The 70,655-nt window shown below is 45.4% G+C and overlaps 3 protein-coding genes across 22 annotated transcripts; all 3 read right to left on the minus strand.

Annotated features, from left to right (window-relative positions):
• Window positions 1–8,705: 8,705 nt before the first annotated feature.
• HMGN2 (high mobility group nucleosomal binding domain 2) lies at window positions 8,706–13,722 on the minus strand. Of its 2 annotated transcripts, XM_003364432.4 has the most exons (6): window positions 12,435–13,722; window positions 11,396–11,440; window positions 11,155–11,184; window positions 10,748–10,798; window positions 10,060–10,155; window positions 8,706–9,566 (listed from the first exon to the last, which is right to left on the minus strand). In XM_003364432.4, exons 1-6 carry the CDS (start codon window positions 12,447–12,449, stop codon window positions 9,531–9,533), a joined length of 273 nt encoding a protein of 90 aa, XP_003364480.1. In that variant the 5' UTR covers window positions 12,450–13,722; the 3' UTR covers window positions 8,706–9,530. The 2 variants fall into 2 exon arrangements, with proteins under 2 accessions (XP_003364480.1, XP_070106838.1); XM_070250737.1 differs by lacking the exon at window positions 11,396–11,440 and having other exon boundaries at window positions 12,435–12,647.
• On the minus strand, window positions 13,717–44,116 carry DHDDS (dehydrodolichyl diphosphate synthase subunit). Of its 19 annotated transcripts, none has more exons than XR_011432385.1 (10): window positions 43,877–44,110; window positions 43,279–43,397; window positions 41,463–41,579; window positions 38,621–38,763; window positions 35,390–35,506; window positions 34,395–34,496; window positions 25,882–25,996; window positions 23,751–23,858; window positions 21,393–21,516; window positions 13,717–16,108 (listed from the first exon to the last, which is right to left on the minus strand). XR_011432385.1 is itself a non-coding variant. In XM_023635409.2 (10 exons), the coding sequence occupies exons 2-10, from the start codon at window positions 43,339–43,341 to the stop codon at window positions 15,872–15,874; spliced, it is 1,050 nt and encodes a 349-aa protein (XP_023491177.1). In that variant the 5' UTR covers window positions 43,342–43,397; window positions 43,877–44,110; the 3' UTR covers window positions 13,717–15,871. The 19 variants fall into 19 exon arrangements, 14 of the variants coding, with proteins under 14 accessions (XP_023491177.1, XP_023491175.1, XP_023491176.1 ...); XR_011432386.1 differs by having other exon boundaries at window positions 13,717–16,111; XR_011432383.1 differs by having other exon boundaries at window positions 13,717–16,111; window positions 21,393–23,068.
• A 1,677-nt stretch (window positions 44,117–45,793) lies between these two features.
• On the minus strand, window positions 45,794–61,550 carry LIN28A (lin-28 homolog A). The gene is made up of 4 exons (XM_001504089.5): window positions 60,863–61,550; window positions 60,212–60,396; window positions 49,476–49,660; window positions 45,794–48,683 (listed from the first exon to the last, which is right to left on the minus strand). The coding sequence occupies exons 1-4, from the start codon at window positions 60,891–60,893 to the stop codon at window positions 48,467–48,469; spliced, it is 618 nt and encodes a 205-aa protein (XP_001504139.1). The 5' UTR covers window positions 60,894–61,550; the 3' UTR covers window positions 45,794–48,466.
• Window positions 61,551–70,655: the final 9,105 nt, after the last annotated feature.

Raw genomic sequence — 70,655 nt, forward strand, 5'->3', positions numbered from 1 at the left:
GTGAGCACTCAGTAGGGATGCAGTTGTTGGTAGTTCCTGTCTGCATCACAAGAGCAGCAGGTGACCCTTGGGGTTCATTCTTGTTTTAAAAGTGATTATGTTTCACGTGTCTGACCCAGACTTCTTAGAGGGCAATTTAAGGCCAGTCCCTCCTGTTGAGTTCTACCCGTGGCCCTGAAGAATGACACAGCTTTTGAATAACTGAGAGAAACATTCTCTACCCCCTGCACTTTTGCAGGAAAATGAAGGGGATATTTCTGCTGTGGTCAGTCAATAATGCTCCAACCTTCCAGTCCAGAGCAGAGGCCAGGCTCTGAGAGTTTCACATTTTCAAGCCCAACTCATTCAGTCACATAGGAAATGCTATCTGAGCCATGATTCTATCTGAGCAGAACAGTCAAGGTTCATGGGGTGGCTCTGGAGCCAGATGGTGTGGGTTGGACTCCTGGCTATGCCACTATAGCATGTGTAACCTGGAAAGGCCTCAACTTCTCCAAGACCCAGTGTCTTCATCTGTAAAATGGAGAAATTAATTCCCACTTCTCAAGTTAGCAGCATAAAACAAAACAATCTATTGAATCAGGACTGTTTTCAGCTGCCAGTAACAGATTACCTGACAAAAACAATAAAGGCATTTCATTCTCGCAGAAACATCTGGAGTTTGGTAACTGTAAAATTGGCTTGGCAGCTCAGTGCTATCTCAGGCTCTTTCTTTCTGCTCTGCCATCCTGTGTTTTGGCAACATTTGGCCTTATGGTCACAATGTGGTTGCTGCAGCTCCAGCTTCACATCCTCATACAACACTACTCAAGCAGGAAGTAAAGGGGGAAACAGCAACAAGTCTTCTCTAGAAACTCTTTTTCCCTCAAGAAAATCATTCTCAACCTTTAGCGGGCAGAAGAATCACCTGAACAGCTCTTAAAACCACACAGTCCTGGGCCCCTTCTCAAGAGTCTGACTCTGGGTTTGGGGCAGGACTCAAGAGGTGCATTGCTAACAAGTTCAAAGGTATGCTGAGGCACTGGCCCCAAAAAGAATTAATGGTGGCCTGGATTGAGGTTGTGTCTTACCTTGGTGTTAACTTTAGTCCTTGAGGAGGCTGAGGAGAGGATTAAGGTGCTCACACTTTACTTGGGAAATGCAAGCCTAGGGTGATGAGGGCAAGGAAAGACACAAAGCAATGAGATGTGATGCATTATGTACTGGCTACCACTTCCCAACGGGCTGCAGAGACACAGTAGGTCACTCAGCAGGTGTATTTACTTGGCACAAAAAGGAGGAACCTCAGAGAGGAAGGAGGCAGTTATCAGCCCAGTTCCCTGCCCTTCCACCTCCTGTTTCCTGTTTTTCAACATTTACCTCTAATAATGTGGGAGCTAATGTCTCCACAGTTCTGGACTGAATCAACCATCTACTAGGCTGCCAGGAAGCCTGAGCTCCTGCCGTAGGAGTGGGTTTCATCCAGCTCTGCAAGTGGAGGGATGATGTGCAGGTGGGGTTCCCCTGAGAGGGCTGAAGAGGCAGTTGAGGACCCACAGGGAACTTACAGGGTTTGTGTCCACGCAGGTGTATACTGCAGACGGTGGAAGTGAGTGGGTCCACAACAGATTTTAAAACTTGGGCCAACAGGATTTACTGATGAACTGATTATGGACCATGAGGGAGAGGGAGAAATGAACGTTTTGGTGGATGATGGTACCATTTATTTAAATGGGGACAGCTTCTGGGGAAATTACTTTATTACAAAAATGAATAAATTTCTTGCCCATGTTAGATTGGTGAAGTCTATTAAGTGGTCTAAGATGGAGCTGAGGGGAGAGGCTCCGTCTGGAGATAAAAATTTGAGTCACTGTCATAAAGATGATATTTCAAGTCACAATACCAGCTGTGGACACCTAAGAAAAGAGGTTGAGACAAAAAGGAAGATGAAGCAGAGATTTTGACTCTGGCATGATGTAACAGGTGGTGGGAGCAAAAGTCTCCTTATTGGAGTGGGTGGAGGAGAGAATGGGGGTAGAGAAAGTGGTGATGGAGAACACATCTTCAAGGAGTTTTGCTGTAAAGCGGAGCAGAAAAGTGGGGTGGTGGCTCAAGACGGCCAAGGGCAGATGCTTTTAAGGCATAGTGTGTGTGCAGGCAAGAATGATCCAGCAGAGAAGAAATGGCTAAGACGAGAGAAAGGGGACACCTGCACAGGTTTAGTCTTAGAGAAGCTGAGAGGGGTAGATCTGGATCACAAGTTGAAGGTTTGGACTTAGAGAAGAGAGGGGCTCCCCCAAAATAGTACAGGGGGACTGTGGGGCATGTGCACACAACACTGCATATAAGTAGTAGAGGAGGTGATGGGAAGATGAGGTACCTCCTTTCTGACTGCATCTTCCATGACTATGAAGTTTGAGGGGAATTCATCAAAGAGGGTGCTGGAGACGGGAGATGAGGTGAAGGTGTGAAATACGTTATCCAAGAGAGGAAAGGTGAATATTTGAGGGAAATTCAACAGGAGAGTTTGGCAGTGTTGAGGGCCCATTTGAAATGTGGTCATAACTAAAAAGTGAGTCAGGTCAGCATGCCAGTGGGTGCAGGTGCCAGCTAACTGCCCAGTGAGTGTGATGGAAAGAGGAAAGGGAGCTGAGTGTGGTTTTAGTGCTGGACAATGGAATCTAGGCTGAGATGGAAGGGAAGTGAAGAGAGGAGGTGACTGGTGGGGAAAGGTGAAAAAGAGGTAGGGTCAATGAACTGGAAGTCTCAGGGAAGTTGGAGGAGATAAGATTATATAAAGGCATTAATACAAAGTTAACCATTAAATGAAAACACACACCTTTCTAAATACCAAAAACAAACAGCTAAAAAAAACTAAAAGAGAAAAAATATACACTATATAAGACTATATAAAAAGACTTGGGATACATGTAAATATAACATGAAACAATATGATGGAATTGAGACCAAACATTTATCATTTTATGCTGTTGTAAAAGGACTGAGGAATCTCTAGAACATATCTCCAGAATTATTACATCAATAAGCAAGGTGGAGAAATTATGTTTTTTATTTTTGCTGAGGAACATTCGTTCTGAGCTAACACCTGTGCCAATATTCCCCTAGTTTTTAGTATGTGGGCCGCCAGCACAGCATGGCTGCTAATGAGCAGTGTACGTCCACATCTAAGAACTGAACCTGGGCCACCAAAGCAGACTGCGGTGAACTTAACCACTAGGCCATTGGGGCTGGCCCTATAGGATGCTATCTTTATATAAGAAAGGGGGAGAAAGATTAAATCAAATAAAAAGGGTCACTAAATAGGAAGGGTGGGAGTAAGGCAGAGGACATAGGAATAGAAACAAGACTTCTTTGAATATATCTTGTTTTGTAGATTAGACTTAGAACTATATAAATATTTTACATAATTAAAATTAAACTAAAAGAAATTCTTAAAAATGGGAAAATACATAACCCAGGTTAATGTAAATGTGTATCCAGTTAGTAGGAAGCTACACAGAGAGAAATTAGACTATGTAAGTTTAAAACACAGTAAGTTGACTGTATATGCCCTGTAGGAAATACACCAACAACAAAAAGAACTGCAAACACAACCGTAAACGCCTTTGTTCTTCTGATACTGTTGTGTAATACAATAAAACAATTGAGTAATTGTGATATTCTAATTTTATAATTCAGGGTACAAATGAGCACTGGGATTCTCAGTGTTGAGAAAAATATACAGACGTAGTTAAGAAAAATCTCTGAAGTCTTGAATTCGAATGGAAAGTATCAATGTATTTTACCTTAAAAAAGATGTTTTATCTTAAAAACAAAACATGTCCTAGCTCTGTGCACCAAAAAGGCCTATAATAATGACAATGCAGTAGCAGCGGGCATTCTAGAGCCCAGATTTTGGCTCTGCAATGCCATTCACCACTAGAAAGAACCAGGATTTCTGTTTTTTCCCCCTAGAAATAGCCAACTCCAGGTTTGGAGCAGGAAACATACAAGCTAAATGTGGTAAATTCTATCATACTAGATAGCAAGGTTACCAAATATTACCACCAAAAGGGTCATATCAAAAGGACTCAGGAGCCAACAAGAGGCCCCCAACTGGGCAAAAATAAGGACAACTTGAGCATTAAGTTTAATAACTGCAATGAACTGAAAACTATAATGTTTAATTCAGTGATCATGACACTAAAAACACTAAAAACAACTCAGTGGTCACTTGTGGAGGATGCTAGTAAAACCAACTCACTAATTTGAAAACTGGCAAGAGATTCGTGCAATTATCCTCTTTTTCTGTATAAACTATAACTCTGGGTAACTAAATAGGAGATGACTGAAAGTATCTCTCTATCGTGGTATTTCAGGTATTATATGAAGAAGGAATGGCAGAACTAGAATATCACCATTTTGCAACCCTTGATGAATTAATGGATCTAGGCATTGAATTTCAGTGACTGCAACATATAAACACAGACAACCAGACAGGATGTCTCCCCTGAGGAAAGCATACAACACTATCTATGAGGTTTTCTTGCCACTCGATGTGAATCCAGTCATACCTCTAGATCTATTCCTAATTAACAGTAAATACAAAGGATAGAGAAACCTGTTAAATAACACCATAGAGATAATAGCAAAATCCAGACTGGGAAACAGTGAGGAGCCTATAGGCTCAAAGACATCCCAGGAAATATGCCAACCAACTGCAATACGTAGGTAGACCTGTCTGGATTCTCATTCAAACAAATAAATTACCTAAAAATAACACATGCAACTTAAAGTACTTCATAACATTAAGGAATTAATGTTAATTTTTTGGTACAATGGTATTGTGATGGTTCTAAAATAAGTCCACACCTTTAAAAATATATATTGAAATATTTATAGATGAATGCTATGGTGTCAGGCTATGGTAAGGGGGAGAAGTAGACAGTGGTATAAATGAAACAAGATTGGCCACAAGTTGCTAATTGCTGAGGCTATGTGACAGGGTTCGTTATATTCTTCTACTTTTGCACATATTTGAAATTTTCTGTATTTAAAATTGCTTGAGGGATGGAACGGGTGGTGGTCTTTTATCAGATCTAGGAAAAGCAGGAGAGGTGGGTTTGTGAACAAGATGAGTCCCATTTTGGTCATGTTGACTTTTGGTGCTTGTGTTACATCTGGGTCAATTGTACAGAAGGTGGAAATAGTGAACTCGAGAGATGTGGATGAGAGATGAAAATGAGAGTCACTGGATGTCCAGGGACGAACTGTAGAGAAAGGGGTTTGAGGAGTGGTCATAGAGCAAAGAACCAGACAAACATCTTAGAAACTGGAAGGCCCACAAAGAGGTCTAGAACAGTTTTTAGGAGGAAGGAATGCTTGGCCTCCTACCTCACACCATATACAAAAATTAACTCAAAATTAGGTTCAAAGACCTAAATTTAAGAGCTAAAATTATTTAAAACTCTTAGAAGACATAGGTGTAAATCTTCATGACCTTGGACTAGGCAATGGATTTAGATATGACACTAAAGCACAAGCTAGCTAAAATGAAAGAAATTGGACTTCATCAAAATTAAAAACTGGTCAAGACACTCAGGTATGTGAAGAAAACTCAAATGGGAAAAAATACTTGCAAATCACGTATCTGATGAGGATCTGGTATCCAAAATATATAAAGAACTCCACCTCAAAAATAGAGATAAATAACCCAGTTAAAAAATGAACAAAGGATTTGAATAGACATTTTTCAAAAAAAACACAAAAAACCACAAATGGCCAATAAGCATATGAAAAGATGCTCAACATCCTAGTCATTAGGGAAATGCAAATCAATACAATGAAATATCACTTCATACCCACTAGGATGCTTCTAATTAAAAAAAGAAAAAAGGGAATATGTGTGTTGACGAGGATATGGAAAAATGTGGAACCCTCAGACATTGCTGGTGGTAATGCGAAACGGTGTAGCCACTGTGGAAAAACGATCTGGCAGTTCCTCAAAGTTTAACATAGACATACCATATGACCAGCAATTCCATTATATGCCCAAAAGAAATGAAAACGTACATCCATATAAAAACTTGTATACAATACTCATAGTAATAGCCAAACAGTGGAAACAACCAAAATGTCCATCAACTGACGAAGGAATAAAATGTGATATATCCATACAATGAATATTTGCCAATAAAAGGAATGAAGTACATGCTACAACATGGATGAACCTTGACAACATAATGCTAAGTGCAAGAAACCAGACACAAGACTACACATTATGACTCCATTTAGATGGAATGTCCAGAACAGGCCAACCTATAGAGACAGAAAGTAGATTAGTTGTTGCCTAGGGCTGGAGGAAGGAGGAATAGGGAGCGACCGCTAAGTATTTTTGGAGTGATAAAAATATTCTGGAATTAGTGGTAATTGTTGCACAACCTTGCGAATATACTAAAAACCACTGAACTGTATACTTTCAAATGGTGAATTTTATCTCAATTTAAAAAATGGTGGGGGGCTTGTGCTCAGTGGTGTCAAATGCTACAATAAAGCCAGGTGAGGCGAGGCCTGGAGAAACCACAGGATGAGCGTAGCATTAAGGTTGTCAACTCACTAAGTCCTTTCCCTCTTCCATCATCTATCCCTCCCCTACTTAATTCCAATAATTCTGGCTGAATCCTAAACAGACCCAGTGGCTCCATCCCTCTTGCCATGATTGGTTTAGGAGTGGGCAGGTGATCCAGTTCTGCCCAAAGTAACTCAGGCTGCTGAGGTGCTTCTGGGAACTAATTATTCTTAAGGAGAAAAAAATGACGAAATAGGTCTTCTGCCTCTGGACATGGGTGTCTCAAGCTGAGGGAGGCCTGCAGCAGCTGACGTGGAAGTGAGGCAGCTGGATAACACAGAGGGCGGCAGAGCAAAGTTGGAAAGCACTACCTGGGTCCTCAGAATCACCAGACCTCAGGATTTCTCTTAGGGAGATAAACTCTCCTGCCGTTCAAGCCATTTGATTTTTTTTTTTTACTTAGAGCCCAAAGCATCCTAATGTGGGTCACTGGTTAACTCTTCCTGAGATTGGTTAGCAGAATGAGCTTGGAGACAGGGCCAAGGGGAAGGGAACCCACTTTTCTATTATCTTACTGTGTTTAGGTTAGGGCTGACACTGGGCATGCTATAACGGCTGTCTCAAATGTCCTTATCGTGTTTTGACGTCTGGTTTCTTGGTTTTTAAGCCCAGGCACTTTCATGGTCCACAACCAGTCAAATCAGTAAACATTTTCCAGGAAGAAAAAAAAAGTTCAAGTTCACCTTACTCATCCTAATTTCCAGGTAACAGGAAGAGTTACTACTGAGTTCAACCTCAGCCAGTCACTTCATATCCAAGTCTGTTTCCTAACTATAAAACGGGAGTAACACCTACAAGGGATTGACCCAAAGATTAAGCACCAGCACGTGGCCAAGCTCCTAGCAGTCTTGTGGCTCGACACATTTTACTGAATGTGAACTCAGACAAATACCGATAAAGCAACCCCAACTGTGGCTTTCTCAAATTATGCAACTTCTCCACAAATACCAAGCTGCCGTACCCCTAGCCCTCAGGGCTGTAATGGTTTCCACTGCTGGAAGATGACACCTGAGTAAAAATTAAAACTCTACAACCTAGAACTATTTCAGCAATTATGACAGCAAATGGCTGGAAACTACCTAGGTAGACAATTTTTACCTTATCCAAAAGGTGCCCTCAAATAGGAGTCCAAGTCAGAAGGTATTTCTGATGAGGAGTTTGAATCCTGACTTTCGAGTCACTGGATGTACACATAACTGTGCTTTAGATGTACACATAACCCTGAACAAGTTTCTTCATCTGAGCCCATTTCCTCAGCCAGAAAACAGGTGTTAACACTTGGATTACACAATTGTACCCAAACTGAAGACCAAAGATAATACACAAAAATATCTATCAAGGAAGAGCTTAACTGATATGATAGCTCCACCATTTGGACTAAGGGGATAAACAAACCAATGAAAGGTATCTTTTTTGTAGTCTCCAATTTACTTTATTCCCCTCAAACAAAGGTGACCTGCAAAAGCAAATTCAAATTGTGAGCATCAATTTATTACAAGTTCTATTTCCTAACATAACTTTTGCTATTTCACCAGGGTCTCCAAACTAAAGCAACCAGACGAGTCCCCATTAACGGCTTTGTTTTTGGACCCAGAGCAGTTCACCAGCAAGAACAAGAATTTAATCAATTCACAGATGTGCAGGTCTGCTTAAGAGCAGAGTGCCATCTGTCTAATAGATCTTATCGCCGGCTGTTATAGACAGAAGCACTTTCTCCTGACACAAGACTACTACTGTTGGATCTATTAATACGCCAATTTTAGAGGTTTTACATATGAATGAAGTAAAGAGGCTCTTTTTGCTGTCAGCTACCAGGCCAAAATCTCAGATCTACCAAAAATCTGCATTTAAATGTATACTTCAGGTAATGCTACATAACAAGCACAGAAACTACGTCTCTGCTCCCAGCCTCTCACCACTGCTCTACTTACTCCTGGGATCTTGCCTAACTCCACCTAGCACTGTGTTCTACAGACTGACTGTAAACCAAAGATTGACTGTACATGGAACTTCTACAGCTCACACCAGAATGCATCCTGTCCCAAGAGACTTGGAGAAACTAGGCTCCCCAACTCCTGGGAAAAGATTAGAGGCAGCATTCCAAGCCAAACTGTATCCAGCTTTATTAAAGATACTTTTCATAAACAATCATGGTATTTCAGGCAGGACATGGGCAGACAATCGGTAACAGTATACAACAACTTTCAAACTCCCTTCTTCAATGGACTACCAAAATCAGAAAGCCACTATAAAACCCAACGAAGTCTTCATGTGATGCTCTCAACAGGGCAAGTTTAGAGTGAGGGTTGACGTTTCACATTTAGCATGTTGTTTAACAACTTTTCACAAGCCGACCCTGACTTTCAGGAAATGAAATGAAAATGGCAGAACTATCAATCTGAAGATCCACAATCTAAATAAGGGAACTGCTGCTCTTTTGAGGGGTGCCATCTCAATGGTGACACTGGCAAGTCCAGATTGCCTGACATACTAGTAACCAATTTTTGGGGGTCAGGTCTCAAGAGGTCTCTGGGTTTAAGGGAGTCAGGTCTATGCTGAAGGCGGAGAGGGTGAAGAAGACATAAAAACGAATTTTAGTTTTTCCACACCACCAGGCGTTTGTGCCAAGGTGGCGCATGTGTGTCAACGTCAAGAGATCTCTCCTCCTGGGAACCAAGAGGAAGGTCTCTCAAAACTAGAAGGGAAAGATGTTTTTTTCCCCATGTCAATCCAGTTTCGGAGACATTCTATTAGTGACATATGCCCTTCCCCGAAAAACAACAATGAAGTGTTCTGTGTGCTAACAACATAGCTTAAAAAAAAAAGTAAAACAAAATTCTGCATTTTTATAAAACTTGATAAAAAATAGTATTTCAAACTGTACAGTCACCAGAAGTACACAGTTATCAAAAATGCACACACTTCACTTGGCATCTCCAGCACCTTCAGCTTTCTGTGCCTAAAAGAAAAATAGACAGATTAATACAACGTATGAATTTTGAAACTACCTTCATTCATTTTCCATCTACAGCATTACTTTGTTCCCAGGCCAAGTTCAGGTTTTAGGTACTTTGACACTAAGACTCCGCACTTGTTTGGAGACTGAGTTTGTAGGTTACTGCATTAAGTCACTTCCCCTCTGGACCGTACTGTAAAACTGGGGAAGGGAACACACCAGCATAGAAGATCTGAGGTCACTCCCAGCTCGAAAACTCTATGGTGTAGCACAAGTGTGACACCTAATGACAGGACAAGGATCTCGCCCACGGTGCCCTTTCTATCAGATGGCAGACTTCAGGAATCCAGGATTAAAGTTAACAGAAAAGCCACAAGCAAACTCCGGACTGAAACGCACACTTGGCATGATGCAGACGCAGGAAAAAGGCAGTGAAAGCCTTTGCGATGAGTGACTGATTAAATGAGCAGACTGAAAAGCGCACCAGCAGCTGTACCTGGTCTGTTTTGGCATCTCCATTTTCGGCAGGGTTATTCCCATCCTTGCCAGCGTCAGCCTTCCCCTTTTTCCCTTTGGGTACCTTCTCTCCCTTCTGAAAGGGGGGAGAAAAAAGAAAGCTGTTTCTCCTCATTTCATATTACCAGGGTATGGTCTGCAAAGTTCTGCACAAGAGAGGATTGTTTATGGAGGATAAAACACACATACACAAACTTTAAATCCTCTCCGTTTATTTAAAAAAATGAATCAAAACCAGACCAAATTATCTATACTTTGCTGTGGTCTTCAGTATGTAAAAATTGTTATGTGACTGTAAGTACTAAGAGTAAAACAGCTTAAACACTTAGGGGGTTTAATATCCAAGTGCAGTTTTCTGTGAATTGTTGATAGTTTTTCATTAAGAAACCATATGACAAATCTCAGGAATAACGCAAGCTATCGAAACAATGTAGAATACCCATTAATGGAGTCACCATTGTGCTAAATTAAGATAAACGACAGTGTTCATACTGTAAAAATGACCAATTCCAATGTTATTTTAAGGCCTAGTCCTAGTAACTTTGTCATATCTCGACTTTGTACCAACAGATGAAGTCATCATGTAGCAGGTCTCCTGTCAGCAACAGGGGAAACTGCTCAGCCTTATGTAACTCCTAGAAGCAAGTCTGTCTCCTAGTCCTGCTCACCTTTGCAGGGGCCTTTTTAGGCTTGGGCTCTGGCTTTGGAGGAGCAGGTTTCTTTTATTCCGGTGAAAGAGAGAAAGAGAACATTAGTATGATGGACCAAAGAAAACCCAAACCCAACCCCAGTACCACTGACATGGAAGTTCCTATTCTCTAAAGGTTTTGTGGCTAGCTTTCCATTAGAATTTCCTATCTTCAGAAACCCACTCAAGTAACATCCTGAAGTGTCCCACTGTGGCTACAGCCACCAGAACATCAGAACCAGTAAATCTCAAATGGGTGAGAGTCCACAATGGAGTAGATCATTCAAAACCAGCCACTGATCATAACTCATGGGAAGCAAAGAGGATTATTTTTCAATGCTTTTTAGTCTCAAGGACAAATATTAAAATTTAAAAGCAGACACTTACAGCAGATAACCTTGCAGATCTTCTCTGTGGCTATTAAAGAAAAAAGGGGAAAAAGTTAGAAATAGGACAGCTGAACCACTTGAGGAAAAAAACCCAGAAATGTTGGTGCCAATTTGTTCTAGACATAGGAAGTAAAGAGGGCTTACTTAGGCAAATTCAGGACGAGAGCTACGGTTAATTACCACCAAAGGAGCCAAAGCCTTTGTAAGACTCCAAAGAAGAAAGAATAAATAAGACTTACTTCGTCCTTCACCTTGGCTTTATCTCCTTTAGCATCCCCTTCAGCCTATTAAAAACAAACAAAAACTAAGAAAGTTGCAGCTTCTGAGGCAATTCTTAATGATTCCCTAAGCTTAACCCCCCCAAATTAAGAAGTTATAAGGGAAAAAACTGAAGGGGAAGTCTGGCACACAACTTTTCTAGGACATACAAATCGTCAGTTCTTAGCACCCCCCAGCTCCTATGCAAATACCCCAAGTGCTTAGAAAGCTGCGGGAGAGCTCGCTTGTGTGAGCGCCACCGCCGGTGTGGCCCACAGCGCGCAGGGAGGCCGGGTGTCTTCCGCCGAGCGGCCCGGGAAGCGCGCGCTAAGCTGGAGCGAGCAGCGCAGCCCGCGCCAGGCAGAAGCAACAGCTGCAGATGGTGCAAACAAACCCCTCCGGAGGCGGGGCCCGAGCGCCGTTGCCATGGCAGCCGTCGAGGGCGGGGGACCGGAGGCGCGCGCAGCCGGGGGAACTCGTGGGCGACAGCGGCGCGCACCGGCGCTCGAGTCTCGTGCGCGGGGGCCGTGGGCGGAGGCGGAGCCACACGGCGAAGCCCCGCCCCGAGGGACACGGCCCCGCCCCCTCACGGTGGCGGTTTTTTTGGCGGCAGCGCGTTCCCCCGCCCGCCAACCCCGAGCGCCGCCTTCCCGCCCTTTCGGGTTTGAATTGCCCGCCCGCGGGGAGGGGAGGGGGCATGGCGATGGGGGAGGGGGCGCGGGGCGGGCACGTCGAGCCCGAGGGGAGCGCGATAAACAGCCGCCAACATGGCTCCTCCCGCCGCGGCCGCCGCTCCTCCAATATGGCCTCTGGCGCCCGCGGGCAGCCGAACCGCGCAGGGTTAGCCCGGGGCCGCCTGACACCGCCTCGAGCACCCGCGCCGAGCGGCTGCGCCTGCTCCAGTCCGACGCCGATCCTCGCGCTCCAAAGCCGGGGGAGCGGCGGCGGCGGCGGCAGCAGCAGCGGTGGTGGCGGCGGCGGCAGTGGCGGCCCAGCGCCCGGGGCCCTTGCGCCACGTACCTTTCTCTTGGGCATGGTGACGACGGCGGCGGGACGTTGGCGCTGGACGCGGGGGATGCAGCGGCGCGCGGGCTTTAGTCGGCCCGGGGGTCGCTCTCGCCTCTTCTTCTTCACACTGCTCGGGCTCCGGGGGGTTTATAAAGTTTTTATAGCGCTGGGAGCCCCGGACCGGTTAGAACCGGATTTCACCTCCCGCCGCCGCTCATTGGCCCAGCTGGGGTCACGTGGGCGGGGTTTAAACTCACCTCCTCTGGAGGGAGTGAGGAGGGGGGTATGGGGGGAGGGCGCGCGAGACGGCGGCGCGCCTAGGGGGTGGGGGCGCAGTGGGGGAGGCGCGCGACTAAGGCAATAAATGAGGGGGGTGGTGCGAGTCGGCAGGCTCTGGGTTTCGGCTCCCGCCAAGAGCTGGCTTTTACAAACTACCAAGTTCCTTCCACCTTATGCAACCGAGCTACCCACTTCTCCAAGCCGTGCGACACTTAGGGCGCATCTCGGCCGCTTTCCTTCCTGTTCCTGCGGGGGGCCCCAGAAGAAGGGTTTGCAAGGCCTGGCCGCACCGCCCTTCTCCGCCGGAGGCGGGAGGAAGCGCGCGGCTTGGAGGCACAGGCTGCAGTTCCCAGGGCCAAGGCTGACGCTGAAGTGGGGAAAGAGCGGGGAAGCCAGCTTGGCGCAGCCGGACGTGCATCCTTCCAAGCTGCCACTCTGAGGAAGCCTTTGGTGCACCTCACCTGGAAGGCGGTCCACTCGAGATGGGGTGGGGGCTCGAAGGGGAGACTTTACACGCAGAGGTGCCTTTCGGGTGCAGCGGGGCAGGTAGGAGCTGTCCTTTCAGCACCCGTTGCTCAGCCGCCTCCCCAAATCCAACGAGGCCCCCCCCAAAAGCCTGTTGGGTGGCTCCCTTAGGTCTCTGTATTCTGGGACTTCAGGACCCCGCCGCAGAATAATGGAGAGCGGCCGTCAAGGAGGCCTACCAGCACTCCCCTCCCCCTACGCTCCACCCGCTTCAGAGACTTCAAGCTCAGCTGCCCCCACCCGATGCGGCCACCAAGCCTGGGCGCTGCAAACGCAGCTGGCGAAATCCCTCCTTCCACACTGGCAGGCTGGCTTCCTTTCACTTGCGCGAGGAAAAGGAGGTGGAGGAAGGCGTCCGGGGATTAGGAAACAAGCAGAGAAACAGGTGTTGCGACGGCAAAAGGGCTCTTCCAGTGGTGCCCCCATGCCACACGCCCCCAAAGCTACGGATCCTGGAGGTAGCCAAGCACACCTGAAGAAGGGTAGACAGTTGCAGCAGCAAAACAAGATGTTCTTTACATTGCACTGGTAGCAAACAAGTTTTACATTCAAGAAAGAATTCTTAAAATTCTATTTGACACCCAGGAGAACACAAAAACACGGTAAATATCCTCAAGTGGGGGCTCAGCTCAAAAGTAGGAAGACATTTAAATAGGTCCCCACCTATTTCTTGAGGCAAGGGTTGAAGCTGGTTTGCACAAATCATACTGGTAGAAAGCAACCACAATGAGTTCAACTATCTGCAGCCCCTGCTTCTAGGTGGCCTCTCAGTCTCTTTCCACCCCTACAGTGCCTCCTGGGGCAGCCCCTCCCCTCCCACCCCACCCCACCTCACCCCACCCCACTCTGTGCACCTCTCCCAGAACACGGGACCTCAGGCCAAAGGGAGATACCAGCCCCATTAATCACCTCTGCTGTACCCAAGTCATATTAGGCAAAGTCAGACAGAGAACGGAGACAGGACTCAACAGCCACGCTCACAGGGCAGATTCCGTTTGCTGCCTCCAGCCCCTCATTCCCGCCTTAATTGTAGGGCTCTGTATTATAGCCGCATAATTCATGCCTCCCTAATTAAGGCTGTCAACAGCCCCATTGTAAAGCTGGAAAATGTACAGCACCTGCTCTCTGGGAACCCTTTGCCAGCCATTGGTAGTGGGGAGTGCCAGGTGTGTGGGGGGGGCTTGCCAAAGGTGCATGGGTTGGCTTCTCAATCGCAGTGTCTGGCATTTACAATTGATTCTGGGAGCAGGGAGGATGGCCAAGGGGTCTCTTGTGCCAGGTATTCAGGCACAGGAAGGGGAAGAGGAGACTGGAGTATAGGAAAGTTAGGGATTTAAAGAGTATGCTCTTACCACTGCTTGCAGGACCCTCCCTCTCCCCTAGAGGGAGGTGCTGGGAAACAGTTTGCAGAAAGTAAAACGGGAAGACTAAACAGAATAGCGTTTGGTTGGTATTACCGGCCGGTGCTTGCTGCACCTGAAGCACAGAATTGCTCAGGCAGACAACTCTTCAAAGGCACTAATCCTCTCAGCAGCTCTGCAGCGAGGTCTGGCAGGGAGAGGTAAGGGAAAGGACATGGCCCTTGATTTGGCCTTCTTCCTGCTGGGCAGCCTTGGCCCTCCCAAGCTGAGATTCTGCCATGCTGAGAACAAATTGTTTCAGGGCCTAGTTAGGGGGCCAGGTCAAAAAGCTGAGAGAAGAAGCCTCACAGATTGAGGAGGTGGGAAGCAGTCTGAGATGGTGAGGTCAGGAGGCCCAGTCAGCCGGGAGAAGCACTTGTTTCTGTGCTCTTGGTCCTGATGTGTTCCAGGGAAGGAGGCCTGTGCTGGATTAGATTCACCAGGGCCTAGAGGCTCTTCTGTTACCCTGTACCCCTCGAGGGGGCCAGTCTCACTGGGGAGCGGAACCTGGCCCCATGCCCTGCAAAAGGAGGAGAAAAGCTTGTGTGGGCTGAGTCGACAATAGGTAATTGGATTGTAATCACCCGCCTGGCTTCGGCGCCATTGGGGGCGCTGAGCCTTTCAGTGAGCAATCAGCACTGCAGGGTGGGAGGGGGTAGAGATTCAATAGCAAATCCCAGGTGGAGAGCCAAGGGGGAGGAGCAGCAGATGGGCACATTTTTTCTCTCTCTCCCTCCCCTTCCTTGCCCAAATTATGCTGGCTGCCTATTAGCTATTTACCAGCAGATCCGAGGTGGAACCAAATCTTTTGTGAAAGTCAGGTGGAAGGCTAAGAAGATGGGTAAAGGGCGAGGGTTTGGGGAGAGCTCTTCCCCTCAATTCTGTGTATCGAAGGATGTGCTGGTGGAAAAAGAAAGTGTGTCTAGGAGCACACGCGTGGAAGGAGCAGGCAGCAGAAGAGTTGGGGCCCCCTGCTGTCCAAACCTACTGACCAGCAGAGCTGGGTTTAGTGTACTTGTGGGAGACTCTCGCCCTCAACCCTCCCTAGGGGCCACTGTCTCAGGCAGCCCAAAGGTATCTATGGCCAGCAGACCTGGCCTCTGGGGCTCCCCTGCCAAGCAAAGGGAACACAATTCATCAGGAGGGAGGTGCCTTTCACCAAGAAAAGAAAGAGGAGTAGGGCCCTGGTGGGGGGGGACGGGGGGTGGCAAAGGGCAGGGCAAAGTGACAGGAGGCCAGCCTCCCTCAGGCTGATGCAGTGCCCAGACGTGCCAGCCAGTCAGCCCGCTTGAGTTCCAGGGCCTGCAGGAAGCCTTGGACCCGCTCTTCCCGTCTGGCTGAGAGTTTGTGCAAGCGTGTCCATCGGAGCTGGGCGTCCCCACTGGCCTGGAGCCCCTCTTGCAGCAGCTGCTCTGTCACTGCAGCCTGGTCCCTCTCCAGCTGCTGCCTCTTCCGCTCCTCTGCATACATGTCTCGGGCCTTCTGCTAGAGAAAAATGGGGATTGGGGTGGGGAAATCATTTTTAGGTGTGGGTGGAACTGGATTGGAGGAGGTAGGGCACAGGGTGGGCCAAGTTAAGTGGAACAGTGGGGAGCTTGTACCAGATTTGGGAAGGTTTGGGAGCAGGTGAGATGGGTGATGCCCAGGTTGTACATACGGGCAGGGCAGTGGCAGTTCTAGGTCCATCTTGGTTTGTTTTGGAGGGAGCACCTGTATTTCTTGAAATTCTTCTCAGGTTTCCACTTGGAAGGGAACCAGGCAAATGTGAGTCTGACTTCTGGTTCCCCCACCAACTAGATTTATGGCTTTGGGCAAATCCTCTCCTAACCTCATTTCTTCATCTGTAAAGTGGGGGTTGTGCCTACCTTGAAGAGTGGTTTTAAGGATTAGAGATAATATATGCAAAACCCTCTCTAGCAGGCTCTCAAAAAGAAACAGCAATTTTATAAGTCATTACTATCTATTCTCTGCTGTAAAGAAGGTCCTATTCCCGCCTGGGACATGCCCATCGGGTCCTTTAGTTTCCCAAATCACTCTAAGGTTGCCATCCTCCCAACTCCCTAAGCAATTTTCCAGAATTTGGCTCCAGACTTGCCTCCTGTATGGAGACCAGCCTGACTCCTCTAGCAAATGACCCTCCTATGAACATTCTGAGAAGCAGGTTTAGCTCTCTTAAGCCACTTACTGCATTCTGCCTAGTAGAATAGGTCTTAGTGTCCATAGTCTACTTTTTCTGTTAGAAAATAAGCTGTTGAATACTTGATAGAGCCCTCAGAGCTTCTGGAACCAGCTCTGACACTAGGTAGTTGACCATACTCCCTGGCTGCACTTCTCATACCCTTTGTGTGTCTCCAGACAAACCATGAAGTGTTAGAGGGCAGAGACTGTGTGGCTTTTCCTCCTTGGAACCTGGGGCGCCCCACAGATGTGAAATACTCAATCGACTGACCATGTGATCCCAGGAGAGCAGCGAGGATGCTCCTGGCACATGAGAGGGGGAAATCCCTTTGGAGCAGAACCAAGGCCTTGCTGTGCCCCGCTGAGGCACTCTGCTCCTGCCACTCTAACCACAGAGCCTTTGCACCAGAGCTCTCCTGCCAAACCTATTCCATGTGAGAATCTATGCTTTGCTGCTGACTTGGCAGCCTATACCCTAATGACTCTTATCACATTCTGTCCTGTATTATGGTATTTATGTACATGTCTGTGTCTTATTCAGCCTGTAAATACCTGGATTGCTCTGTCTTCATCTTTTAAGGAATATCTTACATGTGCACAAGCACTTGACCCTCACAATGGAGCTAGGGAGGTACCTTCTATCTGTTGGAGATAAGAGATGGAGGTTCAGAGTAGGGAAGTGATTCGCTAAGGTCTCTCAGCAATAAAGGTTTACTGCATGAATAAAGATGACAAATGAAAATTCTGGAATATTGCCCCTCTAGGCTCCTGAATGATCCCAGGCATTCATGGGTACTCTTCTGCTATGATAATGAGCTCACAAATGGAGCTATGAAGACTAAAACAGGCTTGAGAAGTTGCTGCTAAGGCTCTCTATCTTGTTGCAAAGGCTTCTTCCTGGCCTTGGTCAGGAGAAACCCAGGAGGAGAGGACCTTACTGGGGGTATGGAGATGCACACGATATAGTCTCAGCAATCCACATGCTTAAAGGCTGATTAGGACACAAGATCCATATACAAAGTCCCATAATACAAGGTACAATGTAGTAAGGGTCATCAGGGAGGCAAGAAAAAGGGCCATGCAGCTCAGAGGAGAGAGAAATTGTGGTTGATGAAGGTCAAGGAGCAGTGAAACCTCATGGACAGGCAATATTTGAGCCAGGCTTTAACCAATGGGGGAGGATTTGGATAAAGCTGGGGTATGTGGGGGGAGGAGAATAGCAGGCAGTGGAAATCATGGGCAAAGACACATGAAATTGATTGAAGAGCTTGATGAGGCTAGACTGAGTCCTGGAGCACTGGGGTTTGAAAAGTTCCTGTCCAAAGGACTCACTCACCTCTCTAGGCCTATTTCTTTTCTTTTCTTTTTTAACAGTTTTTTTTTGTTTTTTTTCAAAGATTAGCCCTTAGCTAACACCCACTGCCAATCCTTCTCTTTTTGCTGAGGAAGACTGGCCCTGAGCTAACATCCATGTCCATCTTCCTCTACTTTATATGAGGGACACCAGCCACAACTTGGCTCGATAAGCAGTGCATAGGTCCGTGCCTGGGGTCAGAAGCGGTGAATCCCAGGCTGCTGAAGCGGAGCGCATGAACTTAACCGCTATGCCACTGGGCCGGCCCTATGCCTGTTTCTTATTCTGCAAAATGGAGATGATAGTACCCACCTCCCTGGGTGGTTTAAGGAAAAATGAGATAATGAATGCCTAGGCTGGTGCCTGGTTATTAATGGTTAGCTATTTTTCTATCACACCTGCTGTGGCTAGGGCTAAGGAGGCTAAGTTCTGGAAGGACAGAAAAGATGGGGGCACTAAGCCACACAGGGAGGAAATACGGAGCTAAAGTTGCTCCGTGAAGCTCAAGCTTCTTCCAAATGGCAGCCCCAGACTGAGTGGAGGCAGGGAGGCAGAGGCCAAGGCAGAGCCTGGCCTCTGTTTGCCAGGAATCAGCAGATCACTTTTAGGATGATGGAGTCAGGGGAGCTCCTTAAGACCATCTGCTCCAGCCTCCTCACTTTAGACAAGCAAGGACACTGAGGCCGAGAAGGGAAGGGACGTGGCCCAGGTCACAGAGTAGGTTGAAGTTTCCTTGGTTTCTCTACTAAGGTGGCTTCTTGAGAGGTCTATGGGGAATGTGTCTTGTGCCTCTGGATAAGCTGTACTTTCTAGGGGTGGAGTGGGGAACCGGTGGCCTGCATCTGGATGCCTGTCTGTGCGGCCTCCACACGGTCTGGATCTACCTCCCCTTCTCAGAAGTGTTCTAAGTCTTCTCAGGTACTCAGCTTCAGAAAAATCTAGGCTAACCGACATCCTAGTCACTTCCTCTCTCCCTGACCATTCTGTCTACTCTCCCTGTATAATGACCAATCAGGGGTGAGGGTGTAATAATTTCATTAGATACTTCTTGAACAGAACTTATGTGATCTCAGTGCAAAAGCTCCACGGAGCTTGCTTTGACAAATCGGGCTCTCACCTATTAATCTAAACCTCTCCTGGGCATTAAGCCTCTCTGCTCTTGTTCTGTCCCCGGCAGAACTGGGGACCAAGTAATAGCCCCTCAAGTCCTCTACTACCTTGCCGAGGCCTGGAAGGAGGCTGCAGGTCTTGGGCTTCAAAACATTCATTAGCCAGCGAAGAGTCCTCCCCTAAGGCCCCATTTGCTACAGTCAACATGCTCAGGTCAGCAGCATGGGCGATGCATTTCTGAGGATGCCTGAGACAGAGAGAACACCTCTGGCGGGAAACATGATGTTCCAAAGTGCCCCCAGAATCTCCCTGCCTGGGGACCTGTACTGGGGACAGGATGAGCAGGGTGCTACATGTCTATGGCTTTTCTGAAGACAGGAGAAGTCTGGTGAAGAGCCCAGAGAGACAAGTGATAAACGATCCTGGCCACCATTCTCTGAAAATTAACTCTGTTCCAGCACTGCACTCAGCGCTTTCTGTGTATTAGCTTCCTGAACCCTTATCACAAACCTGTGAGACGGGTATTATTATTATCATTACTCCTCTCACTTTACAGATGAGGAAAATGATAGTCTGAAGGGTTAACTAAGTGCCCAGTCACACAGCCAGTAGGCAGTGTGATGATTCAAAGGCAGGAATGTCTGAGACAACAGCTCAAGCTTTTAAATTCTCCTGAGGAGAAGACAGTGACTACCTGAGGAGCACTAGAAATAAAATGGTTGATTGATCTGGCCTGGTGTTTAATCTTCAACAATACATCAAAGGAAGTTTAGTGGGCACATGTAGCTTCTCCCTCTGTAATATCATCTTCACAGATTAGGTGGACCGAACACTTACCACTCCTCTCTATCAGTGACCCCTCCCGGACCAATCGTCCATGCAGCTTGTAACTGAGGACCACCGGCTCGTACTGCTGCCTGCCCCTGCCCTGCCCTGATCTTCCATCCATCCTCCCGCATCAGAGTCAAGATTCCCTCCCTTTGCCAGCCCCTACTCTCTAAGACTGATGGGTGACGACCAGGAGACTGTCATGGTCCCTTCAGATACCAAAGTCTAGACCCGAACAACGTGTAGCTGAGTCCTGCTTCCCTTGGCATCCACCAGCTGCCCTCATCCCATTCAGCTCTAGGCCCAGAACCCAGCTCCCTGTCTTCTGCTCTGGCTTCCTGCAGGAACAGGAGCATACTGGGCTGGGCTTAGAGACAGAGCAGCTCAGATTTTAACAATGGGAATTTGGAAGAGAGGCCAAGAGCACAGACACAGAGATAGGAAACTAAAAGGAATGGGAACAAGGAACTAAGAAGGGTCCAGTTTGGTTACAATACAGGGTTCGTAAAAGAGAGACAGTGGAAAGATCAGCTGTCTGGTCCGATGCCAGACTGGTGAGGATGTTGTTAGTCTGAATTCTACCCTTGGTGCTTCTGCTGAGGTGCTAAGATTTCTAGAAACAGCTTTGAGGGCTCCTGGGTAGAAAAAGCTGGGCCAGAACTCCCAGGGGGCCTGCTGAAAAAGTGTTCAAGACTATCAATATCTCTGTTATAATTTTGGTTTCCTCACTCTAAAAATGCGAGCAATAATAATAGTATCTACCATATAGCCCTACATAGCATCTATGTAAAGGATGCCTGACACGTGGTAAGAGCTCAATAAATGTTTGCAATTATGATTCATAGGTACAAAAATGGAACTCTTAATAGTTTTCCTCAAACATGTCCCAACTCATCCCAGGGAAGAGCAGAACCACCCACAAAATTGCCAAGGCCAAAACCTAATGTCTTGATTCCTAATAACATTAATATCTGTACTCATTTGTTTTATCCTCTGGGATACACAAAGGAGTTTCAGAATTACTCCATCAACATTGCCACTAACAAGAAACCTCTTAAGTAATGTTCAAGTTCTCTTTTCAGTTTGTATTATCTTTAGAATATATCCCGCTAAAGAGATATAATCAGAGAACTGTGCTCAGGTTAACTTGAATTAATTCCTTTCTCTGGGGGTTACATTAATGACAAAGTTAGTTTCATTTGTTTCTGTTTTAACATTTGTTTTTCCTCCATCTTAGTCCACTCAGCCCTCCCCTCCCCTCCAGCCACCGCCCCACCTTGAGGCGCATCCTCTCACCTGGACTACTGTAGGAGTTTGGTCTCGGACTCCTGCCCCCTGAAAATCCTGAGTGATTTTTGCAAAATGTAAATCAGATTCTGTCATTCTGCTGATCAAAATTCTTCAGATGTGTCACCATGGCCTACAAGACACTAGATGATCAGAGGCTTGACTCCTACCCAACCTCATCTCATACTCTTCTCCCTCAGGAACGATGGCCTCTTCTTTTGTTCTTCCAAGACCCAAACTTGATAAACTCAGTAACCTTGCACTTGCTGCTCCTTTTTCGGAGAATTCTTTTCCCCCAGATTTTTGCATGTCTGGCTACTTCTCATTTTTTATATCATGGCTTAAAAATCACCTCCTCAGAGAGGCCTTCCTTGACTGCTCCATTTGGTACCTCTCGTTCTCTTCATTACTTTCTAGCACATCACTCTATTTTCTTCATCGCCTTATAACAATCTGAAATTATTTATTTGCTTACTTGTTTATTATGTATCTCCTCAAGTAAGAACATAAACTCCATGAAGGTAGGGATCTCATCTGGCCAGCTAACTGCAGAATCTCCTGTGCCTAATATAGTGCCTGACTCATACTAGGTACTCAGTAAATATTTATGGAATGAATGAAGGCCATGTGGAAAAGTATCTGAGAAACGTGAAATTATTACAGAAGGCTTCTGAGCAGCCATATTAGAGATAAGAATATCCATGCACAAAAGCTCACACACCAAGATCCTCTGGGCTTCATGCAGAGCCAGTTTACTCTCACTTTACAGAGATAATTCTAACAAGTTTGACTGATTGGTTTCCTTGCCTGTAGCTGATTTAAAACAATAAACAGCAAGAGAGGAGAAGGAGGGATGCTGTCAAAATCAGCCAGGAAATTTAGTAAGAAATGAGAAGGAGGACACAGACAAACATACAAGAAATCCTAAAGCCAAGTATTTTGGGACCATCTAGCTTAGAGCCAACGGTCTCACCTTTCAAGGGCATCACTGTACAGTGAAGTGCTTAAAGGCAGCTACTATTGTCATTAGAATGTGATTATTCTCATCATCCATTAATAGAAAGTGCCTGGCATATAGTAGATATCAATAAATTCTGTACAAGACATATTTCAGAAAGTTTTCTATTGAAAAAGGATAAAGAAGTTTTAGTTCTTAAAGGGGAGCCTTTGGTCATGTGGAAAAATCTGACATTCATTCCTCACTGATGGTGGATAATTGAGACTCTGCTGTTTTTCTGTTTACTTGAAGTCAACTTCCTTTTTCAATTTCCTCAGATTCTGAGACTAAATGATCAAGCACGTGACCGAACCTTCATGATTTGATTGGCTTATTCCAGGAGTTCTGGACTTGAGATTCCCAGACAGATTTCAGGGGTTAGATGAAGCCCCTGGAAGCAGTCTATGTGCTTCTGTGATGAGTGCAGTTCTACGTAGAGTGCCACGTGTTGGAATGATCTGTGCAATTTTGCTATGGAGATGGTCTATGGCTTTCATGAGATTCTCCAACAGATCCCTGATGCCAAGGGGACTGAGAAGCCTTGATTACATCTTTATTTCCTCCTGGCCAATCTCTCTCCAGACTCAAGAAGCAGCACCAGCTTTGGGTTTAAAATTCTGTGGACTTGGGACAGTTACTCTGCCCCTCTGTTTCCACGTCTTAAAAATGAGACACCAAACCTGCTGGACTGTTGGAAGGGTTAAATAAGAAAACTTATATTAAAACACCTAAGTGCCTTAGTAGACCCTAAGCTGCCACCACCACACACACTGGTGTTATTCTTGAGTCCTAATCAGATGCAGATGACTCTGCCTCCTAATGCAACCTGTTTCAAGATCTGGTGATCAAAATTCAAAGTAGAACTTCAAGTCTTGGCAGAACATAGTTTTATACAATAGAAAGATAGTGCTATTTTGTTCTGAATCCCTTCTGGAAGAGGCTCAGATTTTGTATACTTCCACTTCTACAATCTTTTATTGGTTTTATTAGGTTAATACCTTCAGAGAATAATGGCCAATCTCTCTGAGAAGCCTTTCCTGGGTTTCTATAGTAAAGAGATTAAGGTCTTGTAACTTGAACCTCAGTTCTGCCTCTTTCTGGTTATGTGTCCTTAACCAAACAATTTCTATTTATCCATTTGCACAAATGGGCCTAATAATACCTACCTCATTAGGTTCTTGGGAGCATTAAATGATAGTGTATATAAAATGTTCACAGGGCCTGACACATAGTAAATACTCAGTAAGTGGTAGCTACTATCATCATCATTAACAAGCTTATTAGCAAGTGCCTGGTATATATATTAGGTGGTCAATCAATGCTAACCTCTTCTTCCATCCCACCCAATCAGGCCAGCCCTAAACTCTTACCTGAAGCATGCTATGGTTCATCTGGAACTGCAGGATGGCCTCACAGAGGTTCCAAAACGTGTATTCTGGCCACAGAACGGGTTGGAACACCAGGCAGGAGTGGGAGGTCTGGGAAAGGTGAGGACGAGAGTATGGTTTAGTAACATGTTGCTGGAACACATCCCTGGCCAGGCTCCTTCTTTGGAGAAGGCTGAGCAGGACACAGAAGCCCAGGGATGAGACGGACAGGCACCCTGAGCTGCAGCGGCTGCTGCCAGCCCTGATTCACTCACTGATAGGGGGAGGGGTCATCTGAGGCAGTTAGATCACCTGCCTGTAACAAGGCAGAACTAAAACAAGACTAGATCAACATTTCCACCAGGATTTTTCTAAGAGCCAATTTTAGGACTATGAAATAACATCTGGATTATGTTATTGGCTCTTGGCCCTGAGAGGTCATCTGGGAGACACACTGTCCGATAAAAGTCAGCAATGAACAAATGGTAGCTGCCATTGTTATTTTTAAGTAGCAGAGAATGGCGCAGTGTCATTAAGAGCATGGGCTCTGGGGCCAGGCTGCCTGGCTTTGAATTCTGGCTCCAGGATTTTCCATCTGTTTGACCAGAGGCAAATTACTTAACTGCTCTGGGCCTCAGTTTCCTCAACTGTAAGATTAAGTAATAAGAATACCTAGTTTTTAGAGTACTATGAAAATTAAACCAGATAATGTATATAAACAGAGCACAGAGTTGGGTGAACTTTAATAACAGTCACTGACGTAAGAATCTCTTTTGGAATATTCTTGACAGCCACTGCTTGATACCTTTAGTGATAAGGAATTCAGTGCCTCAAGGGACATAACTTCAGTTGTCAGATAGCTTGTCATGCTAAACCAATGTCACTTTCCCTGAACTTCTACCAAGGTCTCAGGTCTTTTCTCTGGAACAAGTTTGCTGCTTCTTCAAAGTGACATTCTTTCAAATATTTGAAGTCTAGATTAGAGCAGCCTGTTATCTGTTCCTAAGGTTGTATTGACTTCTTCAGTTTGTCTTTGCCAACAAACTATAAGTTTTAAGACAGCAGGGATTATTTCTGACTTGGTCACTGCCATATTCCCAGCACAAAGGAGTAACCCAATATCTTTTTCCGAGGGAATAAACTGTCACCACGCTTCCCTTTTGCAGACCACTATCCTTCACTCATTCCTTACAGGACATCAGTCCAGATTCCTTGCCATCCAGGTTGGCCTCTTCTGGTAAGTTCTCTAGTTTACCAATGTAGTCTCTTAAAACTCAGTGTCCAGAAGTAAACTTTCCAGATGTGATCTGAACAGCAGAGTGGGCCACAGAAGCATAAGCTGCACATTATACTTCTTTCAGTAAAGCCAAAGACTGCAAGTATCTTTAGTAGCTAAATCTTGTTACTTCACTTTAAGACTATGGCACATTAAAATTTCTGGAACTTTATCATGTGAATTGCTTCCAAGCTGAGTCTTTCCCTCCATCCTCTCCTTGAACAAGGACTTCCCCCAGTCATGTGCTATCCAGGGGCCAAGTTAACAGATGATGGAGACCTTCAAGCAAAGACAAACTTATTTGGATATGAGCCTTTGGGGGACTACCTACACTGGGGTACCTGAGCTGAGAGGCAATGGCAGGCCCCTAAGAAAGAGTCTGCATATAGTTTATATTCCTTGTGGACTACGCTTGCATAGATGCGGCCCTCTATTCTGGAGGAGAGAGACTGGTATCTGCAAGGCAAGGTTCCAGCCCAGAGGTGCTGGGGTACCTGGCAGGTTACTAGGGCAGGAGCTTATGCTCAGGGACACAAGGCAGAAATCCAGGTCCTTGAACAGGGGCACAAGTGAAGTTTTCACCACAGCTGGATAGCCTTGATTTTTCCTCTAGGCACTTTATACAGCAAGAACCACACAGGCTCGCAAAGCCAGGGCCAGATGGCGGTGGGGGGACAGCAAACGTTACCAGGCACAGCCTGGAGACATTTCTCCAGATTTTAGCTCCCCACCCCCAACTCCCAAGTTCTCTGGTGCAAGCACGGCTGGCGGTGGGGATGAGCCCCTCTAATCCATTACGCAGGTGCAGTCACAGTTTTCAGGCTGACACAAATAGAGCAGTGGTTAGAAACCACCTACCTGCCAGAGCAGGAAGTCACTGAGCCTCACTTCCCCAGAAGTCCGTATCAAGATGTCGGGATGAGGAGAGTGGTTGGTATAGAGGCACTTATCAAGCAGAGACTCAGAGACATCACTAAGGTGAGCAGAAAAGAGACAAAGATAAGCAGACATCTCTTTTTGGATTATTCTCCTGGTGAGCTTCCCTACATAAAGCTTCCCAGTTTATAGAACACCACCAAATACATTCGCCAATACTACCTAGTACGCAAAAGGCCCTCAACAAATGCTTGATAAATTAACGAATCATTTTAATCCTCAAAACTACATAAGGTATTTCTATCCTCACATTATAGATAAAGAAACTGAGGCTCAGAGAAGATGAGTGATTTGCCCAAAGTCATTTAGCCGCAGGCCTAAAACCAGATGCACCCATTAGAATATGTGTTGTCCTTCACTTAAAACATCTTGTTTTTGGGGCCGGCCCGGTGGCACAGCAGTTAAGTGTGCACGTCCTGCTTCAGTGGCACAGGATTTGCCAGTTCGGATCCTGGGTGAAGACATGGCACTGCTTGGCAAGCCATGCTGTGGTAGGCGTCCCATACATAAAGTAGAGGAAGATGGGCACGGATGTTAGCTCAGGGCCAGTCTTCCTCAGCAAAAAGAGGAGGACTGGGAGCAGATGTTAGCTCAGGGCTAATCTTCCTCAAAAAAAAAAATCTTGTTTTTTAAAGATTTTAAAAAAATTTTTCCTTCTTCTCCCCAAAGCCCCCCGGTATATAGTTGCATATTTTCAGTTGTGGGTCCTTCTAGTTGTGGCATGTGGGACACTGCCTCAGCAGGGCCTGACAAGCGGTGCCATGTCCACACCCAGAATCCGAACCAGTGAAACCCTGGGCCACTGAAGCAGAGCACGTGAACTTAACCACTCAGCCATGGGCCGGCCCCACACCTTGTTTTTTAAAATGCATATACCCTATGACCCTACAGTCTGATGAAACACTATGCATCTGTTTTTAATAAAGATAAATCTAAATGCACTGATTTGGAAAGATGTCTAAGATCTAATATTAAATGAGAAAAGCAAGTTTCAGAAAATATACAGCGTGGAAAAGACACACCTACACTCTCAAACACTCAACATGTGAACATATGTATATATAAACAAAGAACAAAGTCTGGAAAGTCACACACCATACAATTCACAGTTAGTACTTCTGGAAGGTTGGAGAAGATGAAAAGACTAGCTCTTTTTACTTTTTACTTCTGTTATTGTTTGAATTTATTATAGGAAACATTTTTTAAACCTTAAATTTGACTTCATATGGACCCTGAAACAATGCAAAAAATCCACATTACTTAGGATTGTAAAAAACAGCAAAATGATAAGCCCTCCTGTGTTTGGTAAGAGCTACTTTCCCAAGCAGACACTCAGAAAGGAGATAGAATGGAGGAAGAATGGGGACTGGCAGCATTTATCTGAACTAAAACTTTCCTGTCCATGGAGGAGGGTATTTGCAAGGCTCGTGTCTGTTGGTTCTAAGAACACTGTTTATCTGTCCCACCAAGTACCCAGAGGCAGAATTTGGAATCTCCAAGTGGTATGAATTGCATCTTGGGAAGGGTCTAGAAGACAAGATTTCTTGGTGGGAACATTCTTCTGGAATCATGGTCAAAAAAGCAGAGAGATGTGGGCTGAGTGTTCAAAATGAAACTCTACACTTTCTAGCTATGTGCCTTTGGGTAAGTCACTCATCTTTTTGCAAACCACTGAGGGAGCTTTCTTTTCTGTACCATCACAGGGGAAACAAGATTCACTTATGACTGGGCAATAGAAAGGGCTCTGGTTCAGACCTCCCTGATAATCTGACAGTCTTGTCTTGGCAACATGGTCTTAATTCTCTAACTAAGAAACGTGAGGGGCCGGCCCTGGGGTTGAGTGGTTAAATTCATCAGCTCCACTTCGGCGGCCCAGGGTTACACTGGTTTGGCCATGCTGAGGTGGCATCCCACATAGCACAACTAGAAGGACCTGCAACTAGAATATACAACTATGGACTGGGGGTCTTTGGGGAAAAGAAGAAGAAGAAAAAAAATAAAAGACTGGCAACAGATGTTAGCTCAGGGCCAACCATTAAAAAAAAAAAAAAAGAAATGTGAGACCTTGTACAATAAACATAATTTCTCAGTTTTCTTATCTTTGAAATGGGCACATTTATGCAATCTACTTATAAGGGTTATTGTAAGGGTCAAATCAAATAACAGATTTGAGTGTACCCTGGGAACTATAAACAAAAAAGAATAAACATTATTTCTAGTCCTGCCCCTTTGTTATGTGACTTCAGATCCCCACTTAATTTCTGAGTTTCAAATGTGTCTGCAAAAAGTTTGTTCTACCTACTTCTGGCGGTGCACAGAATTCTTACCAAAAGGTAGGAAACTCTAAGTGGGGAAAGATAAAACTGACATAAGGAAAACCAAACATCTGTGCTTTGGCCAGCAAAAATCCACCACTAAATGGCATGAGCTGTCTACATAAAGACTTTTAAGAAATAATTTCTCTTAAATAAGAGTAAAATACTAATTTTTACCTATAAAATTATAGTTTACATTAAAAAAAAAATCTTGGCAAGAATAAGGTGAAATGGACACATCTAGACCCAGAACCTGGGGAAACAATCCAAAATGCAGACAAGAGTTAAGTTCATAGATCTCACTAAAGCATTATTTGTAATAGTGACAAATTGGAAACAGCCTAATGACCAACAAATAGCATATTGGTTAAGTAAATTAAAGCAAGATACATTCTGTAGCCATTAGAAATAATTATCTGAAGAATTATTAAAAACACAGGACATGGAAGAGTGCTCACATTACAACATTAAGTGAACAAAGCATGATTCAAATTGAAAACTATTCACAGTGTGATTTCTTCTGTTATAAATATTTATGTCATATTTGGATTTGCGTTCTAAAAAGATGACTCTGGCTGACTCCCAACCACAGCTGATCACTACTTTGTCAGCCCCAGCCCTGTGCCCTGCACATCCATTACTGTGGTCCACAGCAACACGGATTACTTATTTGTGTATATGACCCAGATTGTGAGCTGCTTGGAGGCAAGCCCCTTGACATATTCATCTCTGTATTTCTGCTCTTCCTGCATAGGACGTTCCTGGGACACAGAAAGACTCAATACATGTTTGAACAAATGAATGAATGAATCATTGAAAACAGATTTCAGAAATAAATACACATTGGTTTTCCCAAAGTGGGGAGCTTATAGGCTAAAAAAGTCTTTTGACAATGTATTTTCAAACACTGTCACAACCTGATGGGAAAAATCAATACAGTTAATTAAACACACATACACATACCTAAGCACAAAGGAAGAGCTAGAAGAAAATACTTAAAATGTTACCAGGGGTGTTGCTGAGGGTGGGATCCTGGGAGCTTTAAATTTTCATCTTTATACATCCAGTAGTTTGCAAATTTTCTCTAATGAACATGTATGACCTTTATAATTATAAAAGTATGTGCATATTGGGGGGAGGTTGTATTCCTTTTAAAAGGAGTATTTTGTTTGGGATAATGAACAAGTTCTGGAAATAGTGGTGACAATTACAGAACACTATGAATATACTTTATGCCACTAAATTGTACACTTCAAATGGTTAAAATAGGGGCTGGCCCAGTGGCACAGCAGTTAAGTGCACACATTCTGCTTCGGCGGCCCCGGGTTCGCCGGTTCGGATCCTGGGTGCAGACATGGCACTGCTTGGCAAGCCATGCTGTGGTAGGCATCCCACACATAAAGTGGAGGAAGATGGGCACGGATGTTAGCTCAGGGCCAGTCTTCCTCAGCAAAAAGAGGAGGATCGGCAGATGTTAGCTCAGGGCTAATCTTCCTTGGGAAAAAAAGAGAAAGGTTAAAATAGGGGCCAGCCCCATAGCTGAGTGGTTAAGTTCACGTGCTCCATTTCAGCAGCCCAGGGTTTCACTGGTTCAGATCCTGGGTGCAGACCTAGCACCACTCATCAAGCCATGTTGAAGAGGCATCCCACATGCCACAACTAGAAGGACCCACAACTAAAATATACAACTCTGTACTGGGGGGCTTTGGGGAGAAGAATGAAAAAAAATAAAATTAAAAAAAAGAAGGTTAAAATAGTAAAATTTACGTTACGTATGTCTTATCACATAAGCCAGCCTTGGTGGTCTAGTGGTTAAAATTCAGCCACTGTAGCCTGGGTTCATTTCCTGGTCAGGGAACCATACAGCCATCTGCTGCTTGTCATACCATGGCGGCTGTGTGTTGCTGTGATGCTGAAAGCTATGCCACTAGTATTTTATGTTATTTATTTTATTTTATATTTTTTAAAGATTTTATTTTTTTCCTTTTTCTCCCCAAAGCCCCCCGGTACATAGTTGTATATTCTTCGTTGTGGGTCCTTCTAGTTGTGGCATGGGGGACGCTGCCTCAGCGTGGTTTGGTGAGTAGTGCCATGTCCGTGCCCAGGATTCGAACCAACGAAACACTGGGCCGTCCGCAGCGGAGCGCGCGAACTTAATCACTCAGCCACGGGGCCAGCCCCGCCACTGGTATTTTAAATACCAGCAGGGACACCCAGTGTGGACAGGTTTCAGCTGAGCTACCAGGATAGGAAGAAGGACCTGACCACCCACTTCCTATGGCCATGAATTGGCCATGAAAACCCTATGAAGAGCAGTGGAGCATTGTCTAATATAGTGTTGGAAGATCAGAGGATGGCCCAAAACAACCGGGCAGGGTTCTGCTCTACTGTACACAGAGGGGCTAGGAGACACAATCAACTTGACAGCACTAACAACAAATATCTTATAACAATTAAAAAAAAAGTAGAAAACCTTCTGGAAGGATATGGGCACAAGTATTCAATAAGACAATGGCTCCTGCTTAATAAACTATGTCTTTCAGGAAATGGCCAAACTAAAATTAAATCAATTTAAAACCTATAATGGAGACATGGCAACAGCCTCTGGAAAGGAGACTTGGCAACAGTGAGTACCAACAAGACAGTGAATGGTCTGGCATCAGGGGAACAGGAAGAAGAGTAAGAACGTGTTAGTGTGTTCCCAGTAACATTTGGGAAAGGCAGATCCTTTCTAGAACGTGCAAAGGTAAGGTACAAAGACAGAAATGTGCCCTGTGATAACAACACAGTACATTTCTCTAGCATTTAATTTATAAAGAAGATGGTGAAGAACGCAAGCTTTGGAGGTAGATGGAACTGAGCTGGAGTCCAGGCTGTTCCACTTAGTCGTGTATGTGACTTTGGGCAGGTCAATTAACCTTTAAAAACCACAGTTCATTGGTCTTATAAAATGGGGCAAATAATATTCACTACCTTATATGAAAATATGAGAACATACATGATAAACTCTTAGCCTTGTGCCTGTTTCATAAGATCCAATAAATATTAGTTATTAACTTTTATTTTTATACCTCATTATTGTTCATCTCAACCTTCCTATACGGCAGTCAGCATATACCATAGTGAATGAAAGCATAGGCTCTAGAGCCAGGTTGAAATCCTGGCCCCAAGCTTTGCTGACTATGTGAACTTGGACAAGTTACTTAACTTCTCTGTGTCTCAGTATTCTCATCTTTAAAATGGAGAAAAAACAGTATGCATCATTAGGTCTGTCTAAGGATTAAATGAAATAATGTACATAGAGTACTTAGCAGATGCCTGGCAAAGAATAAATGCTCAGTAAACATTAGCAATTATTAATATTAACACTATTGTTTTAAGACGACGACAAAGGTCTACAGCGGGTCAAAGGACCTGCTCAAGGTGACTCAGTGAAAGAGCGTTTATTAAATATCCTTTACGTGCAACCTAATCCCTTTTCTGGAACTCCAGACTCAGAAAACAATCTACAAATACAATTGTTAGAAAAAAATACATCCTAGAAGAAAGGAAAATCAGGAGTTGGATAGTGGTGATGAGAACAGAAAAATTCCAGCTACTGGACGAGTAGAGACTAATTGTAACTCACTGATTCCCTGTAATAAATGCAGATTGTCTAAATTTGAATAATGTAAAGAGCACCACCTCAGGCCCTGATTAGCCCTGTCTGAGCTGAACACTAAGCTTCCTGAGCTTGTGGGCTGAGACATCAGTCTCCTCGTCCTGGTGACCCTGCCCAGCCCACACCATGTCCGCATGACTAACTCCACAAAGGCACGCTACTAAGTCATGCAAGGCAGAGAAAATGGATACAGGAAAACTTGCTGGGCAAGAAGCAGAAGATAAAGGTCAGTGGTTACTGCAGTGTGGTATGAGTATAAAGCACACTGAACCAGGAATCAAGATCAGAGTTCTAGGCGTGAACACATATTAAATTTGCTTGCTAAATAGCTTTCTTTCTTTCTAGCACGAACATTTGTCCCTTACTATCTTTAGTATACTATTTCATTCATACAAAGATTATATGAAACATTAATTGTAAAGCACAATAACATAATGAACTATGAAATCACCCCAAGCCAAAAATTAGAAAATACCAATAACTTGCATCTACTTACATATCCCTCATCTATTTATGTATCTCAACTTCCTGCCCTGCTCTGACCCCACCAACTTAACCAGCATCTTAATTTTTTCCCCAACAGTTAAATTTTCAATCTGCATCTTAACTGACCTCTCTACAGCATTCTATACTTGTTCTCCCAGTGCCCACGTCCCTCCTGGCCTACACCAACGAATTCCCTCTTTTCTTGGCTCCTGTAACACTGACAGCCTAGTTTTCCTCCTAGCTTTCTGGTTGTTCACTCTCTTTTTTCCTTAAGGCTCATTCTCCTCTACCCAGCCAGTAAAACTTACGTTTCTCAAAACTCCGACCCTCTCTTCTCACTCTCGATGACTCTTAGCTTCCTCATGCCCTCTCTTTGCTTTAGCTACCACCTACATACAGAAGACCTCCACCCTGAAGTCTCCAGCCCCCACCTCTCTCTCAACTGTCTTCCTGACACCTATATCAGCATCTACAGTATATCCCAAACCAAACTCCTGACCTTCCTCAATCCAGATTCCCTCTCAAGGTTCCCTAGCATAGTGAAATGCACCACTATCTACTGTTTCATAAGTCAAAAACCCTGGAGTCACCCATAACACATCCTTTACCCAGAGTCAGTCCATCAAGTCCTCTCGACTTTATCTATTTTGTAGCTCTCAATGCAGTCTATTCAATCTATTCCACCACCATAATCCAAGCTCCCTTCCAGGTACTCTCTACTTGAATTTTTCCAACAGTCTTTCTGCAACCAACAAGCTCCTTGCACCACTGCCTCCTTCCTCAGTTACTGCTTATTATTCCTTCTTACGTCACTTATCATTTCTTTGGGGGAGCCTTCCCTACCAGGTCTATTCCTCTTATTAGAAATTCTTGTTGTACCACGCACCAATGCCTTTATAGCATTTAACACCATTATAATTTTATGCTAATTTGTATAATCTTGATTAATGTCTGTTTCCCTTACAGAGGTCCACAAGAGCAGGAAATATGTATTTTTATTCTTACCACTGTATCCCCTATGTATAGCAATGTGCCGGGCCGTCAGTTGGCACTTAAAAAATATTTGCTGAATGAATGAATGATTGATTGAATGAATGAACTATGTGGCACAGAAAGATCACCAAGCTTTGGGGAAGACAGGAATTCATAAAATAGCCCTAAAAACGTTCTCCTTTTCTTATCTATTTCCATTCTCACCGAGTAACTTCTTGATTTTTAGTTTAGTTTCCTGGATAAATCAAATTATACCCAAGCAGAGAATCAGAAAAATTCCTGGGTCCCAAGATCTCCTATACCAGAAGTAAAGAACAGGAACTCTGGAATCACACAGCGAGTCCCAGCTCTGGCACTTACAAGCAGAATGACCTTGGGAAAGTAACTTTAATGCTGAGCTCAGTTTTCTCATCTATAAAATGGAGAAAAGACTTGAATTTCTCACACATGAGATTAATGATTTAATAAAATACAGAACATAACACACTTCCTTGGTTATTTTTGCTACTATTATTTTACTATTACTATTATTAGTTTACTAATATTATTACCAAAGGTTACACTAATAATAACATGAGAGGGACTGAGTGGATATCTGGCTTCTAAAGAACAATTTTCTTTCTGAGAAATACCTGAATCTTGGATGAAATTGTAACATGAGAGACCTAAAGGACTATACCCCCCAACAAGCTGTAGTCCTGAAAAATCATTCTTGGAAAAACACTGTGAACGAACCAGGAGGACATAATTTTTTACTGAATGCCACAGCCTTGCTACCTGCTATGCTGTTTTTCTGGGGCTTCTTGGTGTGTAAAGAATTTCTTCAAAGGAATTCTGAAGCAGGCTATAATAAGCCAATCCTAAGCTCTAAGTGTGATTTGACTTCAAGTCGAGCCCAAGTACACGGCTTAGGAGGGGATTTATGGTTTTGTGTGTACCTGTCTTCCCTATCAGTTACCTCCCTAAACAACTAGGGATACCTGGGATCCAGCAGGCCTTGCTCTACTCCCCAGGCCATCTCTCTCACAGCATTGCTGATCTCGTGACGGGATGTGTATGCAAAGCAGACATTCAGGAAACACCTGGGAAGAGCAGAAGAAAATAATGTAGCAAAGGAGGATAGGGACTAAGGACTGGAGTCACTGATTACAGAGCACCTCTCCTTCCCTGGAAGACCCAACTCACACCAGTGTTAACCACAGAAACCTGAAAAGTGAGATCACCAAGTCTTTGTGTTTTCCAAGTTTTCTTGGAATAAAGATGTTACTAGTTTTGTAATAAGACAAATACTAAATGACCCTTATTACCCTCCTAACCTTCTCCCCTTCTATTGCTAACCAGCTTTCAGAGGATGTGAATCCACTGTGATATTAGCAAAAGCAAAGGAGGAGAGGAAGGAAATTTGATGCAAAACAAATCCACTGCCAAACACGTTCTATTCCAAAGCCATACATAAGGAACTGTTCCTTCTGCAGCTGCATGACCTCCCAAGGTCATCCCAGCCATAGGTTAAAGGAGTGGGACAGAAAAAGAAGTTCTTGAAGCATCTCTCTTCAGAGCCAGGGATAAGGCCTGCTTCATTCCCCCCCCCCCCCGCCCCCCCATACCCTGTCAAGTAAAAACTATATATATATATATATATATATATATACACACATTTTCTTTTAGGGGGAAGTAGACACATGAAGAGGGAAGAGGATGAGAAACTGTATGTGTGCGCATACATACATAAAACATGGTATTGCAAAACATTCTCTGGCCTGCCCTGCACACGGAAGAAGTCTCTAAGCATCCCAAACCACCCCTTCACTGCCCCTTCACTGCCCTGCACACGGAAGAAGTCTCTAAGCATCCCAAACCACCCCTTCACTGCCTCTTGTACCAAATGCAGACCAAGGAAGGCCTAGGATGTCTCCCTAAAGCTAACAGGGAGTCCAAGATTGATACAGGTCTCTAAGGGAAAGTGAAAACTTACTTGTTGTAGTTCTTGGTGGCCTGCACAGCTTGTGCAATCAGCTCCTGGAGATCCAAGGGCAACAAATGCAGATCACCCAGGACCCGGATGCATACCCCATGCTTCTGCAGTTTCTCCCTGATGGGGGAAAGGAGGCAGGGTTGGGACAGAGCACCCTCTGAGGTGGAGAGCTGATACTACCCAACTACCAGTTTTTGAGTGCTTTCCTATGTGTCAGGCACTGTTCCACGCGTATTATTTTACTGCATTCCCTCAACAGCTCTGAAAGGAGTTCGCTACATTCCTCATTCTATAGCGGGAAAGTGAGGCTCAGACAGGGACTCCCCAAGGTCACACAGCCCTAAGTGCTAGGTCAGGATTGAAACCCAGGTCTATCTGACTTGAGAACTCAAACTCTTCACCACACATTACACCGCCTCAGGTGTCCTTGTCGGCAAGTTGCATTTTACATACTCCGTGCTGTTTGTCCCATTTTGGCAAGTGAATAAACTCCTCAAGGGTGGGAACTGCCTTATCTTTTGTATCTTCTGGTGAAATATGATCTAACATTAATTATATGTTACTAAGTGCCAGACGTTGGTCTAAGTGCTTTACCTGCATCAACACACTCCATCCATACACCAACCTTTGAGGCAGACACCATTATCATCCCCCTTTTACAGATGAGGAAACTGAGACAAAGGGAGGTTATTTGCTCAAAATCAGACAGCTGGTGAGTGGAAAGCCAGAATTTGAACATAGGGAGTCTAGTTCCAGAGCCCGTCCCTCAATCATGACATTACACTGCCTCCATACAGTAACCCCCAAACTCTGCACGGTGAGCATGAATGCACTGTCACCCAACCAGCTTCTCTCACCTGAGAATGCTATGGAGAAACTGAATAAATAATGTTTAGAAACTGGGGCCTTAATAACAAGAAGTAAACTCTAGGGTGGGGGTATCCAGCAGGTCTTGGAGAACTCTGATCCAGAGCTGAATGCCACATCCACAGCCTATCCACACTATAACCCTCAACCACATGTCTTCAAGGGTGAAGCAAGATCTAACCACCTATTTTCAAGAACCTGCTGGAGCTATAGTAGACAAATAATACCCAAATCAAGGCAAAATGTGAATAAGAATATCTAGATTCAAATCCTAGTGCCACTACTTACTAGCTGACCTTGCATAACCATTCTGCCTTTCTGAGCCTCAGTTCTCCTCCCCCTGTAACCTGGGGGTGATAACCATCCACGCCATACTATCTACACTGGCTTATGGTGAGTGAGATAACGTAGGTGAAAGTGCTTATTCTTAGACATCAGGCATGTGACTCAGTGAAGTCTATAGAGGAGCTGCAAAATCCCTGGCAAGGAGCTGGGGAACCTGGGTTCCCACCGGGCTCTGCCACTAGCTTATTGTGTGACCATGGGCAAGCCTTTCTCTTCTCTTCAATAGAGTTCAGTTTCCCAACTCATGAAACTGATTAGGCCAGTGGTTTTCCAACCTTCTTTCAGCCAAGGAACTCTTTCTTCAAATCAAATCTTAAATAGAAGCCCAATATATAAAACAGATAAATGCAAACCAGCACCCTATACCCCCATTCCCTCTAGGTTCTTTGCATGCCCACCTCTCAAAACTCTGGAGTTCTGTGGGACACTGTTGGAAAACCACCGCTAAGGTTTCCTCTTGCCCTGCCCAGGACTTTACAGCCTAAGACTGTTTTCTCTACTGACTGCTTAGAGCAATCGCAGTAGCACCTCTACCGCCATGCATTTTGATCTTTCAGGAACTGCAAGATTACTTCCTGTTTCTCGGAGTACAGAGTAGTAGACAACAGCTCAGCTCTGTAGTTCTAAAGATCCTGTCTGTCTTGGCTTTGCCTGTCTGACAGCTGTGTGACCCAGCATACACACCTAAGCTTCTCTGGTTTTTATTTTCCACTTCTCTATAACTGAGATAATATCTTTCTCACAGGATAATGTCACTATTAATGAGAACACATGTTAGGCTCAGGACCTGGCACATAGTATAAGCACTTTAAAAAGGTAAAATTAGGGGGCTGGTCCAGTGGCATAGTGGTTAAGTACACAAACTCCACTTAGGCAGGGGTTCGTGGGTTCAGATCCTGGGCATGGACATACACACCACTCGTCAAGCCATGCTGTGGCGGCATCCCACATATAAAACAGAGAAGGATTGGCACAGATGTTAGCTCAGGGACAATCTTCCCCACTCAAAAAAAAAAAAAAAGGCAAGATTAGTGTGAATTACAGAAGAATTTGAACACCTGGAATGTGCCCCATGCCTCCATCCCAGGCTCTTAGGTGTGAACTCTGAGCCATACAAGTTTTGCTGGGCACCAGGAAGCAATGTCTGTGGCCCAGAGTCTCACCATCCTAACATGGACAGAGAGAAGCCTGGTTACCCTCCCGACTACCCTTGACCCACACAGGGACAGAAATGACAAAACTGTTCTCGGCCCAGCTCCACTGGAGCTCTAGGCTCTCTGCTCTCTCACCTTCTTGGTCCTGGTACTGGGAGCAGCTGGGCAGAGAATGGTTGTAACGAAGACTTTTGGGCAGTCCTGGCTGGAAAGGGTTCCACACTTTGAAGGAGACAATCTCCATCAAACTTCCTCTTTGACCCTTTCTGACTTTGCTCCCTAAGTTGAGCTTAAACTTAGTGACAGCTAAGAATGGTATTGACTCTTCCCCATAAAAGCCTCTTACGCATCATCCTGTGCCTTCCGAGAGAATACGCAGGGGACTATAGTAACTTTTTAGGGGTGAGAGCACAACAGAAAATGACTTTCTCAACATTTCTCTCTCTCTACTCCCCTGGTCACAGTTTATTGGTCCTGAGGTAGAAATGTGATCTAAGGCCGGCCAATTAAGGGATTTAGTTAACTCTGGGCTGCTCTCTTGAAGCAGAGAAACCTGGTCTGCAGAGAGAAGGACGTAAATGTACAAAGAGGTTCTACCTAATGGATTTCAACTCCTGGTTTCAGTTTTGCTTGAGGCTGACTGTACTTGTCCTTGAATTCTGTGAAATACCTCTATATCCTCAAATAAATGCCCCCCTTAAAAAAGAAAAAGAAAGAAAAACTAGCTTGCCATTTTTGCTAACAGACATCTGACTAAGATGAAAAGGGATGAGTTCCTTCAGTTAGCCTCAGAGAAGAGAGTTGAGGGTTAGGGTAAGGCTGGGGGTGGTGGAGGAACACCCTCTCCCCTCTGACGGTATCTTACTGTTCCTCCATCAAGCGGCTGAACTTCTGCCGGGCCAGATCCATGAGCCCGTCTACCTCACTCTTGGAGCGCTTGAAGTTCTCAATGCTGAACGCGTAGACCGTCACCTCTAGGACGCCCAGGTTCAAACACCAGCGCAGAGTCTGAGAGGGGAGAAGGCAAGGAGCTAGGATACAAGGAAGAGAAGGAAGGGAAATAAGAGGTGCCTTGGCCCGGACTCGCTGTTGGAGGAAAGAGACAGACTTCTCTCCTCCCTACACTGGGTAAAGCCAGGATAATGCCAGTGCTTCTGTCAGAATAAGGAACCAAATAATGAAAAAAGCCGCCACTGAAGAAACTGAAAAATGTGAACTTAAAGAGTATTATTATCCTGATGCTATTGTGGTTTATTGGGAAGAACTCTTCGCTGAGAGTAAAGATCTAGGTTTTAGTCCCTGACTCCATCATGTACTTGCTATGTGACTGTAGGCAAATCATTTAGCCCCACTGAGCCTAAATCTCCTTATATGTAAAACAAGATCACAATCCATCCCTCATAGAGTAGCTAAAGAACAATATAAAAAAAGCCAAGTATTGTTACTCACAGCATAACTTCACATTCCGTTAGACTAAGAGGCTGATGAGTTATAAGAATAAAAGCAACAGTCGCACAGCTGCGCAGCACTGAAGTCTGCAAAGGGTTTTCACATTATTTCATTAGATTCTTCAAACAACTCTTTGAGAATGGCATTATTGTTTTCATGCCTACTTTACAGACGATAAAACTGAGGTTCAGAGTTGAAGAAATGTGTCAAAATCCACAACTCTACTGTATGAATCCATTATATGAAATTCTACAACAGCAAAAACTAATCTTTAGTAACAGAAATCAGAATAGTGGTTGCCTGACAGAGGAAGAGGGAGGTGGGACAGAGTTTGACTGGGAGGGGGTACCAGGGAACTTTCTGGAGAGATGGAAATGTTCTATACCTTGACAGGAGTGTGGATTAGACAGATAAATGCAGCTGTCAGAATGCAAAATCTGCATTTCACTGTATGAACTTATACCTCAATGAAAAAAGAAGTGAAACTCATACTTAAACTGGGTCCTTTGGGGCTGCTCTACCCGGTACCACTAACGGTGGAGAAGAAACTGGAGCTGAGAATAACAGTGCTGAGATGGGGAGTCTGGAGGTTCAAGGGGATAGAAGACATTCAAACAGAACTGAAGAAACAAAGCTGAAGAGCTGCCTTCCTAATCCCCTAACAGACACACAAACCAATTCACTGCCACATTAGGAAAATTACCAGTGAGAACCTGACACTTGAAAAGGTTCAGGCCCTATAGACCTTACAGGGCAGCCACCTTGACTGGTACATCTGGGTTCAAACCTAACATTGACTTCAGTCAATACAGGTTCTAATAACAACAGCTTCAATTTTTTGAGCACTTCCTTTATGCCAGGTCCTGTGCCACATACTTTTCACTGTGCCATCTTCTTTAATCCTCACATAATCTCCTGAGGTAGAGATTATCACTATCCCCATTTTACAGATGGCAAAGGGGAGTTGTGTAACTCACTGCTGGTCACAGAGCCAGGAAGTGGCAGAGCGGGAGCGCCAATGAGTTCTGAGTGACTCCAGAGCTTAAGCTCCTAAGCACTAGGCAAAACTGCCATTGACTTAGTCACAAAGAAGCTGGTGTCAATGAACCTAAAGACCTCCACAGAGTGTTGGGAAGAGCCCCACAGCCTCTCACTCAAGGCAAAAATATCACTGCCCTGGCATCAGGCCATGTTCTTGGGCCAGGAAGCTGAGATCTGTGGGCTACACACCATATTTCCATTCTTCTTAAAGTTAGTTTCACAAAGAATGACATATTCCATTCTTATTGTTAAATTTAATGTTTGCCAATTTGCAATATGCATTAAAACCAAAAAATGTCCGTGATCTTTACTTAGAGTAATGTCCCAGATTGCCTGGCACTTTCTCCAGATTAAGCACTAAAAGGCCTGTGTCCTAAAAGGCCTGGGTCCTGAGAAATCCCTCAGCTTCAGGCAAACCAAGATAGGTAGTCACCCTACCCTTGCTCCAGAAATGCCACTTTGAAGAGTTTATTCTAGAACTGTACTATTTATAACGTCCAATAACAGTGGACGGGGCCAGCCCAGTGGCACAGAGGTTAAGTGTGCACTTTCCGCTTCAGTGGCCCGGGGTTCACCGGTTCGGATCCCGGGTGTGGACATGGCACCATTTGGCAAACCAGGCTGTGGCAGGCATCCCACATATAAAGTAGAGGAAGATGGGCACAGATGTGAGCTCAGGGCCAGTCTTCCTCAGCAAAAAGAGGAGGATCGGCAGCAGATGTTAGCTCAGGGCTAACCTTCCTCAAAAAAAAAAAAATTGCGGAGCAGCTAAACAAATTATGTCAGAGCCTCATGATAAAATAGTCTACAGTCATTAAACCATTTAATTAGAAAAGCTATACACCAACCCAGAAAAATACCTGCCAAAACATCAGGTAAAAATAAGATTACTGAAGCTACAGATACAATTTTACAAATGTTAAGGCATGTTAGAACATATTACAAGGACTGGGATGAGGCACAGAAAGATATAAACTGTTGATTTTTAAGGTGGCAAGAGGAGGCAATTTTGTCCTTATTTCTAATATTTCGTGATGATTCACTGGATAATTTAATTTTTTGTTAATGTTGATAGGAGACCTATAGCTAGCAAGTAAGCAATAAAACAAACGGCTAAAAAACCACTCTCAAACCACAGCAAACTCAGGGCCTGGTTTTCTAGCTATAATCAAATTCGCCACAGGCTCTTCACCTTGGGTTCTGCCACCCACACCCACCTCAGCCAGCTTGTTGAAGCCCTGTGAGTGGCCCTCCTGCCGTTCCACTTGGCACTTCTTGGCATAGCGACGGTTCCCATCCATTATAAACGCAATGTGTTTGGGCATTGGGCCTGCCTGTGAAGTTAGGAGACAAATGAGGAACATATCACATACTCTTCAGGAATAAAAGGGGACACTACACCCAAGGCTGATAGGCTTGAGGTATATGGTAAAAGCCCTGGGGAAGGAAATTGGATGTTTCATGCTTTTAGCTCAATAAATGGGTATTAAGCACTTTTTATTTATATGTTGATTGAGCACTTACTACATGCCGAGTGTATGATAGGCTTACACTATAATTCAACTTAGTTTTTTTTTTTCATACAAACCTATAAAGTAAATAGTATTATCTTCATTTTATAGGTGAAAAAACTGAGGCTCAGAGAGATCAAGTGACTTGCACAAGTCACACAGCTAAGAAGAGGCAAAGTGGGGATTCACACTGAGGTCTGTGTGCTTTCAGAGTTCATTTTTTAACCATATGTTCTTAACCACCACCTTGGTTTCATTAGTCTTTAACTGGAAGGCACAGGAAAGATACTGATGGGGGTGGTCTAATGGAGAGGACATCCTCCACAGAAGAGGAATCCATTCCTCAGCTCTATCCAATTCCTGCCAAACAGAAACGGGGGTCCAATGTTGTCGGATCTTCTAAGTATACAAGAGAAGCCGAGCATCAGGATTTTTATAAAAATTTAAATGTCAGAAGCCATTTCATAGCAAACAACAATGACATTTTTAGGGCCAAACAAAACTTCTTACCTGGCTTAGAGTAGCCTTTTGTTGTTTACCACAGCAAAAATTCACTTCTGAGCCTAATTTCCCTCACTGGAGGGGCTCCTCACTGATTGCTTCCCCTGCACTCGCCAACATTTTCTGCTTCTGTACCCCAAATGTAGCCTTTAAAAAAAATCCCAGTCAAGTCATGCAGTTTGTTCTTCGCAACACATGACTGCAGCGGTTCCCTGAGGAGCTACTTTCCATCTCCTGGCCTGAGCTCAGTTGGCATTTGTGTGTGAGTGCGTGTGGGGGTACACGGCTTGCTGACTCATAAATTCACTGCTACCCACTGCTTGACAGCCTGTGGTTGAAAAACAAAGCCAAGCTGACTGGTTTCAATCTCAAACTTGTCACATGCAGAAATATAACATTACTGTGATTCCTAGAGAAAAAGCCGAAGGAAGATTTGGGGAAGCAAGGGAGGTGTAGGAAATAAAATAATTATAATAGTCCTCAAATGGCTGAAAACAGCCCCAATAATAGTAGTAATTAAGAACTGCTAGATACTATGCTAAGAGCTCTTTCTATGTATGTTTCATTCAATACTCAAAACAAACATATAAAGTCACATGGTTAATAAATGTTAGAACAGGACTCTCATTTATGTTCGTCTGCCTCTAGAGCCCAAAGTTTTAACCATTATGTTTCTATAGCCACATCAAGGAAAGATTAGTTATTTTATCTAAATATAGAGGACACTACTAGGAATAATAGGCAAAGTTCCAGAGAACAAATTTCAGTTCTCTATAAGGAAGACCTAATAGTCTATGCTGTTCAATGATATTGGGAGGTCCTGGGCTTCCTGAAAATGTGAAATTAGGAGAATAATCTGCCAGAAATGTAGACCTGGACGTTTCCTTGCAATGCTAAGACTCTTTGGTTCTACTGCAAAATTCCACTCACGAGCATGGATTACTCATTTTTAACAACAGGTTTTGATACAAGATTACCCAACTGACCAGAAGGCCAACTGGTGCCGTGGGCCACTGCTCACCTTTATGATGTTGGCACAGAACCGCTCCCAAAGTGACAGCTCTCCTTCCTTGATCCATGACATAGTTCTTGCCCTGACAGAAGATGAGCCCAGAACAAGATGAAACCAGCCAGAAAACTCTGGATAAACAAGAGAATAAGAAGTCACCAGGGCTTGCAAATAGCTATGGCTGTCTTGTAGAAATCCACTTGCACTGCGGACAGCAGCCAGCATTTGAATCCAACGACACTGGTGTAAGCCTCTAATCCTCCACCACCCAGTTTATAAGCCAATGGGACCTCCGGGACAGAGGTTCTCCCGGCTTGGTGGACCTTGCTCCCAGCCCCTTTTCTTCGGTATCTGTACTGACTTTTCCTGAAGATCTAAGTCTGCTTCCTGCCACATCACAGTGTCTACATTCTGATCCTTCCCCACTTCTTCCTTTTTCCATCTTCCCCCAGGCCTTTTCCCACTCTCTGCGCTCCGGGTCACTAACCCCTTCGGTTGTCCCACCTGTTACCTTCTACCCCAGTGGTCTGTCTCCCAATTATTTATTCCTTCACTTATCTCTTTCACTGTCCCCTTTGTCTCTCCCATAGCTGCTTCCCCGCCCGGTCACCTCTCTCTCTTTTCGTTCACCGCTGGAACCCAGAACCTCCTCGGCTCCGGGCAGCGTCTTCCAACCGCTCCAACAGGCCGACACTTCCTCACGACGTGGCGCTGGAAGAACACGTCATCGCTGGGCGCTGGGGCACGCCCCCTCCTGTCTCCCAGGGGGCGGGGCCCTGGCCTGCGCCTGCGGACTCAGGGGAGGAGCCGCGCAAGCATTCCCGGCTGCAGTTCGCACACTCCCGGGGGCGGGGAGAGGGGGCGCCGGGGAGAGCTGGGCTCGCGTGACCGAGTGGGGCGGGCGACCGCGCTTCAAGTCACGTGCTGGGACCTCGCTGGGGAAGGCTGGGTCGATACCACCTAGGGGAGCGGAGACGTCGGTAGACTCAGATTGGGAGGCGTCAGGTGGGCTTCGGTACTGGGCAACAATCGGGAATCCCCACCGCAGAGATGCAACGGCTTCTCAGCCGCAGGTGGCAATTTAGGACCACTGAGACATGGGGTAAGGCAGCGTCCTGCTCACCGGCAGGCCGCAGAACCGGGCTTTAGGGCCTTGGTACAAGTCTTAAAGATCCTACTTTTACTGTTTACGGTCTTATTATATAGTGGATTTAATCGTTTGTGGAGGTCCTAGCACTAGTCGGTCTCACAGACGCACTTAAATATCAATCCATTTTGTGCTGATTTAAGGCACTCAGATTTTAGGATTTGCACATTCTCAGGACCTACCCAAAGAAACGGAAAACGGGTAAGGCCAAAAAGAGCTCTGCTCTAAGAATGACTTCTAAAGTAACAGAAAGGCCATCACTTAACCCTGATAGGAAAATCAAGAGGGATTTAACCTTTAAGGAAAACCATTTCAGGGATTTGAGGCACTGACTCACAAAAGAAATTGGGAGTTCAATTTTCTCAAAATTAAAAAGCAGGAAAAAAAAAACTAGTTTTCAAAGAACCTTCTTGTAGTTTCTCACTTTGGGTTGCAGTTTCATCAAGGAAACAAGGCAAGGAAGAGAGAGGTTGCACGGGTAGCCCCCAATTCATTGTGTCTTCCACTGTTTCTAACGAAAGGGCTACTTTGAACAGAGTGACGGGATCAAAGGAAGCGCTAGAGATGAGTAACCCACCCATCAAGAGTCTTAAACTTTTCCATCCTTCCTGCTTCTCATGCTGGGAAGTAAGTTTGGGCCTGATTCCTTCCCTTTTGCAAGACCATTTACTGAAGCCCAGTAGTAGTAGTTTGTTACTTTTAGCAGCTTCCATGGTCGGCTTTGACTTTTGGCACAAAGTCCTGGGAGAGGGTGAGGAAACTTCTTACCCTTGTCCTGCTGATGTTTCCCTGCACTTTGTGTAATAGTTGGTATACCTCTAGTCAAAAACTTTTTCCTTTTTAAATCCTCCTTCCCTTAGGGGGAGCTGGAAGTTTAAAAATACATTGTTCATTAGAAGGCCAGCAAACTTGGGCTCAAATAAAATGTTAACGTGTTTATAGTTAGTCAAGATACCTCCTCTGGCCTCAACTTCCCCAGTTTCACATACTTTTCTCCCTGGGGTGCTGCAGGGGGTTAATTAATTAAGATTTGTAAAGGGCTTTGAGGAGCAGCGGACAAAGTATTATTAGGGTCTCATGCCCCAAGCCATGGCCCCATCCTTTCATCCCAGTCAGTGGCACAGGCAACCCCATTCTTATGCATGCCAAGCCCCTAATCCCCTTTTCAATGTGGCAGCTTCCAAGCAAAGGACAAGAGGCCTTAACTAGAAACAAAAATTCACTGTAATGAGGTGCTAAGAGGACTGAACTTTCAAGATTCATTCCTCACAAAATGGCTGAACAGAGTACCTAATGGGTTCTTCTGTGACTTCGGAGTCCCAATCCAAGAAGGTGGGAATTACAGGAAGAGAAAATCACCGTAAATATCTAACAAAGAAATGACGATTTCAGTACCAATAAGTCTTTATTTATTCATTGTATTTTCTCAGGGAAAAGTGAGGGGAAGGAAAAAGGGTCAGCATGTGTGTTACAAAATGATAGCAAATGGTAAAGGAAGTACCTGGCACAGCAAAATCAGCCATCACATAAACACTCCCCAGTGACAGGGTCACCAAAGCCCAAGGGGGCTTAGTCTCCTGCAATTCAGGAATGAGGGCAAGGGTTCAGGGAAAGAACAGACAGGTACATGCTTTTTTACCCTCCCTCCCTCCCCATAAATTCAAGATTTCACACAAAGCTTTGGTTTCTAGCAGTAAACATGGAGTTACATTCGTTCGTCTCCTATTAAACAATCTTGTGGCCACTTTGACATAAGTTTCTTGCACCTGCATAAAAGTTTCCTGAGTGACTTGGATATACATTCATCTTCCCTTCTTTGGTCTCCCAAGCCCGCCTTCTACGTGGAAAGCCGCCTCATTGCTTCTTTCTACCCTAGGATTAGGGATTAAAGTAGGTTTGATCCATCTAAACACAGCAATCTAAGTGTTTGGCATGAATCACATAAAGGAATGGTCCTGACTGGAACGAGGGGTGGAGTATTCTTAGCTTCTTCAGGATTTTTGCACAAAACATTTAAGAGTTGCGGAGACACCCACAAATTAAATGCATAGGTATATGGGCTTTTTGGGGGGGTGGAGTAGAGAGAGGGGTAGGGTAGGAATCAAGCTTTTAAGGACAGAAGATACAGTCCAAAATAGGATATAGGAGAAGGGAAACACAAAAGAAAGGATGGTTCAAGATCCCCCCCACTTCAAGAAGGGTCCCCAAGCTTACATTTCAGATCCTTTTGCCTGGTGCAGAACCTTTTGTCAAAGATGCTTTGGCTATTTTTCTCAATACAAAAAGAAGTTTGTAAACAAAACCCCAAAAGAACACGGAGAAGACCAACACATTATATTAACACAAAACTAGGCCACCTAGCAATCACCAAATCAGCTACTTGTGAAGACCTACAAAGCCCAGACAAATACAATAACTAGAGGGGGGCAGCAATTGGGGGAGACAAGAACCCAGATCAGACACACATCACCCAATGCGGTCTATTGCATTTGCCCCGTTTCAACACGGTGAGGTAGGTTTGCGGTGATCTCACAGCATGTAGACGAAACCCCCTTTTCTCCTTTAGCTACCACAGCACACATCACTGGTGCAGCAGGGCAGGATGCTGGCTCTAGGCACCACAAAGGAGCCATTGCTGTGGTCTCTCTGGAAGCCAAGGAGGAAAAGCCCAGAACTGTTAAAGGTTAAGGATTTTGTTCTTGCTTCATTTATCCATCCCTGGGCAGCTCAAGATGGGTACAGAGGTTATCGTTCTTAAAACCTATTGTTACCAACTCACATTTTTTACAAAAAACACACCCTGTTGTGCATGGTAGGCCTAGCCCAATCCACTGAAGGATGGATCTGGTATGTAAACTGAGTCCCATGCCCTGGGATCAGAGGTCAGGAACAGGAATCCTGTCACATATATGGACACCTCTCACGTAACCTTGGCTTCCCCGCTGGGCCTTTCCCCTGGCCCAACCTCTCCTAACCTCTCTGCACCAGCTTTTCCTGTTCAGACCAATTTCCAATCTTCCAGTAGGAGATCAAATCATGGGGCAACCCAGTTAAAACCTAGTCTCCCATGAAACCTTGACAGTGGAGGGGTTTCAAGGACACTGTGGCAGAAAAGCCGGCTCTAATTGGCAAAAATGAGGTAGTTCAATAGGCTGTGCACTCCAAATAGTTGTTCTCCCTGGTGATACAACAAAAAGTATGCCTGCTGTGCAGACCTGGAGCTGCTGCCGACTCATCCCTGAGATTGCTCATGTACCTGAGAACACAGTGCAGGAAGGAGGGCCTTAGATTAAAATACACAAAAATACAAAACCAGAATATTTATATTAAGAAAAAAAGTTAAATGCACAAGATACGTCATTCGCACACAGCTAGTGCAGTTGGCATCCTGGAGAAAGTGGGACCCAAGGTGCAGTTATCCATCCAAGGGAGCAAATAAATAAAATTGTATTGGCCCAGAATGGGGTGGGAGTGAACTTAGGAGCAGAGGGTCTGCAGCTGTTCCCCAAGCCACCTCTTTTGCCTATGTCACAACCTACTGCTTGGGACAATTCTCAGCACCTTATCCCAAGAGTGGGTTATGAGGGAAAAGACGTGGAAAAACCCTGCCTTACCCCTGAGAGATTCCCTCCCGATAGAATGTAGTGGCTTGTGGGTAGGGTCCATCCGTCTGGTCTCATGCTCAATTTTTTACTCTGCCGTGGGAAATATTATTACGTATCCTTCTTTGAAGGGAAAAGAACTTCCCTGTCCAGGTCATGTTCGAAAGCTAGAGATTATGGAGGTGGAGACTCAGATAAAGCATGCAGAGAGGGTTGCCCCTCCCCCAAGCCCTCATGTGCATTTGGATAGAGCGCGGTTGGAGTTCCTTTGCCTCACCCCTTCCTCTCACCAAAAGGGAAGAGGGGGTGATGCTGTGAACTCCGGCCTGAGATACATGGCAGTGCCAGCTACCCCCTACCCACCCTGTTCCCCACTTTCTCCACTCTGCCGATTGATGCCTGCTCCTCAAAACTTTCTGATCGCAAAAAGGATAGCCCCCACCCACTGTGCTCAATTCTGGGCCTCTGGGAGCAGGGCAGGGCTATGGACCTCCTCTTCTTCCTCCCGATAGTAGCCTGGTTTTCCCTGTGAGCTGGGGGCTTGCTGGGCCTTCAGTGGACACGAGGCCACCATATGGCTGATGCTCTGGCAGAAGTGGCACTTCTTAGGCTGGGGTGGCAGCTTGCATTCCTTGGCATGATGGTCTAAACCTCCACAGTTGTAGCACCTAGGTCAAAGCAAGATGGTCAAGATGAGAGAAAGTGAGAAGAGATCAGAAGCCTTCCTGAGTGAGGACACCTGGGGCTCTGGTCCAGGTTCTTACTAAACTCACTACCCTTCCCGAAAACCAATTTCCCCACTTAAAAAAGGAGGAATATGACTAGGTATCTTCAAGTCCTTTACAAGTCTGTAATTGTCTAGATGATATCTTCAGATTCATGTCAACTTGGAAATACCGAGATATCAAGAATAGAAATCACAGACCTCAACTGGCAACTGCAATTTGGGGGACAGGTTAAGACTTGACAATACCCTTAAAAAATGGTACCTGTCATTCATTAAAAATATAGAAGAAATTGAAGGAGTCAGACTATATGATCTGTTAGAGCACAGAGCTAAGATGAAAGAAACCAGCCATTTGGAGACCTGAAGAAGCAACAGATACAGATACACCATCTTGTCCCGGCCACTTATACTTTCACATCTGTGGTCTCCTTTAGTTCTAAAATAATCAAGAGAGGTTTGTATCACGGACTCTACTTAATCGAGGCTAGAGCTCACAGAGCAAAATTACTTGTCTTAAATAGAAGGCTAGGTCATCTCAAGTGCCCTCCTCACATACTGCCCTCTCCTTGTCTCCCACATCCACAGCAGGTACCCCACCACCAGATGTTGCCAGGGACCACAGCCTTCATTTTATGTTTGGCAACCTGGTCCTAGAAAGGGGCAAGATTAGGAGAGTTATCCTCATCCCCAGCATGTCCCTATCAACCTCCATAAGCTGCCTCTCAATCCATACCTGTCTCCCTTTGATCTGCGCTTCTGCAGGTTCTTCCCTTTTGGCCGCCTCTCACTCCCAATACAGAACACCCCACCAGGGCCAGTGACTCGAATAGATTCCAGGCCCTTAGCAGACTTCTTAAAGGTGAACTCCACTGCCTCACCCTCCTTCAAGCTCCGGAAGCCCTCCATGTGCAGCTTACTCTGGGGAAGGGAAACATGGTAGATTTTAACGTTATCATCACAACAAAAACAAATAGAAAACTGCATACACCTATTCCTGTCAAGTAGGAAGAACAAGTGTGATAACTTTCATTTTTTTTTTTTAAAGATTTTATTTTTTCCTTTTTCTCCCCAAAGCCCCCCGGTACATAGTTGTATATTCTTCGTTGTGGGTCCTTCTAGTTGTGGCATGTGGGATGCTGCCTCAGTGTGGTTTGATGAGCAGTGCCATGTCCGCGCCCAGGATTCGAACCAATGAAACACTGGGCCGCCTGCAGCGGAGCGTGCGAACTTAAGCGCTCGGCCCCAGGGCCAGCCCTTAACACTTTCATTTTATCAGTAAATAAACTGTGACTCAAGAGACAATTAAGAACAAGAAATCTAGGGGCCACCCCATGGCTGAGTGGTTGGGTTTACACACTCTGCCTGGGAAGCTTGGGGTTTGCTGGTTTGGATCCTGGGCGCAGACCTAGGCACCACACATCAAGCCATGCTGTGGAGGCATCTGACATAGAAGAATTAGAATGATCTACAACTAGGATATACAACTATGTACTGGGGCTTTGAGGTGGGGGAAAAAGAGAGGAAGATTGGCAACAGAAGTTAGCTCAGGGCCAATCTTCTTCGACAAAAAAGCACACTTAAAAAAAAAAAGAATAAGAAATCTACATGACATTAACAAAGAACAATCATTATGTTAACAGATGCCATAGCATTTTTTGCAGCTATTCTCATTTAAAGTTCTAAGTAAAATAGAACAGAAGGAAAATTTTCTTTTATGTTTTTTGGGCGAGGAAGATTGGCCTTGAGCTAACATCTGTTGCCAATCTTCCTTTTTTTTCTTTTGAAAGCCCCAGTACATAGTTGTATATCCTAGTTGTAAAGTTCTAGTTCTTCTACGTGGGACACCACCACAGCGTGGCTTCATGAGCTGTGTGTAGTTCTGCACCCAGGCTCCGAACCAGCAAACCCTGCCTGGTCTGCCCAAGCAGAATGTGTGAATTTAACCACTACGCCACCAGGCTGGCCTTGGAAAATTCTTAAACACAGCATTTATTAAGAATCAACAAATTTAAAATTGTAAAATATAAAATGTCAAGGTCGTGAACAACAAAGCCTGAAGAAGTAAAGAAACTGAACAATTAAATGCAACGCATGATCCTGGATTGGATCTTGGAACAGGAAAAAATAGGACAATTGACAAAAGTTGCATATGGAATGTAGACAAATGTGTCAATGTCAAATTCCCTGATTTTAATCATTATACTGAGATTATGTAAGAGGATGACCCTATTTTAGAAAATACACACTGAAATACTTAGAGATAAAGGTGCTTCATGTCTGCAACTTTTGGTTAAGAAGAAAAAAAGAATGTTATCAGCACAAAGAAAAAGAATGATAAAGAAAATGGGACCAAATGTTAAGAATTGATGAATCTGGGTAAAGGTTATATGGGAGTTTTTAGTACTATCCTTGCAACCTTTTTCCAAGTTTGAAATGATATCAAAATAATGTTGCTGAAAGCTGATGTAAAGAGTATGACTCAAGCAGATGGATCAGTAGATTATAAGGGGAAGTCCGCTAGGAGATCCAAGTATACATGGAGAAATCAGAAGGTGAGGAAAACAATTCAATAAATTCGGTTGAGAAAATTAGCTATTCGTTTGGAAATGAAACCAGAATTCTATACTTTATGTCATATGTATGCAAAATACATTCTGGCAGAATTAAACATCTAAATGTTAAACAAAACCCCAAAAACTTAAAAGTCAAGACAGATAATTAGACTGATAAAACTACAAAAAGCTACTATAGGGGCCGACCCCATAGCCGAGTGGTTAAGTTGGCACACTCTGCTTCAGCAGCCCAGGGTTCGCGGGTTAGGATCCCGGGCGCCAGACATGGCACCACTTGGCAAGCCATGCTGTGGTAGGCATCCCACATATAAAGTAGAGGAAGATGGGCATGGATGTGAGCTCAGGGCTAGTCTTCCTCAAATAAATAAATAAATAAATAAAATAAAATATACAGCTATGTACTGGGGGGATTTGGGGAGAAAAAGCAGAAAAAAAAAGATTGGAAACAGTTGTTAGCTCAGGTGCCAATCTTAAAAAAAAAAGAGCTCCTATAAATTAGTAAGAAAAAAGTTACTGAACAGAATATAAGTAGGTAATTTGCAGGAGGACTTAGCATGACACCTATGTTCAATATCACATTGGTTAAAAAAATATACCATGCAGCCATTATGTTCGCTTCTGCATTTTGAAACCTAAATAGTGCCGAGCACATTTTTGGATAAATTAATGAACAAGGAGGTAGATTTTAATTATGTGACTTAAAAAGATAACCAGACAGTATTGTTAAAAGGAAAAAGATTTAGAATAATATGTGGAACAATCCCATTAAAACACTGGATGTTCATACCAAAGTTTAAAAATATTGACACTTGCAAAGAGCCTGGCAGCCTTCAAAAAAAGAAAAAAGAAGAGTTATTCACACAGCTAGTTGAATGGTAAAACCAGGGTCAGAAGAACCCAGGGTTCCTGATCTAAAGCTCACAGCCCATTCCACCTTACCACTTACTGCATCAACGGCAACACATTAGTGGAGGTGAAAGCTTCTCCCAGAGCCTACCCTGAATAGACTTCACCACGACTTCCTCCATTATAGTGAAACATCCAAAGAACGTGTCAAATTTCAACAAGGTGCAGTCATCATAGAAAATGGGGTTCAGAGAAGCAAAAGAGATCGCTTTGCACCTAGTCCTAGCTTGAGAGAACATGAATAAGCGGCATCAGTATTTTATGCTGGTGGCTGTGGGGGGAGGGGGGATATATTTCAAACTGGGACTTAGGTAAAACATGCTCTTTAGCCAGATGGGATCCCCAGTTCCTCATTTACATTCTAATTTGGATGGTACCGCTTAAGACAAAACTTCCATTGAGGTAATTGGTTAAGAGCACAGGCTTGGGTTCATGAACTGCTGGTTCTTCAATTTGTGGCTGCGTGACCTTGGTCAGTCATTCACCTCTGGGCCTCAGATCCTTCAGAGAGAATGGGCTAATAGTAAACTATGTACCGAAGGCTCTAATGAAGATTATGCAGGCATGGAAACATCAAGAATGTGCTCAACAAATACGCCATGTATCCTTATCTGCAGCTTTCGTCCACCAGTCCCATCACAGAAACATTCCAAAGGTTGGAGATCCTTTCACTTTTTATTCCCACAGGAACAGCCAGGGACATGCTGACTCCCCTCCCCCACTCTAATGTTGAGGTGAGGGAGGGGGTAGAACCTTAGAGCAGGAAATAAAAACACTGCAGAAAAAGGTGAAAGGCCCTTTCCCCTCCCCTGTTGCTCAGTAACTACCCTGAATTTGAAGATCTGACTTGTGTCTTCCTGAGCGGGGACAAGCCAGTGGGTCAGGAGGGGCTGGAGGAGCCAGACCAAGAGCATTCTTGACCCAAGTAATCCCAGCTTCTCCCATTTGCCTAGTTGGCTCTGAGGCTCAGACGTTCCCAGTTCTACCTGTGATCCAGCAGATAAGTGATTAAGAACAAAGGTTTGGAGTCTGAGGGCCTGTTCCCTCCTTTCTGTGCTAACCTGAAAAATGGAGTAAATACTAATTTTATGGTGGTGCTTGAGATTTCACGCATGAGAAGTAGTTAAAACATAGCCTGCCACACGTAAATCTTCAGTGAGGGGCAATTATCAACCTCTTCGGACTGGATCAGGGCAGGGTAACAGTGAGGACCAAGTGTCAAGAGACTTGAAATCTTGACTCTGGTTTTTATTACCATCTGTGGAAACAGAAAAAATCCCCTCTGCACTCCAGTTTACTGAAGGTAGCACTCTCCTCCAGCTACACCTCACAGGCTTAGTGTGAGGAGGACGGGGCGGCGGGGGGATATAAATGGGGACAATATGAAATTGACCAGTCCTCTCAGGTCACCCACTCCATCATTGGAGGATTTGAGGTCTGTTTAAGATTTTTGAAGAGGTAAAAACAAACCAAAAACCTTGCAGGCACCTCACCAAAACCAGTTGAGATTTCGACTGGTGGTCTCCAGGGGTGGCTCCTGGATCCGCCCCCCTCCCGCCCCTTTCTACAACACATAGTTTGAATTCTTCTCTTATCAGATAGGTAATCACTGTGCAACCCCACTGAGCTGGCCTCACAGGGCCTGCATCAGAAAGGAGCCTGAAATTCTTGCTCCCACCCCCACCCCACCCCCAACCACACACAAAGCAGGGCCCTGCTGCTCTCCCCATCCCCTCCAAAAAAGAAAAGGCCTTAGGGGGAGGGGCAAGGCTTGAGCTCCCCCAATAGAGCCCAGCCCGAGGAAACAAAGAGTTGACACTGGTTGGTTCTGGTGGGCAGATTCCTGGAGTTCCAGAGGCTGCAGATTCCACCGACACTCCCCCCCCCCCCCGCCCCGCTCATTCACCACACTTATCCAGTTCCTTCCTTCCTCTCCACGTTGGGGTTATGGTCACCGTGAGAGAAATGGATACAGAGACACCTTTCCTCCCCACTCAAGCTTGCTGGGTCTGCCAAAGTCACTACCAGCAGCCATCTTTCCTTCTCTTTGACCTGCCATCTCACCCTTCCAGGGATCGAACTACACAGGACCCCATCCCCTCAGCTGCCTTCAGTCAAAGCCTTTACACAGGAACCTGAATTAGGGTTATTTACCCAGATAAATTATTTTAAAGATGAGTCGGGGAGGCAGGCCTCCCATCTTCCTTTCCTAACTTGTTATAGGTAGGAGGGTGGTAGCCAACTGCATGGGGAAGATGGCATTTAATCAGGCAGAAAAGTTGCAAGAGGTACTTTTTTTTGGATGGTCCTGAAGGACTTAGGCCTTCTGCTCCCTAAATACCTCACCACTACCTACTCTAACCTTCCCTCAGCATCAACTTATGCTTTTCTAAGTTTAGAGATAGACGAGACCTTAGGGTCACACAGGCAATGTGGAAGACTAAAAAGTACACTGCAACTTGAGTTTCCCTCAACTTGCTCTATGAAACCTGGACGAGCTCTGGCTCTTAACTATTTGTAAAAGCGGGGGATCAGACTTAATGATAACCAGGTCCCATCCAACTCCAACATTGCCCATTTTAGTCACATGACTCCTTTCTACAGAAGTGGCCCAGAGTCAAAATTTCAGGATACTTGCTTTGGTCGCAGGGATCGAAATTGGGGTTCCTGGCTTTTCTGCAACACCCAGCGCCATTCTAGCTCAAGACAATAAAGTGCATGGCTATACCCTCAGTTCTAGGTGCCTAGCTGTGCACAAACATTTTTGGATTAAACTAAGTTCTCTGCTATCCAAAATTACTAATATTTATTATGCTTACTACAGGCTAAGCAATGTTCTAAGCACTTTACATGTTGTAATGCATTTAAGCCTCACGCCAAACCTGTGGGGTAGGCCTTCTTATAACCCCATGTTAAAGCTGAGGTCCTGGAGACAGAGGGGTTAAGCACAAATTCACAGTGAGAGGCAGAGGGGCCGATTGCAACCAGCCTTACCCTATAGCCAGGGTTATGCAATAATACAATTTGCATATATATATATATATATTAAAATTTCCTGGTAGCTATATTTAAAAAATAAAAGGCAGATGAAAGTCATTTTAATGACTCAGTCCTGAGGTATCCTCACAGTCCATCCTGGGCCTCATTCCTGAAGGGTTTGGTAGGGCTAGGAAACCAACCAGTTCTCCCAGAAGCCATTTATTTGATGGTGTGTGTCAGGGAGGGTGGGGGAAAGAGATGTGTCCAGAATCAAAGTCTGCAAGCAGACAACCCCCCACATCACCTCTGCTCAAACACGGCCAGGACCACCAGCTCCTGCCTGGAGTTCTCCACCAGATGGTGCTGCTCATCAGCCTAGTCTCTACAAAGGGAGCCTGAGGGAGCAAGGAGCAGGAAGAACGGAAGGAGCTGCTTGGTTCCGAACTGCAAACAAGACTTCAGCTAAATTTATCTCCCAGCTCCTTAGGGCAGTTCCCCTCTGTACTTAGGAAGGAGTTTCAAAGGGACTGAACTCTAATGAGGACGCAGCCCAGGGTGGGTCCCTATAAAGATGGAGGGCTTACTTCTCACCCAGCCCTCACCCATTCAAGGGGTGCCGAAGAAAGGATCCTGGAGTTTTAAGCCAGAAACCCAGTTGTGCTCTACTGTTGACAAAAGCCATTCATTCTCCTTGGACTTTGGTTTCCTCTTTGAATTAAGTAACTCCAAACTGAGATAATTTAAAATTAGTCTGTGCTAATTGCAGACTATTCTTGAAAGTTTTCTCCTTCTCCTCCTCCACCTCCTCTGCCCTCCCAGGCGGACTTAACATAGAATGTAATTGTTATTCCTGCCTGCAGGAAGAAGGAGTGGAGGTTTTGCCTTGGGCAGTTTTCCCCCAAAACAGGGAATTCCAGTAGAGTAGGGAGAGTGACAGTGGAATTAGGAATGTTGAGATGTGACTTAGCCCTGGGTCAAGTCTCTGAAAACCATTTACAGGGCAAGCAGTAGTGCCACCAACTACAAGGTACAAGTTTCTCATCTTGGAAGCTTCGCTTAGGATGGTGGCACAACCTTTTCTTGGGACATTGTGTAGAAAGCATGTTTCCTCAGAAAGAGGACCCAAGAAGATCTCAAATTGCTTAAACTAACCCATGTAGTCTCTACCAACTTTCTAAAAATCAAAGTGATTCACTTAAAAAAAATCAGATTTTTCCTGTTAAGATGGAAATGAAATGACTAATGAATGACCACCAAACCCATAGTTTCCAGTCCATGAACAAAAACAAGAGGATCCTCTCTAGGATTCAACCACAACCATTCTAGACACTAGTCCAGAAAGAGCAGCTATCAGTTAACATTCCTTCCCTATCTCCTGTCTGTTTCTCTAAAGGAAGACCTCTGTTGACAAAGACCCCAAACCGTTAGTGTACTCCTGATTCTTCAGGAGCCCTTTACTCCTTCCTGTTCATTTCTTCAGCCCTCCATGTGTGTACTAGAAAACTAAGACAGCTAGTCCCTCTTTTCAAAGAGCTTACAGGTTAGTTAGGGGAGAGAATAAACAAGTGTATCACTAACTAGACATGAAGTGAGTAATCAGAGGCACCAGTAAGGTTATAAACCAGGTGAGAAAGATCCCTTTACATTCTCCCCTCCCCCCAAACCCCAGAGTCCTAATCTGGACATTGCCTGGAGTTGCTCTCACCTCCCACAATCATCCATTCAGAAAAAGGAAGCCTCATGGCTTCAGCAGTTTCAACAGTTAGTACTGAAAACTTTTTCGCCTAACCCAAACTCAGTCCCTGGGTCAAATTTGGGCTCTTCTTTTGCCTCCAAGCCTTCTAACACAGCATTTTAGCCAGAAAGCCATTTTAAACATATTTGAGTTCTGAGGAGCTGCAGGAGAAAGCAGGGAGCCTTTTTCTCATTTTCAAATTTCTACAAATCTTGGGAGTTTGGAAGTTGAGCCCCAGGAAGCATGAGTTAAGCCCAAACTCTTAAAATGGCCACAGAGTGCTCAGAATTCTTGGTCAATCTCAGGAAAACAGGAGATGGTTTAGCTCTCTCTTGATCCAGCTTCCCCTGTATAATTGTGTTTCATTTGGCAATGTCTAGAGACATTTCTGGTTGCCACAACTGAGGGATGCCCAGAACGAGGACTTATTCTGCTCAAAATATGTCAGTAGTGCTGAGGTTGATAAACCTTGATTTAAGGGCTGGCTGTCTGCCTTTATTATCATTCTTAAATTCGCTTACACCCCAGGGACAGGCAGCGAGTTCTAGATCCGAAGACTTGTGGCTGCATAAAAGGCTTTGAGAAATCTTGCTTTCTGGTTTGTTTGGTTTCTTTAAAGGCTAAGGGTGGGTTTTCTTTCCCACTCCTGGGGGGGCGTAAATTGTTTGAGGGAGCAGTGAACAGTGTGTTGGGAACCAAAAGACCCAATCTTGCAGGGAAAAGGAAATGTTAAACTGCTTTCCTCCTTCCTCTCTCCTTAGAAAGACTCCCTTGATCCTCTCCCTTGGCAGATGTTTTCTTAGGACAATTATCCTTCTCACCACGGACACCCCAACTCCGGAGTGCTCACCACCAGCAGCAAAAGAAGGGGAGGTTTTCTTATTAAAGAGAAATGTCTTACCCTCCCTCCACTTTGGGAACACTTTCTTCCCCAGAACAATTTTTAGGGATCATCCTGCATCTACATTAGATTTCCAGAGTTATTTCAGATTTCTCAAGTGCAGGGACTGGAATCACTAGTCTAACTTACTGCTGCAGTCGGGTTTGAGGATCAACTTAAGCTCCAGCCATGTGCTCTCATAAAGACAGAGCTACCGGGTAAGGCTCAGGGAATTTCCATCAGTATCCTGTGACTGTTTGAGGCGGGAAGTGGTGGTGGTGGTAGTAGTGAGGTTACAAATTCTTGACTCCTGTCCCAGTTCAACTCCCTCCTGATAACTTATTCAACTGTGGACTGCCCCCAGACATTCAAAAACCCCAAAGTCCAGATCATCTCCCAGCTAACCCATCTGAAAAGGCTTGTTGTGGGCTCTACTCCCCAAGCCGGAAGGTCCCTGCTTTCCTCTATGCCATGCAAGACTTTCAGTTGCTTTCGATCCTGTTTAAGTGGGCTGAGGCATGGGTCCATTTGCTCAGGAAAACCTTCCTCGGGATTTGGATATCACTAAGGAATCCTAGATGACGAGGGGCTACATTCCCTTCAGCCCCTCCCTATTTAGCAGCCTTTAGAAGGAAGGCAAGAAAATGTTGGGTCTGACTCTTATTCCAAGCCTCCCAAAATTGGGGAAGCTGTCCAGTCTATCTCCAGACCAGGAGAGATTTTAATCTCTTTGTGATCAGATAAATGGGAGAGTAGGGGAGCTGGCCACCCCGCTGTGGAGGGCCATTCAAAGGTGGTTCCTGTAATAAAGTGATTTAATAGATCTAAAGAGGCCAATTCCCTTCTTTCTCCCACAATTACTTCCTGTGGGTTATCATTCACATATGTAAATGAGACAGGAAGGGGGCAAAGCTACCAGCCAGAACTAGATGTCTGATGGGGTAAGGGGCGTAGAACAGGGTGCAGCAAGAGGGTAGGTAAGCATTCTTTGCAGGCCCTCCTGGCAGATGTTTGAGTATCCCAGTGACCCCAAGTTGCCAACATTAACTGGCGGGTCCCCATCTCCCTGCATCCTCTATCCCCCAACTCTACGTCCTCACTGAGAGCTGTGTTCCGAGACTTCCCTGCTGCTTCCAACCAGTCCACCCACCATCTCCCTTCTCCACCCCTCCCCCTCCAGAATACCATCCCTCAGGCTCCAACCCTTAATCCCCACATCCTCCTTTCCCCTCCCCCACACCTCCTAAAGCCAACCTCCCCGAAGTAACCCCTCCCTGCCCGGCCTGGGTGTCAACCTCCTGGACCTGGGATTAGCAATTTCTTCTTCCCAGGTCCAGCCCTAAACTCCAAAGGGGGAAGGGACACAGGCAGCAACTTCCTTTACACGGTTGTTAGGGGTGGCTGGTGTCCCAGGACCACCGGAATGCTTCTAAGATATTCAGGATGGGGTGAGAGGAAGGGGAGGCCAGGGAGGAGGGAAACGTGAAGTCTCTGACTCCTTGTTTGAGGCTAAGAATGTTAGGCTAGCAATCAATGGCTGTCTAGGGCCATAAATGCCAAGCTGAGGAGAATAGGTCCAGAGGCTAGCCTCCCTCCACCCCCTGCCCTGCGACACTGAATTTCACCCCTACTGTGTTGCCTTGCTTTAACTGAGAACTTGGGGTTGCGACCTAATTCCCTCCCAGCCTGGCCCAGGGATCTAGGGCCTGGGCTCCTTAGATTTTCCTTCCTAGTAGGAACTGGACAGCAAAAGCCACCAAATTGGACAGTCAGAGAAGTGTGTTGTGTGCCTGAGACAGGTCCTCTGGAGGAGTTTTCAAGTCCCCAAAGAGATCCTTCAAGGATCTGCCAAACCCACCAGACCCCAGGGCTTGAGTTTTGGGTGACCACCTGGGTGAGGAGACCCAGCTGACTTCTCAGCTTTACTACCATTGGGTCCTGGAGTAGGCTTTCCTTCCTCTCTCTCTCCTGGGGAGCTCCATTCACACGTTAGTGAAAGGCGCTGGGCGCTCAGGGCCCTGATCTGGCCAGGCATGTGCTTCCCTGACTGGCCTGCTCGCCCTCCCCCCACCGGCAAGCACAATACAACCTTAGTTTCTGCCACATGGGGTCACCTCCCTGCCCCCTGCCCCCTTCCCAGGGGAAAGAGGTAACAGACACGTGGTAAACCAGAGGGGTTCCCGGAAGGGGTGGAGGGGTGCTTATAATCGGCTCTGGCCTGCATTCTTGTCCCATTGGAATTAACGGGGACTCAGAACTGGGGTGCCGTGGCAAAGATGGGAACGCACAATGAGGGCTCTTATCTCCCTCAATCCAATACCAAGTCCCTCCGCCTACCCTAGGATATACGCGCCAACATCCCCTTCCCCCGGCAAAGTTACGAGAATCGGTCTCACCTGGTGCACAAAGACATCCACTGGGGGGTCGAGCGCGACCCCGGCGCGGGCGGTCATGGACAGGAAGCCGAACCCCATGCGCACGTTGAACCACTTACAGATGCCGGCACCGTGCAGCAGCTGGGGCTCCTCTGCGGGCCCGGCCGCGTCCTCCTGCGACTCCTCTGGCGCCTTGGCGCAGCCACCTGGAGATTGGGAGGGCGCTCAGATGGGGGACCACGGAATTGGAGGGCCCTCTCGGAGACCCAGGATGGAGACCCCAATGTCCAGCCCTCGTGGGTGGACACCCAGGCTGCAGCTACCAAGCAGCCAGTGAGAAAAGAGCTGTCCTGGCAGCCTCCCGCGCTCCCCAGGCTTACACTGAGGCCAGTGGTGCCCCGAAAGTTTTGCTCTTCTTCTCACAACATGCTGCCCGGGGACAAACGGCCAGACAGGTCCCTCCTCTTCTCTTTGCCCCCCTGCCCTTGTAGCCTTGCCTGCACGCCGCTGGGACACCAGGGTTCCTTACCCCAGAGGTGGCCCCCTGAAGCAAGAGGCCACCCGGACTTGGGGTCCTTCAGCCAGCCTGGGGACACTTCCCCACCTCCCTTTTATGTGGCTCCTGGGTGCCCCTTCAGCCTAAGGTGTCCCCACCACGTCCCCAGCTCGAACCTGCAAACTGCTGGTTTGACACAGAGCCCATGGTAGTCGGCTGAGCCCGCGGCCCCGGGCCCCTGGTCCGGCCGCTGCTGGCCCCAGAGAAGTCCGGAGGCAAAGGGGTGGCTCGGAGAAGAGGCTGCTACATCTTCCCCAGCACAATAGCGGTGGGAGGGCCCACGGCTTTTCAAAGGCTCCCAAATTCTAAAAGACAATGACCCAACCCCCCGCGGGCAGCCCCCTCCCCTCCCCTCCCTCTCCTTTCCCCTCCCTTTCCCTCGGCTCCAGCTCCGGCCCTCCCCCACCCCTGCGGTCTCTGACACCTCTGGGGTGTCCCTTCTCAGAACCTTGAGGTTTGACACCCCCTCCCCACACACACATCTGGAGATGGGGGCCATCAGCCCTAGAAGTATTGACTACCCCGGAATTTGGGATCCTGCACTTTAAGGACTCGGTAGGGGTCCCCAAAGCAGCATACAGGTGGGGGGCCTGTGTGTGTGGGGGGGTAGTTTTAAAACCATGTGACTGCTCCCACACACACTCACACACCACCCCCACCCCCCGCGCAGATAATTATACATTCCAGAGAGTTGGGGGAGGGAGGTGTGAGCCTGGCAGCGCTGGCCAATCAGAGACACAAACCACCTGTCAAGGGAGAAATGGATGAGCCCTCCCCCTCCCCCAGCCCTTACGCTCCCCTCCCCCTCCCTTCCCCTTCAGGCCTCGGAGCTGACCCGGCTGCTTGGCGCTGACCCGCCCTCACCCCCCACCCCCGTGTGCTTAGATAGACCTGGAGTTCAGGACACTAGGAAGCCTGGGATGGGGAAGCAGGGGGGAGGCTGGAGACCCAGCAGGGCTGATCTCCAGTCCTGACCAAGGCATTACCTCCCAAAGTCTGTCTGTCTCTGCCTAACTTAATGTCTCTGCCTCCGAGTTTCCGACTGAGTTTTTCTGGATCTCTCAAAGCACTCCTAATTGATTCTGTGTAAAGAATCCTTCCTTCTTTCTTTCCACATCTGTCTAAAATTGGCCCCACGTGGACCTCCCTGGGAGAGCATTAGGAACCCAAAGAGGCTTGTAGTGTGTTCTTCTCTCTGTCAGCTGCCCTCAGCTTGCCCCTATCCCCACCCTGTCCCTTTTCGTTGCTGAGAGAAGGACTAAGTGGGTAGGTGGGTGGAAGCATTTCCTCCAGTACTCCGGACACTCTTAGGTTCCCAGACCCTCCTCGTTTCAGAGTTCCATCCTAAAGTGTGCTCCCCTCCCCATAGTGGAGTTGGTGTGGGAACTAGAGTAGGAGATCTCCTCATTTGAAGAGGTAGCCTCCCCTTCTAGGAGATAAAGAGGGTTGGCCAGGGGGGTGGCTAGTGCCCTGGTCGGAGATGGACAATGGCCCGGGGCTCAGAGCACGGCCCTGGCCCTGCCCCTTCACTTCCGGTGCTCAGTTCAAACTGGACAATGCCAGCTCCGGCCAGTTCCCCTCCCCCACTGCTACAACCCATTTAAAGGGACAGAGCCTGCTTTCGGGGGCATCCGCTTGCTCTGAATTTGATCTTCTCCACCAAATGTGCAGAGCCTCTCGTGCTTCTTATCCTGTGCCCGTGTGTGTTCGTGCACGTGTACATTTGAGAAAGAGAGAAATGGGATGAGTGGGGGTAGGGAAGGGGAAGATGGGGAGCGGAGGAAGGGGCTGAGGAGAGATTATTTCTGTCTCTTTCCTACATGGAATGCTCTCCAAGAGGCTAAAACTTGAGGGTAAGGGATAGGGAATATGACTTTGGGCGATAAAAAGGACAACGGTGGCCTTTTCTACTCAGCCTAAAAAAATACATATCATTAACAAATATCATTAACAATGCTCCACTACCAACTGAGGACCCTAATTTAGATTTTCCAAGAGTTATCCAAGTACATCAGCCAAAGCCATTTTTATTTATATAATTCTCCCCACCCAACGGTCTTATCCCCTCCTGTTATTAGCGCCCTTAAAATATATTCATTCCCCCTACCTCTGTTGCTAAGATTCAGGAGCAAGTGACAGGTCTGGCTGAAGAAAAGAGAGGGAAAAGGGAGTTTCACGCTGGTTTCACTTGGTGCGCTCTCAAGAGAGATTTGTTCCCCAGCAGGCTCAACTAGCTTCTCTGTCCAGGGTCCTGAGGGCGCAGGAAGCTCTGTCCACGGTGCTGAATAAAGCCACGCTTTCCTGGCTCCCAGCTTCGAGAATGCCTTCTTGAGTTCCCATCTCCAAGTCCTTCCCAGAAAACCTGATTTTTCTCAACCCCCCAGTGACCCTAACACACTTGAGACGAATGAAAGTACTTTCTTGAGCGCTAAAGAGAAGGCATTTCCAGCAGTACATGATTCTGTGAGAGCCGTGCAGTATCTCAAGCTCCTCTTCAGAAAAATGGGTGTAACTATGCATTTGGCCATAAAGGGTGAGGGAGGAGAAGATAATATTTTCCGATTCAAAGAAAACCAAAGTAGAGGAGAGATTAATCTCTGTTTTCAAATCACTTCCCTAATTATTAGCGTTTTTCATAGGAGCACAGGTGTTGGAGTCAGCTTGCCCATGTGTGAAAATCAGCTCTACCATTTACAACTCTGTGACCTGGGGTGACTTTTTTAACCTCTCTATGCCTCAGTTTCCTTCTCTGTCCAGTGGTGATAATGAGAATATTTAACTCTCAGAGTTATTTTGAGGATAAAGTTAGGTCATGTAGGTAAAGCTTTTTAGATAGTGCCTTACACGTAGTTAGTTTTCAATAATGTAAATTGTTACTATTATTATAGCTATTGTGCACATACTTGTCTCTATGATCTAGAACCTGCTGGATCACTTGCTCCCTGAGGACTGGGGCCACTCATGTGTTATTTATTTCTACATCTTCTCCCACATCCTTACCAGAGCCTGGCCCACAGAAGACACCCAAAAAGAGTTTCCTGAATAGGCTTTAATTGAAATAGTGAATGTTATTACAATAGTCATAATATTTATTCTCCTAGGCTTCCCCTCTGAAGTCTAAACAATTCAAACCCGGGGGGCTTCAGGACCTCTTAAAGTTGCATATGTGGAGGCAGAGGATGCTTTAGGAAGGGACACATGGCTCCCAACATAATTGATTCTTCATCCCCAATGGTTTGTCTCCATGTGGAAGATGGGGACTCCTGACCAAACCTTCTTCCTCTCTTTGGTCCCTGTGTCAATGAAAACTTATTCGGTACCTACTATGATGCAGCCATTGTGCTAGTTCAAAAGTTTGGTGGAGGAATCAGATAAGTAATATTCACTAAATAGTACGGTGACCAAAAATGCATCCCCAAAAAGTAAAGAAGAAACATTCCCTGCCTTCCAAGAAGTTATGGTCTAGTTAGGGAGATAAGACTCGATATAGCTAAGTATTGTAAGTTTCTTGTGTATTGGTTTCTGGGAATAGTAATATCTAGGTAAAAGAAAAAAAAAGAGCTCTTTAGACAAGGCAAAAGTGTCTAGTATTAACACAAAGAACATCCTCCCTTTAAAGTACTTTGCCGGGTCCCTCTTGTGTAGGTTCATATCTTCATAAAAGGAAGACCTGAAAGAGGTCTTAGTAAGCATAACTCATTTAACATTTAAAAAATACTTACTGAGTGCTTCCTCTGTGGCAGGCACTGTTCTAAGTGCTAGAAATATGTCAATAAACAATACAAACAAAAATCCCACTTTTGAGGAGCTTATATTTGGATAGGTAATAATAATAATAGCTATTATTTATATTACAGGCACTTTTCTTATCTCATTCAAGCCTGTCAATAACTCTGAGTAATAGATATTAATATTCCAGCCTTACAGGTGAGGAAACTGAAACTTAATGAATCAATGTAGCTTGCCCAATAATGTAGCTCAGCAGAGCCAGATTTGAACCCACATGTTTGACTCCAAAACTCACATTCTTTCTACAGTCCTAGTATGTTGTTATTGTGACTGGTGCTATCTCCATTTTACCAATAAGGAATAAGATATGTGCAAGTAAAAAGGCTGTGGAGGGAAGCTATACATTCAATATGATAGTAAATAAGACCCAAGCTTGTGATTCCTCTTCCCTGGGCCAGAGCTCTAGTCTGTCACTTCTATTGATCACCCTCCCCCAAACTCCCTGACTTTCTAGATCAAAGAGCTGGCCAGAGCTGAAGCAGATCCTCTTTTGGACAATCATCCACATCCAGCTCCAATTTCTGAAGTGTTTTGAGAACTCTGTGGGGTCCAAGGTGGTTGTTTGGAGTTAAAACCCTGAACATCTGCTAACATGAATGATGGAGTGCATTTGAGAACAGTATTTCCCACAGTGTGTCCCTCAGGACACTAGTTCCTGATGATTAATACACCTTACCTTTTTTTAAAAGTGAAATTATTTGGAAAAGTTAACATACTAGGTTTCCTATGCAGGATTTTTTAAGCCTTTAGTATGGTAGCATGCTCTGTGATTCATCAGAAAGGGAATACAACATGTAGAGTATTCCCATTCATTCATCCGCTCGTTCACTCACTCACCTAACAAATATTTGTTGAGCATCTATTATGTGTCAGGTGGCACTGTTTGAAGCACTGGGGATTCATCAGTGAACAGAACAGATAAAATTCCTGCCCTCACAGAGCTTACATTCCAATAAACAAGTAATTAAGTAAACTGTATAGTATATATAGTTAATTTGCTCTGTGATCTCAAGATAGGTACCCAGTTTTACCATTTAAGAGTAAAATGAAGGAGTTGGATCAGTTGTTAGACAAATGTTTCTTCCAGTTTTGACATTCTAAAGTGATATGATTCATGTGCATGTGTGTGAGAGAGAGAGGGAGCACTCCTAATTACCCTGAGAAACAATCTGCTTTCACCCCATGCTGTCATCTTCATCCCACTCCAGGGACTAGGGCTTCCTACATCAGGCAGGATTGTGCACCTCTCACCTCTTAGGCCTGTTGAATTGGCAGAAGGAGGATGAGCCAAGGGAGTCCCCTTCCTTCTTTCAGTCCTGCTCCCCATGCGGGCCTTGCTTCACAGAGCAAGACGCCAGGCACTTGCTTTCACCAATAATGGCTTCATTACATTGAAAGGAGACGAGAGTGACCTCAGCGAAATAGACTTCCTGACCCCAGCTGACCTCTGACCCTCACCCTGACAGCCTCTAAATCTTTTCCTTCTGACACATCCCCCACAAGGTACAGGCAAGAGGAGGAAATGATGAGCCTGCTATAGCCCACTGTCCAGCGACTGTACCTCACCAGGTGTCCTCTTCAGTGGAATTTGCCATGGCCAACAGTAATTTCCCTCATGGCTGCTGCTCCTTTCAGGGATCCTCACTGTGACTCCAGTCTGCCCTGTGGGTCACAACTCATCCAGCTGTCATTCACCTGGTGTCCATTTGTATGTGTTCAATGATTGTCAGGTACCATGGGCACAGGAAGCAGGATGCCTAACCAAATGCTGTCATTTCCCCAGTGCTGCTTTAGCCTACTCTTCCCTGACTCTGCAGTCACTCTTTATTGAGAGCTGATTGTATACCAGGTATGCACTAAGTGCTTTGTGTTCTTGTCTCCTTCCGTCCTTACCTATCCTAATATGATCCCTATTTTACTGGAGAGGAAACTGAGACCTAGTGGACTTAAGAGATTTGCCTTGACTCACAAATCACAAAGAGCGCATCCCAGGTTTAGCTCACTCCAATATTCTTCTTCTTCTTTACTTATTTTTTTTTTTACAGTTAAAGTGATTAATGCATGTGGTTAAAAAAAATCAATTAGTATTGAAAGAATTATAATGAAAAACAACAGTCCCCTGACTACCCTACCCCCTCCATTCCCACGAGGCAACCACTCTTTGAGTCATTTCTTCTAGAAGATATTTGTATATCTCTAAATAATATGCATGTAGCTCTGTTCCTTGATTTATCAATTTTAAATATTATCTATTGATTTCCTGTTACAGTGGATGAGGACTTACCATTCTTACAGGACACACCTCCCCTTTCCCCTTTCTCCCAGTACAGTTAAATTACCATTTTCAACTAACTTGGTAACCAATGTTTACATTGTCATGATTATGGAAATGTTCACTGCATTGCCAAATCCTATACTAGGATGAAATTCCTTTTCTTGTACTGTGTTTTATTTTCCCTGGACTCTCTAACTGCCTATCTCTCTTTCCCGCAGTATTTGTCATTGAAATATCCTCAGTTATGTTTTAAGAGCCCCGTCATATTTTTTCCACAAAATCCTCATTTCTCCAAGAGTCTCTTTCCTGAGGCCTTCCCTTCTGGTTGCTCTCCAGGTTTGCTTCACAGCTGTCACCTTGTCACCCTCACAGCCTCTCACTACATGTTTAGAGCTGCCGTTTCCTGGACCTCGTATGCAACTCCTTCTTGGTTCACTCTTGAGACGCACATCCTCGAGCACCCACCCGAGAAAGGGTGCATGGGAGGGAAATTTTCTGGACCTTACAAGCCTAAATGTGTCGTGTTTATCCTCACTTTTTTGATGGTTTCAAAGCCACACTCTTTACCACTCTGCAGTGCTCATGGCTAGAAAATGAATAAAGGCACTGGGCTTGCTTGGAGGACACTGAAGTTGGAGATGTCTTTTCTAGATTCTAAGGTTGTGAACCAAGAATTATCAGTGGAATAAAAAGTATGATAAGTAATGGGGCTGGCCCCATGGCCGAGGGGTTAAGTTCGTGTGCTCTGCTTCACGGCTGCCCAGGGTTTCATCGGTTCGGATCCTGGGCACGGACCTAGCGCTGCTCATCAAGCCATGCTGAGGTGGCATCCCACACAGCACAACCAGAAGGACCTGCAACTAGAATATACAACTACATACTGGGGAGCTTTGGGGAGAAGAAGAAGAAAGAAAAAAAAAAGATTGGCAACAGATGTTAGCTTAGGTGCCAATCTTAAAAACAAAAATTATGATAGTTAACGCTTTTTGAAGGTTCGCCATGTGCCAGGTACAGTGCTGAGTGCTTTACGTAAGTTATTGCATTTAATCCTCACATCAAACTCATGAGACAGGCATGGTTATTGCTCCTGTCTTACAGAAAAAGCTGAGCACAGAGGGTTAAGCAACATGGTGAGGGTCATGGAGTAAGTGATTAGAGTCAGGGTTCAAACCCTGGTAGGCTGACTCTGGAATCAGCATTCAGGTTCCATAATCTACAATTCTTCCACTCAAAGAGGCTTAGAAATTCTATAGTATCTTTAGACTTTGTTTTCCTCTCGCTCCACTTTGTAAATGTGGAAACGACCTAAAGTCCAAGTGACTTGTTCAAAGCCTTGTAACTAGTTAATAACAAGAACTAGAAACTCAGGTTTCCTAGTACTCCTTTTCAACCAGGGAATGGGGATTCGAATTCAGTATTGGTTTCTGAACTTTGGTTTCCATATCTGTTTAGTGGGGAGAAAACTAGTAGAGAGGACAGATACATAACTAGACAAATGTATCAGACTGGCCGGGATGTACAATAGAGGCATGCATAATGTTCTGTGGGAAGAATGGAAGCTAACATGTATTATATGCTATGGAAACCCTCCTGGGGGAGTGGCATTGCATTGGAACTTGTACAGGATTGTGAAAGCCAGGGACGGCGGGGCATTCCAGAAGAAAGGAATGGCAGAAATGAAAACAAGGAAGCTTGAAAGTGAACAGCTTATTTGAGGAACAGCCGCGATGTTTTGTTCCCCTATCAGCAAGTCCTCCATGTTCCTGTGAGGACATATGGAGAATACCGTATTTTTCATTCAATCTTCAATCATGCATTCATTCAACATTTTGTCAATAATAGAGATAGAATGGTATGGCAAGAAAGTTCTGGGTTCTAGTCCTAGCTCTGTCCCTAACTCACTGTGTGACCTTGATGCTTCCCCATCTATCAAATAGGAGAGTAGATTTATGATCTCTAAGGCCTCTTCCTGCTCGCTGTATTTGTGATAATTACATGTCAAGAATAGGACAAAAAGTGCTGAAGTACCCCTGACGCCCCTCCTTTAGAGTAAGGAGAGAAATAGCATCTGTTACTTTCTGCTGTGTGTGGACATAGTCCCCTCCAACCACCCTATGAGGGAAGTGTTCTCTCCATTTAACAGAAGAGAAAACTAAAGCTCTGACTATTTGAACAGCTTCCTCAAATTCTCCCAGCAAGTAACAACAACAAAATAAGTTAATATGTGTGAGAGTATACGAGGTGCCACGTGTCAAGACCCTACATTAGCTCATGTAATCTCCCAGTAACCTCAGGATGTGGGACTTATTGTCTCCACTTTCAAGATGAGGAAACAGGAAGTGTCTGATGCCGTAGCCTGTGCTCTGAATTACTAGGCTACACTGAATCTCAGTGATGACTTCTGAGACCTCACCAAACTCCATATAAGTCACTTCAGAGTCAAGGCCTCCAGATGACAGGGAACTGTCCCTTCCCTTTCTTCACCACTGGGCGCCTGTGGTTTGGCTATGGTGGAGGAAGGACGACAGAAGGACAGATGCATGGGAGCTGTCCGTTCTCCCCTCCAGACTCTTCTGAATACAAGCAGCACTCTGAGTTTCCGAGAAGTGATGCCTCCACTGCTATTCTATTAAAGGAGTGGGTGTGGAGCAAAGAGAAAGGAGACCCAGGATCCTTGATTCTAAGACTCTCAGAGCCAAAAGTGATCTTGCAGATCAGCTGATTCCCTCCCAGACCTCAAGCTTGCTATCAACCATTTTCTAGACTCAGCTAGCAAACCTCCAGCAACAGGGAGCTTACTGCTTCTGGAAGCCTTGCCCATCCCTGGATATTTGGGATTTTTAGAAAGTTCTTTCTTTCATTGAATTGAAACTGATCTCTATAGCCTTTACCCACTAGGTTCTTTAGAACCAGTCCATTCCCTCTTTTGCAAAGATTCTAGGGCCGAGCTGTCTGTTCAAACTCCCGTCCCACCCTTCCCTAGTTGTGTGACCTTGGATAAATTTGTTAGAGGCTCAATGCCTCAATTTTGGTTAATTTCCCACTGTTCCTGTGGAAGTTAGTCAAAAGCCAGGTTTACGCAGCTGGATCTTCAGTGATCCGCAGCCTCTTTACATTGTCTGTGCATTACTCTGTACAATGCTTTTCCAACACAAAGTGTTTTCCCATGAGTTGTCTCACCAGACCCAGGAAAACTGCTGGAAAAATGAGAGAGGCAAGATGGGCGGGTGCTTATCTCAGTTTTGCAGGTGAGGCAGGTCCCTGTCCCCAATACCAGACTTACCTCCAAACTTACTCTCCTCACTCCTGTCACAATTAGCCTTCCAGGGCCTCCACAGGCCTTGCTCTCTTTCTTCCTGGTATTTCCCCATGCTTACCCCTCTGCCCAAAACACCCATTTCTCTTACTTCACTTTGCTGATCACTATTCATTCTTTAGGCTTCAACGTAAGTGTCACTTCACCCAAGGATCTCTTTGCCTCTGCCTCCTCCCTGACCCAACACCCCCCTTATATGTTCTTACAGTACCTACACTTCTGCAACAGAGTATTTGCCCCACTTTGTTATAATTGCGTATTTGTCTTTCTCTCCCACTGACTACTAGAATGTAAACTCCATGAGGCCAAGGACTGTGTCTGCCTTGTTCATTGTGTACCCAGCACACAGTACAAAGTTTGGAGTAGAGTAATTGCTTACTAAATGTTTGTTGAATGAATAAATGCATGACTTGCCCAGGATTCTATGGTTAATAATGACCAAAATTAGAATCCAGGTTTTATTTCTAAGTCCAAGAATACTTTTTACCATCTCCTGAACCTAACCTGATTCCTACCCCAACCCCTACTG

This window comes from Equus caballus, chromosome 2 (assembly GCF_041296265.1).
Source record: "Equus caballus isolate H_3958 breed thoroughbred chromosome 2, TB-T2T, whole genome shotgun sequence".
Lineage (NCBI taxonomy): Eukaryota > Metazoa > Chordata > Mammalia > Perissodactyla > Equidae > Equus > Equus caballus.

Coding starts and splice junctions, on each gene's coding strand:
- HMGN2 (XM_003364432.4), bottom strand. Junction 10,156..10,747: donor CTAAAAAGGCCCCTGCAAAG/GTGAGCAGGACT, acceptor CCCCCCTTTCAG/AAGGGAGAGAAGGTACCCAA. Junction 9,567..10,059: donor GAGATGCCAAAACAGACCAG/GTACAGCTGCTG, acceptor TTTTTCTTTTAG/GCACAGAAAGCTGAAGGTGC.
- DHDDS (XM_023635407.2), bottom strand. CDS start 43,341: ATGTCATGGATCAAGGAAGGAGAGCTGTCACTTTGGGAGCGGTTCTGT. Junction 34,497..35,389: donor GCCACCAAGAACTACAACAA/GTAAGTTTTCAC, acceptor TGCTCTTCCCAG/GTGTTTCCTGAATGTCTGCT. Junction 23,859..25,881: donor GTGACTTCCTGCTCTGGCAG/GTAGGTGGTTTC, acceptor CACCTTTCCCAG/ACCTCCCACTCCTGCCTGGT.
- LIN28A (XM_001504089.5), bottom strand. CDS start 60,893: ATGGGCTCTGTGTCAAACCAGCAGTTTGCAG. Junction 60,397..60,862: donor GTCAAACCAGCAGTTTGCAG/GTTCGAGCTGGG, acceptor CCCAATCTCCAG/GTGGCTGCGCCAAGGCGCCA. Junction 48,684..49,475: donor CGCAGATCAAAGGGAGACAG/GTATGGATTGAG, acceptor GCTTTGACCTAG/GTGCTACAACTGTGGAGGTT.